General features: G+C 39.7%; 2 protein-coding genes across 4 annotated transcripts in view; one reads left to right on the top strand and one right to left on the bottom strand.

The window, feature by feature from the left end:
* Nucleotides 1-16,862: 16,862 nt before the first annotated feature.
* On the bottom strand, nucleotides 16,863-62,814 carry NET1 (neuroepithelial cell transforming 1). 2 transcript variants are annotated; one of them, XM_055296406.2, is made up of 12 exons: nucleotides 62,531-62,814; nucleotides 48,346-48,412; nucleotides 45,859-45,918; nucleotides 23,661-23,768; nucleotides 23,086-23,253; nucleotides 22,717-22,779; nucleotides 21,983-22,079; nucleotides 21,769-21,845; nucleotides 20,800-21,057; nucleotides 20,204-20,374; nucleotides 19,043-19,229; nucleotides 16,863-18,732 (listed from the first exon to the last, which is right to left on the bottom strand). In XM_055296406.2, the coding sequence occupies exons 1-12, from the start codon at nucleotides 62,656-62,658 to the stop codon at nucleotides 18,326-18,328; spliced, it is 1,791 nt and encodes a 596-aa protein (XP_055152381.1). In that variant the 5' UTR covers nucleotides 62,659-62,814; the 3' UTR covers nucleotides 16,863-18,325. The 2 variants fall into 2 exon arrangements, with proteins under 2 accessions (XP_055152381.1, XP_055152382.1); XM_055296407.2 differs by lacking the exons at nucleotides 45,859-45,918; nucleotides 48,346-48,412; nucleotides 62,531-62,814 and adding an exon at nucleotides 28,687-28,985.
* A 7,814-nt stretch (nucleotides 62,815-70,628) lies between these two features.
* Nucleotides 70,629-72,089, top strand: part of TUBAL3 (tubulin alpha like 3) — a 12,269-nt gene continuing 10,808 nt past the window's right edge. For both annotated transcript variants that reach the window (XM_055296181.2, XM_055296180.2), the window contains exon 1: nucleotides 70,629-70,667. In XM_055296181.2, coding sequence (XP_055152156.1) covers nucleotides 70,665-70,667 — 3 coding nt within the window. In that variant the 5' untranslated portion in view covers nucleotides 70,629-70,664. The remainder of the gene's footprint in view (nucleotides 70,668-72,089) is intronic.

The raw sequence follows: 72,089 nt of genomic DNA, 5'->3' as shown, positions 1-72,089 counted from the left end.
AAGGCCAGTCTGCTATAGGACTGTATAGAGGTGGGAAGGCTAAACCGAGAATTATGTCTGACAGAAGGGAAGAAATGACTGCGGTGGCCTTCTCAGACCCTGTAGGAAAGGCCTCTACCCAGCCAGTGAAAGTGTCTACCTAAACTAAGAGGTATTTTAGTTTTCTGACTTGGGGCATGTTGATTAAAGCTAATTTGCCAGTCCTGGGTGGGGGCAAATCCCCGAGCTTGGTGTGTAGGGAAGGGAGGGGGCCTGAAGAATCCCTGAGGAGTAGTAGAATAGCAGATGGAAGACGGAGAAGTTATTTCCTTGAGGATAGATTTCCACAATGGAAAGGAAATGAGAGGTTCTAAGAGGTGGGCTAGTGGCTTGTACTATAGCATAGCCTGTCTTTGCTGGTGTGTGGCCATTAGGCCTGGTGGAACTGCCATCAATAAACCAAGTGTGATCAGGGTGAGGAACAGGAAAGAAGGAAATATGGGGAAATGGGGTGAATGTCAGGTGGATCAGAGAGATACAGTCATAGGGGTCAGGTGTGGTATCAGGAATAATGTGAGAGGCCGGATTGAAGTCCGGGCCAGCAAAAATGGTAATTGTGGGAGACTTAACAAAGAGTGAGTACAGCTGAAGGAGCCGGGGAGCAGAAAGTATATGTGTCAGGTGTGAGGAAGAAAATAGATTTTGGAAGTTATGAGAAATGTAGAGAGTGAGTTGAGCATAGTTTGTGATCTTAATGGCCTCTAAAGTATTAGGGTGGCAGCAGCTGCTGCACGGAGACATGATGGCCAGCCTAAAACAGTAAGGTCAAGTTGTTTGGACAAAAAGGCTACAGGACACAATCCCGGTCCTTGTGTAAGAATTCCAACTGCACAGCCCTGCACTTCAGCTGTGTGTAATGAAAAGGGTTGGGATGAGTCAGGGAGAGCTAGGGTGGGGTCAGTCTCTAAAGCTGTCTTCAAGGAACAGAAAGAGGAGTGGGGAAAGGATTTAGGATCTATGGGGTCAGCTAGGTTTCCTTTTGTGAGTTTATATAATGGTTTTGTTAGGATGGCAAAACCAGGTATCTAAAGTCGAAAGTATCTAACCATGCCTAGGAAGGAAAGGAGTTGTTGTTTTGTAGAAGGTGTTGGGGTTTGAGAGATCAGCTGGACATGATTGGCAGGGAGAGCACATGTGTTTTTATGAGAATCGTGCCGAGATAGGTAACAGATGAGGAAGAAATTTGGGCTTGACTGAAGTAATGGGGGCTGTCTGTGAAGCTGCGGCAGTACAGCCCAGGTAATTGCTGAGCCTGATGGGTGTCAGGGTCAGTCCAAGTGAAAGCGAAGAGAGGCTGGGATGAAGGGTGCAAAAGAATAGTAAAGAAAGCATGTTTGAGATCTAGAACAGAATAACGGGTTGTGGAGGGAGGTATTGAGGATAGGAGAGTATATGGGTTTGGCACCACAGGGTGGATAGGCAAAACAATTTGGTTGATAAGGCGCAGATCTTGAACTAACCTGTAAGGCTTGTCTGGTTTTAGGACAGGTAAAATGGGGGAATGGTAAGGAGAGTTTATAGGCTTTAAAAGGCCATGCTGTAGCAGGCAAGTGATAACAGGCTTTAATCCTTTTAAAACATGCCGTGGGATGGGATATTGGCATTGAGCGGGGTAAGGGTGATTAGGTTTTAATGAGATGGTAAGGGGTGCATGACCAGTCACCAAGGAGGGAGTAGAGGTATCTTATACTTGTGGGTTAAGGTGGGGGGATACAAGAGGAGGACGCAAAGGAGGCTTTGGATTGGGAAGAAGGGTGGCAATGAGATGTGCTGTAGTCCAGGAATAGTCAGGGAAGCAGATAATTTAAAGTGTCTCAGCCTAATAAGGGAGCTGGGCAGGTGAGCATAACTAAAAAGGAGTGCTTAAGAGTATTGTCTAAGTTGGCATCAGAGTTGGGGAGTTTTAAGAAGTTTAGAAGCCTGGCCATCAATACCCACAACAGTTATGGAGGCAAGGGAAACAGGCCTTTGAAAAGAAGGTAATGTGGAGTGGGTAGCCTCCGTATTGACTAAGAAGGGGATGGACTTACCCTCCACTGTGAGAGTTACCTAGAGTGTCTGTGATGGTCCCGTAGGCTTCCAAGGTGATCAGGCAGTGTCAGTCTTTAGCTGCTAAGCCGAGAAGATCTGGGAAGAAGTCAGTCAGAGAGCCTTGGGCCAGAGTTCCAGGGGCTCTGGGAGTGGCTGCCAGGTGAGTTGAACAGTCCGATTTTCATTGAGGTCCTGCACAGATGGGACGAGGCTTAGGAGCAATCCTGGGCTGCGGGCATTCCTTGGCCTGGTGGCCAGATTTCTGGCACTTGTAGCAAGCTCCTGGGGGAGGCGGGCCTGGAGGAATGCCTGGCCACTGCAGTTTAGGCATTTGGAAGTTCTTGTGTGCTGGAGATGTGGCTGGGGTTTGTCTCACAGTGGAGGCAAGGAATTGCAACTCAGAAATATGTTGCTACTTGGCTGCCTCTACTCTATTATTGTACACCTTGAAGGCGAGGTTAATTAAGTCCTGTTGTGGGGTTTGAGGGCCGGAATTTAATTTTTGGAGCTTTATTTAATGTCGGGAGCATATTGGGTAATAAAATAAAATGTGCATTGAGAATAAGATGGCCTTTTGACCTTTTAGGGTCTAGGGCTATAAAGCATCTCAGGGGCCATGAACTGGGCTGGGTTTTTTATATTTGATGAAAAAGACCCTAAACACTAATTGATTTGGGACAGATCGGATAAAGAAAAAGGAGCATTAACCTTGACTATGCCTTTAGCTCCAGCCACCTTTTTAAGAGGAAATTGCTGGGCAGGTGGGGGAGGGCTAGTCGTGGAAAGAAACTGTAAGCTGGACCGGGTGTGAGCAGGGGAGGTGATAAAAGGATTATAAGGTGGAGGAGCGGAGGCTGAGGAAGAATTGGGACCTAGCTTGGCCTGGCTAGGAGGGGAGAGGTCAGGTGGGTCTGTAGAAAAGGAAGATTAGAAAGACTCAGCGACCCTTGGGGTTGGGACTGAAAGGACAGGCGGGAAGGAAAGAAGGAAGATTTGGGACGAGTTGCATTGGGTACAGAGACTAGCTAGGGACCAATGTGTAAAAGAATGCCTGGACGTCAGGCACCTCAGACCATTTGCCCATTTTACAACAAGAATTATTTAGATTTTGTAGGATGGAAAAAATGAAAGTGCCATTTTCTGGCTATTTAGAGCCATTGTCAAGTTTGTATTGGGGCTAAGTGGTGTTGCAGAAGAAAATAAGATGCTTAGATTTTAGGTCAGGTGAGAGTTGAAGAGGTTTTAAGTTCTTAAGAACACAGGCTAAGGGAGAAGAAGGAGGAATGGAGGGTAGAAGATTGCCTATAGTGAGGGAGGCAAGTTTAAAGAAAAGGGAGAGTAGAGACACAGAGGGAAGGGGTTCGGGGGTTCTTACCCTCTAGAAAAGCAGGAAAGGGGTTGGGGCATGGAAATAAGTGGTTGGGGCACAGAGATAAGAGGTTGGGGTGCAGAAATAAGGGGTTGGGGTGCAGAAATAAGGGGTTGGGGCACAGAAACAAGGGATCAGGGCTCAGAGATAAGAGGTCAGGGCACAGAAATAAGGGGTTGGGGGTTCTTGCCCCCTAGAAAAGCGGGACTTGCCGCTAAGCGTGAAGGAGAAGGGGTTGAGGGGTTCTTGCCCCTCCCCCAGAAAAGTGGAGAAGGGGTAGAGACACGGAGAGAAGGGGTTGGGGTTCTTTCCCCTCCCCCAGAAAAGCAGGACTTGCCGCTAAGGGCGAAGGACCAAGGTAGGCATCCCCATGTGGTCAGACACCTCTGAAATGTGGGTGAATTATCAGAGAGGTGTCCCTGCAATGATGAAACACCAAGGGAAGGCTGCCTTCCCAGTATGTGACCAGCGCTGGAGTTTGGGGTCCACGGATAAAACATGTCTCCTTTGTCTCTACCAGAAAATGAAAGGAATTGAAATTAAGAGAAGCAAGAGATTGAAGTGTGGTGCCAAGATTGAAAGGAGAAAGAGGTTGAGGGATAGTGAGGGAGGTTGGAGAAGAGAGTAAAAATAGGCTGCTTACTGGATTTGAAATTGGTGAGATGTTTCTTGGGCTGGTTGGTCTGAGGACCTGAGGTCATAGGTGGATCTGTCTCATGGATCAAAGAGCAGGACAACAGGGGATTGATCTCCCAAGGGAGGTCCCCTGATCCAAGTCATGGCACCAAATTTCATGCACGTCCGTGTGACGAGACCACCAAACAGGCTCTGTGTGAGCAACATGGCTGTTTATTTCACCTGGATGCAGGCGGGCTGAGTCCGAAAAGAGAGTCAGCAAAGGGAGATAGGGGTGGGGCCGTTTTACAGGATTTGGGTAGGTAAAGGAAAATTACAGTCAAAGGGGGGTTGTTCTCTGGCGGGCAGGAGTGGGTGTCACAAGGTGCTCAGTAGGGGAGCTTTTGAGCCAGGATGAGCCGGGAGAAGGAATTTCACAAGACAGTGTCATCAGTTAAGGCAGGAACAGGCCATTTTCACTTCTTTTGTGGTGGAATGTCATCAGTTAAGGCAGGAACCGGCCATCTGGATGTGTACATGCAGGTCACAGGGGATATGACGGTTTAGCTTAGGCTCAGAGGCCTGACAACTTATATTAATGAAAATAAAGTTAGCAAATGGAATCAATGCAGCATCATGGGGAATGCACGGAATTAAAACTGGGAAAAATGTGTGATGATCACAGGCTCCTTCCAGTCACCACGCTGCCAGCGTTTGCACCAGACACTCATGGGTCCTCCTGGCACAGGCTTGGTGGGACCCACTCACCATTGTCTACTAACATGTGCCCTGGCTCCCAGCTGCCTTAGGCACAGGCAGAGGAGGGTGTCCTGGCAGGCGGTGGCTGTCGTCGTGGACCCTGCAGATGGGGGTGCTAGTTTCCTGGACTGTCCCCTTGGGCTTTGTCACTGCAGCCACTGATGCAACTCTGGGCCTTCCAAGTAAGGCAGCACCAAGCAGGGCCCTAGAAGGGCCAGATATGCTGCTGCTCTCTCACCTCCAGGGAGCTTGCTTCTCCCTTCCAGAGCAAACACACGGCTAAACCACGGAGGAGTTTCTCCCTGGAGGCTGGTGATCTGGGACCTTGCAGATGAGCGGTGGGAGAGAGCCCAGGAGGGCCTCCATGAGGGGAACCCTGCCTGTGTGCCCACGGCACCGTGGCTGCCCACACGTGCTGAACTGGGATCTGAAGCAGAGTGGATTGGTAGCAGGATGGGCCAGGGGCGCTAGGCCGGGACGATCCCCCCGGTACCCTGGCTGCCTGCTTTCCCGGCTGAGAGCCCTGTCTCTGGTCACTCTGTCCTGATCCATCCTGGGACTTTAGGCTTGAGTGGCATGGTAGGGCCCAGCAGCGACTCCACCCTATGCCTCTTTCTTCTCCTCCTCTCCTCCCTCGTGGGCATGGGCCGGGCCACCTGTCCCATTCCACTGGCCTCAGTACCTGGAAGGCTCAGCATCCAGACTGCCTGTGGGACCAGGCGGAGCTGTGTGCCGCCTCTGGCTCTGCCACCCACCGGGCAACCTGGAGCACATCCCTGAAGCCTCAAACCTTCAATCATCATGAGGATTAAATAAAATAGTGGGTTGTGTTTAAAGTGCCCGGAAAAGTCCTCTCCTGAGACCTGGACGTTGGGCCTCTGCTCCTGGTGGCCCTCACTGTGAAGGCTGCAGGAGTCTCTCCAGCCCTCCCACATCCCCTGAGGCCAGGGCCTGCTGGGGCATGAGGTCATGCCAGCCAGAGCATCCACCCCACTTTTAGAATGTGTTTCTGGCGGGGGTTGAGGGGAGCTGGAATTCCCTTCCTGTGTTTGCTTCTGACTGTGGGACTAGCTGTGTGGGGTGTAGGGTACATGGGGTTGAGGGCAGGACAGAGCTGGGCTGGGAGGAAGGGACAGACTGTGGGCCGCTGGCCTCCGCTTACGGTTCTTTTCCTGCACCTTGCAGAGAGCAGGAGCAGGGCTGGGTGAGACAGTGGGTGTGCATCAGCGGTGGCTCTCACCGTGTTTCTATTGAACCATGATGCTCATGCATCTGACAAAGCCTACACTGTTGTTATGCATGGGGATTAGGATGATCAGAAGCATTCTGGTGTGAGAGAGATGAGGGGGAAGGAAGAAGAGACAGAGGAAGGAGGAGGGAGGGAGTGGAGGGAGAAAGGAGGAAAAGCGACTGACCCTCATACTGTTCATTGTGTGGCGGGGGTGGCAGTGTGACCAACACTGAGCTGGAGGGAGGAACTGTGCTTGTCCCCACGTCCGCAGCCACCCAGGAGCTGTTGCTAGAGACGCATTGATTCCCTCCCGGGTCTGTTTCCCCTGCCATGAAATGAAGCAAGGTTGAGTAAGACAGGGACATTCAAGGTCAGCTTATTTGCTGGTGTCCTCCGGGACACGGGATCCAGGGACAGAGGGCAGCTGGCCTCAGGCCTCAGACTGCAAGCAATGCCTGATGAGTGTTTATGTGGCCTGCTTGGGCTGCTCCTCTGTTTTGGGCCTCTGGGGATGAGGTCTTGGTGCCTCTTCTTGAGATTTGCTGCTGCTTTATTCTCTCTGGTTTGGGCCAAATCTGAGAGCTCTGATGAGCTCCTTCTGGCCTGGCTTTCCCAGTGGTGCACACCATAGTGACAACCCAGCCACCTTTCAGGACTTGGAGTCCTTACCCATTGCTGCACAACAGACTACATGAAAATCCAGGCTTCAAAGCACAATAAACAGGCATTTCCCCCCATTTCTCTGGGGGCTGCTCAGCCAGATGGCTGTCTCAGCATCTCCCATGAGGCTGCAGCCAGAGAGCAGCAGGTGGGGCTGCATCATTTGAAGGCTCGACCAGGGCTCCCTCCTGCAGCAGGCAGTGGGTGCTGGTTGTCTGCAGGAGGCCTCAGTGTCTCCTGTCTTGGACCTCTCTGCAGGGCAGTTCAAGTGTCCTTATGAATACTGGCTTCCTCCACAGCAGGAGGTCCTGGACAGGGTAAGCAGAGGCAGAAGTGTCTCTTATGGTGTAGCCTCCGAAGTCACATTCTATCACTTTTGTCTTACTCTGTTGGCCTTGCTTTAAGGTACTGGCCTTGACACCTTGTGGGAAGGGTGTGAATCCTGGGAGCTGAGGTCCTCTGAGGCCTCCTGGAAGGCTCCGGCTGAGAGGCTCTGAGTCCCTGAGCAGCTTGTTCACTGAGCCATGGACTCTGGCTCATGCAGAGCTGAAATCAGTCAGTCTTTACAGCTCACTCATCAAACAAGTTTGAACACATTCTGTGTCACACAAAGTGGTAGTTTAGGGGGACACACAGACCGACAGACTTGGAGACTTGTAGAGAGGGCAACAGCCAACCTGGGAAGTGTTCGATGTTGGGGGCAGGAACCTAAGACCAGAGCATGGGGTGGGGCCCAGCAAGTAAAGAATGGGCTTCCCCAGGGACTCAGGGAAGGCTGCCTGGGAAAGGGAAGGCTCAGCTGCATGTGGAGTGGTACAGGGGATCCCGGCAGAGGGCGCTGGGGAGGGGGAGGCACAGCCCTCCAGGCAGGGGGACCACAGTGAGCAAAGGCACAGCCGGCCTGGCTGGTCAGAAGACTCAAGGTGCTGGGCACTGCCGGAGTTCAGGTGTCATTTCTCCAGTATGCCCGGATTCCGGAACCTTCCAAGACAACAAAAAATTTCTCCTGCTTTGTAAAAATCCTGTTAAGTCAATGGTTAACTTGTTTGTTACTGCAACCAAGAAGCTCATTAGAAAGTTCTGGAGAGACTCAGCCCTGGAGGACCTGGGTGTAATGTTGGGCCAGCCAGAATGAAAGAAATAGTTTCCATCATGGAAAAGATTGTCTCATGCTCCTTTGCTGCAGGCGAACATAGCTTCGTGGTTTTCAGGCCCCCTCCCCACTTGCTCTCAGCTAGGGTGTCCATGCATGTGTATTTATAGGCCCATGTGTCATTTTCCTTTGTTTTGGAAGAGTGTACTACCCACAGGGATCAGCGGAGGCTGCAAAGAACCCGAGGGACTCACGGGCCTGCCGGGGCTGGAAAGTTTAAAGGCTGCTTTGAGCTTTCGGCTCCATCTGCCACCCCATAAAATGCACATCTATGCGCATTTGATGGATGGAAAATAACACGCAGTCTGTTCATTTGTACGCATGGTGTGTGAGCTGCCGAGGCCTCTCCCTGTGGTCTGTCTGTTTCAGAGCTGCCCGTCTTGGATTATATATTCCTAGTGGGCAGAGACATTCTGCTAATCCTACCCCTCCTGCCCGGTGCACAGAGAGGCACACATGAGGTTCTGCAATGTGATAGAAAACAGGAGAGGCCTGCAGGCTACGTCGGCCTCATTGATGTCTTGTTCCCCTTTATCAGAGTTGCCCTGGGAGGCCCTGGCCCTCCCGGCCTCCCCCTCCCCTCCTTGACAGTCCCTCCTGGCTTCTTTCCTTCCCTTCCCCCACCTTGGGTAGGGAGCAGAGGGCTGAGCTCACACCTGGAAATCGCCCAAGACAAAGAGAACCTGCCTAAGAGTCTGCCTAAGGGGTGGGGACAGCAAGGCCTGTGATCGTAGTTGGCAAAGGTAAATGATGTCAGACAGCAGACGTTCCTCCAGCCCTGCAGCAGTTTCCAGGCGTGGAGGGAGGCCTGGCGCCAACTTCTCAAGTCACGTTCAATGAACAGTTGTGGTTTGAACTGTGGAGAGTGGGGCTTGCAGGGGAGAGAGAAATGCACCAGCCGAAGGCTGCAGCCTGACCCTCCTGATCTCATCGCTCAGCCCTGCTGGGGAGGAGTCTGGGGCTGCAGCTCTGGGCGACTTCATAGTGGACGGAGAGAGGAGATGGCTGTGTTTCTGACTGCAGCAGGCGGCCTGCTTCCTCTCTGCCATGAGGCCGGCGAGAGGAGATACAAAGACAAGGGGAATCTGTCCCCAGGTTGGTTGACTCCAGGTTACCCGGAGCAGAGCCCAGGGACACCCACAGACTTGCCTGGGGGAGGATGGCGAGGCTGTAAGTTCCCTCATCGCCCAGATCAGGGTGCTGCTGCTGAAGGCTGTGATTTAGGAAGACACCAGTCCTTGCCTTTTACCTGGTTCTTTTGCAACCCCGCTTCCCGCCCACCCAGTGAAAGGTTCACCTGCACAGGCTAGGGCGGCCTGGGGTTGGGCCCTGAGGCTCCTGGGCCTCTGGATGTAGAATTTTCCTAAGTAGTTATTGTCTGAGAGTGAGAGGTTGCAGCCCAGACCTCCAGATGAAAACAGCCTGGGCCGCTTTGCTAAGCATTTAAATTCAGCATTTGTAGAATTTGTATGGTATCATTCCAGTTTTGATCTCCACAGACAGGACTTGAAGGAAGCGTACTAATGCCATCTATTTTTCTGGGTCTGGATATTTTTTATCGAATTTATGTTTTAAAGACGTTTTATGTTTGTAGTTAAATTGAGTGCTAAGTACAGAGTTCTCAAGCCTCCTCCGCCATCAACATCCCCACCAGATGGTGCGTTTGTTACAATCGGTGAACCTACATGGACACATCATTGTCACCCAGAGTCCACAGTTTACCTGAAGGCTCGTTCTTGGTGTTGTACATCGTGTGGGTTTGGACAAATGTATAACGACATAGATCCAACATGATAGCATCATACTGATCATACTGAATTGTTTCACTGCCCTAAAAACCCTCTGTGCTCTGCCTACTCATCCCTTTCTTCCCCCAACCCCTGGCGACCACTGATCTTTGCACTGTCTCCATAGTTTTGCCTTTATCAGAATGTCCCACAGTTGGAGTCTTATAGGAAGTAGGCTTTTCAGATGGGCTTCTTTTGCTTAGTCATGTGCATTCAGTGTTCTGTGTCTTTGCACAGCTTGATAGCCCATTTCTTTTCAGTGCTGAATCATATTCCATTGTCTGCATGTTCCACAGTTCATTCATCCATTCACTACTGTCTTAGTCTGTTCGTGCTGCTATAAAAAATATTGGAGACTGGGTTATTTATAAAGAAAAAAAAATTCATGTATCATAGTTCTGGAGGCAGGAAAGTCCAAAATGAAGTTGCTGGCAGATTTGGTGTCTGGGGAGGGCTGCTCTCTTGTTTTCCAAGATGGTGCCTTGTTGCTGCGTCCTCTGGGGGAGGTGGACACTTTGTCCTCACATGGCAGAAGAAATGGAAAGGAAAGAACCTTCTCACTTCTCTCCAGCCCTTTTATAAAGGGCTCTAATCCCACCTGTGAGGGCTCTGCCCTCATCACTTAACCACCTCCTAAAGGCCCCACTTCTTACTACTATCACATTGACCATTAAGTTTCAACATATAAATTTTCATGGACACATTCAGACCATACACAGCACCTGCTGAAGAACATCTTGGTTCCTTCCAAGTTTTGGCAATTATGAATAAAGCTGCTATAAACATCTGTGTGCAGGTTTCTGTGTGGATATAAGTTGTCAACTCATTTGGGCAAATACCAAGGAGCAAGATTGCTGGATTGTAGGGTAACAGCATGTTTAGTTTTTTAAAGAAGCTGCCAAACTGGCTTCCATTTTGCATTCCTACCAGCAGTGAATGAGTGTTCCTGTTGCTCCACATCGTTGCCAGCATTTGATGTTGTCAGTGTTTTGGAACTTGACATTCTGATTGGTGTGTAGTGCTATCTCATTGTCGTTTTAATTTGCAATTCCCTAATGACGTGATGTAGAACATCTTTTCATTTGCCTATTTGCCATCTGTGTATCTTCTTCTTCTTCTTCTTCTTTTTTTTTTTTTTGGTTTGTTTTGAGACAGAGTTTCACTTTGTCACTTAGGCTAGAGTGCAGTAGTGCAATCTCAGCTCACTGCAACCTGTGCCTCAGCCTTCCGAGTAGCTGGGATTAGAGGCCTGTGCCACCATGCCTGGCTAATTTTTGTATTTTTAGCAAAGAAGGGGTTTTACCCTGTTGGCCAGGCTGGTCTCAAACTCCTGGCCTCAAGTGATCCACCGCCTTGGCCTCCCAGAGTATTGGGATTACAGGTGTGAGCCACTGTGCCAAGCCTGTATATCTTCTTTAGTGAGATGTCTGTTCAGGTCTTTTGTTTGTTTTTGAATTGGGTCATTTTCTTATTGTTGAGTTTTAAGAGTTCTTGGCATATTGTGGATAACTGCCCTTCATCAGGTGTGTCTTTAGCAAATATTTTCTCATAATCCGTGGCTTGTGTTCTCATTCTCTTGAGGTAACTTCTTTTTTATACTTTCCTAATTTTCCATGATAAAAATGTATAATTTTAGCATCAGAAGAAATATGTTTAAAGCTCTAATATTTTACTAAATTGATATTTTATCATTATCTAATTTTTGCTTTAGAAAGATCATTTGGCTGCTATATGGAGGATGGATTGAAGGATGGTGAGAGTTTGGGGACCAGTTAAAGGCTAATGCTGTTCTTCAGGCCAGAGCTTTCTGCAGCTAATACTGTTCGGAACAATGAAGGCAGTGGGAAGTGGTAGAATTCCGAATGCATCACGGAGGTGACACAGCCTATGGATGGAGTGGTCAGGAAGCATGAGTAAAGTAGAGGAATCAAGAATGGGTGGAGAGTGGCGCCATTTACTAAGATGTGGAAGACTGGGGGTGGAGAGGATTCAGGATGGAAAAGCTAGAGTCCTCTCGGGTCCTGTTAAGCATGAAGCACATTAGACTTGCAAGAGGACATGTCAAGTAGGATCTGGGTAGCAAGTCAGGAGCTCAGAGGGGTGGTCAGAACTGGAGATGTAAATTTGGAAGTTGTCAGGTGTTGGTGATGTTAAAGCCATGGGATGGATCAAACTCCCCAGTAGATAAAACAAGATGTCTGGGAACTGAGCCATGGCTTTCCAACATTTAGAGGTCTGGAAGAACAGAGGTCCAAAGGGAGAAGAGGCGAGGGTGGTAGGAGATGAGGAAAGTGTGCTGGCGCCCGAGAGTGGAGGAGAAGGCGTTCCAGGTGCTGTGCTGCCGAGGTTGAATCTGATGAATTACCGCTGGAAGCTGCGGGCTGCTGGAGATGGGAGCTGGGGTTGAGGGTGGCTTAGAGGAAGGTGGGGGTGGGGGTAGCCTAGAGGAAGCTGGGGAGTCAGCATGCAAAGGGAGCAGGGACGTCTGGGCAGAAGTGCAGTCGTGTGAGCTGACGATGGAGGGGGAAGGGGGTGCAGGTTTAGGAGGCCGACCCTGGATAGTGGTACTTGGGGGAGAATCGGAGGTGGGGAGCATGCATGGTAAAGAGCTGCTTGTCCTTGGGAGGGGACCACTGAGCTGAGCATCTACAGCATGGCCTGGGAGTTTGGGTAGGGTAGAATGGGGCAGGGGGGCCACATCTCAGGCTGGAGGAAGGGCAGGCTGGATGGGAGAGGAAAAGCCGGTGCTTGGTGGGATGAGGTGAAGGAGGGAAGGAAGAACAAATACAGGGGCACTCAGATGCATTTAATCTCAGCTTTGCCACAAGCCAGCTGCCTGATCTTGGGCAATTCACTTGATGTTTGTAGATTTCAGGTTCCTCAGCTGGCAAAGGGGGTCAGACTATGTGATTCATGTGAGTTTCCAGGTCTAACTTGATAGATCTGTCCCTGCTTGTCCTGCCCAGTGAAATAGGAAAACAAAAGGCCATCCACCCGCCACCAGCAGCAGCTGTTGAGGAATCTCGATTCTATGGGAGATTATCAGATTCCTCTGAATCTAGCTAATTTTGCCTTACTTTCTGATCTACTCAACAGCAAACATTTCCAGGTATTGTAACACTCTCTCCTTTCTTAGAAGACAGTAATGCAGCTCTCGCGCTGGCCGTTCATGAAATTCTCAGGGCCAGGCTGGGTGGATTGCTTCCTGGGAGGCCGAGGAGCTTCCTGTGTCTTCTCATTGCTTCAGCTCACATGGAGTGTGGCAGCCACGTTTGTGTGGCAGAGAAAAAGGTGTTGGCAAAGGAAACAAATCATGGTAGAGAGATACAAGGAGGACAGGAGAGGGAGGAAAGGGGCTGTATTAATGAAGCCAGAATCCAAATTAGCCTAGTATGACTGCCAAGTTGTAATGGAGAGGACAGCAAGTGTGAAATTCAGGCAAAAGGTCTGAGTTTCTGTGAGATAGTAAAATGCAGTATTTTGAAAAGCAGAGGCTGAGGGTTTGGGGGGAGTTAAGAGGCTGAGGAGCTGGAAGCATTATAGATACCTGGAATTCCACAAGTTCTTTTCTTCCTTTTCATTTTTTAAAGCGGTGGTTTCTTCGCGTGTCACCCAAGCTTAGTGTAGTGCTAGTCACAGGCAGGGTCATGGCTCACTGCAGCCTCAAACTCCTGGGCTCAAGCGATCCTCCCGTCTCAAGTCTCCCGACTAGCTGGGGCTACAGGTGTGTGCCACTACACTTTCTTTTTAACTTCCGCTTTTTTAGTAAAGAATCTCCAATATACACACAAATGTGTGTAAAGAGTATGATGAATTCCCTGTGTGTCTGATCCAGCTTCAGTGATTCCCAACTTATGGCCAATCTTGTTCCATATTTGCCCCAACCATTCTCCTGCCTCGTAATTTCAAAGAAAATCCCAATTGTCATTCAGTTTTACCCATAAACATTTCAGTAAATGCCTCTATGACTCTAATCACAGTGCTATTGTTAAACACAAAAATCTAACAGTAACTACTTGACTTTAAATATACACTCAGTGCTGGATGTTTTCTTAAAGTTTGATTTAGCTCTAAATGAGGGCCATGCATTGCAATTGTCTCGTAAGTCATAGATTCCCCTCCATCTCTCCTTTTTCCAGTTTCTATTTCGTTGAAGAAATTCTACTTGTCTTAATTTCCTGGAGATCAGATTCACGTGTGACCTCGGCAGGACTTAGCTGGGATGCAGGTCCCTCGGGAGGTAGTGGCTTGTGTGTTCTGTGCCCTTGATGACCCTTCAATGCATCAGGGTTATGAGATGGCGATACTCCACCATTCCTTCATTTATTAGCCAGGCTACTGCTCCACAGAGAATCTCCCCTTTGTTAGCTCTTTGGCTTTTCTGATAGTCTGTAGATGAAATGGTAGGATAAATGCCTGACTTTTTCCCTTTATTTACAGTTTTCAAAGCCCTACATTGGTTCCCTGAGATACTCCAAAGGAAATCAAAGTTTTTATTTTGTAAAGAATCATTATGTAGCTATGGGCTTAAATGTGTCTGATGTTTCAATCTATGGTAGTTATTATCCTAATGAGCTCTAATTGTCTCAAGCACTTTTAAATTAATGCCCCACTCGTCATGAGACACCTGTGTGTCTCCATACAGGCCCATGTCATTCCAGGCTTAGGAAAGGCACCTGCTTTCACTCAAGTCTGCATTCATCTGTCTCATAAGCAGCCCATCTTCTAAGAAAACAGGCACATTTCTTGATTGAACAGGTCTTAGAAGAGAGAAGTATTCTGAAGCTAAGGCTATGTGGTATCAAATTGAAAGTACTTTAGAAAAGCATACTTGATACTTTCATGTTATCCCAAAGAAACATATTCAGCACGGTTGAATGTGTCACAAGTGTGATTTAGCAGACCAGCGAGAAGTGTGAAAGATTATATATATAATCTCCTTTATATAACAAATGTGATGTCAGTGCACGGAGAACCCACAAGAACAAAGTGAATCCGTGTTCCCCAGCAGGTTCCCTGGAGTCCTGTCAGGACAGACAAGAGGATCTCAACTTGGCATCCACAGGGTGGTCTGGGGAATATCCCTGAAGTTCCAAAGTCATGTGGATGTGGATATACATCCATTTTCCTGGGGAGAGGGTCCAGAGCTTTTATTAGAATCTCACATATGCATGCTGTTTAAGTGTTAAGTACCACCGGACTTGAATAACCGTCCATCCGGGAGAAGTCTTTGGTCTTGCAATTGGTCCTGGGGATTGCTGAGTGCAGAAAAATTTAAAACTTCTCTGGGTCTAGGGAGATTTATTTTTGAGGACACTCCTCCCACCAGAGTTAGATTCCATGGACAAAGGGGTATTACTCTTTCATCAGTGTTCTTTCATGCCAATTTAAAAAAGCCCATTTAGGCTGGGCACAATGGCTCATGCCTGTAATCTCAGCACTTTGGGAGGCAGAGGTGGACTTATCACCTAAGGTCAGGAGTTCAAGACCAGCCTGGCCAACATAGTGAAACCCTGTCTCTACTGAAAATACAAAATAACCCAGGCGTGGTGGCACGTGCCTGTAATTTCAGCTACTTGGGAGGCTGAGGCAGGAGCATCAGTTGAACCCAGGAGGCGGAGGTTGCAGTGAGCTGAGTTTGCGCCATTGCACGGCAGCCTGGGAAACAAAAGCAAAACTCAGTCTCAAAAAGAAAAAAGAAAAAGAAAAAAAAAAGCCCATTTGAAGGCTGAGATATCATCTACTTTGAACCCCCAGGACTCCTAAGTGTATACTTCTTAGCCAGTTTCGGCTCTAGGGACAGGCAGGAATTTCAAGTGAGGAATATGATGAAGACAAACTGTAACATTGTCACTTTAGGTCTTTCTGCCTCTGTCATCAACATTTACAGATGGGGGCCTTAACTAGGCATTTTCTGATGCTTGTAAAATTAATTACTGGCATAGCCATATATATTTGAAACAAATATCGTGCTGTCTGCATACTGAGAAAAGCATTAAATACAAAGTAGACCCAGCTACCACAAAAGTCGCTGAACACATCTGATGGGTCAGTTGTGTCCTGATAGATCCCAGGGTGATTTACCTGTGATCCACGGATGGCTAATAAGATGACCTGGTTTCCCTTACCACTGTGCGTACACACATCCTGAGACGGACCGTGAAGTTTAAGAAGATTTTCAGGGCAGAGACTATTCTTTGGCTGAAAATATGTAAGCACACAAACTGGAGAAAGGTAAAAAGGCAGGGAAATTAGACTCTCTTCAGCTCTGACTCAGAAGAGGTTAAGGCAAAAACTAGGAATATGGTGGATACATGTTGACTTACTATCTATCAGTTACCCAAAGGGGGCTGATATATAATAGATGAGTGAATTACTCAGTGCTGATCCAAGGAATTCACAGCACCGGAATTGCTAGGAGGGATGCTTGCAAACAGAAACAATCAGCCCTCTACCCTGACGTCCCACAATCTGGATTCAGTAACACGGTGTATATGGGGTTGCAGGGGGTATGTTAGGGGGTGAGGCCCAGTGACTTTTTTTTTAAAGCACCTCTGGTGATTGTGATACCCAAAGAGGTTTGAGAACTAATGTGCTAAATCACTGAATGCTCTCAATGACAGGTGCTATTTCTGAAGAACATTCATTTAATATGTTTACTTAGATTCTGGGTCTTATTTTTACCCTTGAGGGAACCAAAGGAAGATACAGTTTTAAATAAAACATCATTCCATTAACAACACTTGAACTACTACTTGCTTCTTAAACTTCAGAAGCTGATCAAGGTAACTCTGGAATAACTATTCTATACAACACCTCTGGAAATGATTAGAAATCTTGCTTTCTGGTGTTGCAGATCATAATCATTGGTATAATATACACTTTTGAATGTGAATTTCCAAAGACAAGAACCTGAGGTACTCACATTAAAATCTGAAATTAATCAGGATGCTTTGCCACTACCCTTACTATCCTATCCAGAAAGTAACAGGTGTTCACTTATTTTCAATACAATTGCTGTGTCTGATTACACCATGTTGTTAAAAGATTTCCTAACACGAGACTTATCTACCTTTCACTGATTCATCAATGAATTTCAAAGGTTGAACTACAATTTTTACTAACTTTTATGAGGCTCACCACTACCTCCTTTGCCACACCAGCATATTTTGCCAAATGCCCCCAATATAGCCACCAGGCAAGAAACCTTCAGGGTGATTATGTGTGTGCTTTTGTTTTTTAATAGTATCATTCATTTGTACAGAGAAATCACTTGGATGGATCTATTTACAGTCTTTTCTGATTATCATTTCCACTGGCCAAATATATTTCACAGAATAGTCAACACTGACTTGAATTGATCACCATTATAATCGGGCTTTTACTCCTCCTCCCCCCTTTCAAAGATGATGATCCCATTTTAACAGGAACATTTTGTAATAAAAGATTCACCAGTCTTTTTCCATCTTATGAATAAATCCACCAAAATTTATCTAACATGGTCAAATTTTTAACACATTTCATTGTTTCTTTTCAAACTCATTATTTGCAGGTATTGCAAACCAAGGCAAATAAGTCCACGTCCCCTCGAGCCTTCTACAACTTACTACACGCCCTCAAGTTGAGCTTCTCCTACCTCCTTTCACACTTGTGAAATGTCTGGCACAACCAGCCATTTTACTTGAAGACAAAACTACTCTCTTTTCCTCTCTTTTTCTTTTAGCTCACTACCAATCACCTTCCCTCTTGCATTTCAGACAACACTAAAACTTTCAACAAAATCTTTGAAGTGGCTTTCTTTCAGTAGTCTAGAATACATCCAGTCATCTCATGGGTCTTTACCCTGAAATGCTACACTTTAAAAATGGCAATTTTCTTAATTGGCTCAAAAACAGTATGGCTTGGTTTCACTTGGTAAAATTAATGTGATTAAAAAAATATATATATATATACACACACACACACACATACACACACATTTTTAATCAGGAAGAAAAATACTTTAAAGACATGCCAATTTGAAAAGGCATCAAAGTAAAAAATTAAAAGCAAATGCTAAAAACTACTTTACAATAAGAAAATTAAATAATCGGCAGGTTAAATGAATGTAAAATGAGGAATGTACAGTGAAAAACAAACTAATATAAAGCATTCCAGTTGATAAAAACCTCCTCAGGCTTATGGTTTGTTTTCCAAGGAAATTATGTTTCAATGTAAAGTTTGAAATACTCCAGACATACATTCCATGTAGGTTTTGGATGCCAATGTTAAAATTTCAAATTCTGCATGCAAGGCTTATCAAAGAAACACTGGCAGAATTCCAGTACTTGCAAAATTCTAAGTTTTGGTGAATATTGTAAATATTACAATTGGTATTAGAAAGCCATGATGAATCCAGAATTAAGAGAAAACCCATTTCATAAATATTTCGTTTGATTAAAAAATACCAGGCTTACCATGTTCTAAATAACTCAAGAAAATATCTTTGAAAAAAAGAGGACTGCAATTTAACAGTAATCTGTATATCTTTAGCTGCCATTAAAAAAAGAAAAAAGAACAACCAAAAACAATGAAAATGTTACAACTGGTATAAAGTAACTCTATGATGCTCCCCTTACGAGAAAACAAAACTGTACACATTTATAAACAGTCTCCCCACCAGTTAACATACAGAGCCTTCTCTACACCAAAGTCTCTTTCCGTTTGCCACCAGATCGGGCTTTGTCCCTCGCTCTCCGGATGCCGGGCTGTGTCTGGTGTGTCTTGAAGCTCTTGCTGTCCTCTGCCATCTGCATGCCAGAGCCACATTTGTAAGCGTTTTCATCCACTTCTACCTCAGTAACACTGGAAACTGTGGATGCCCTCCTCTGGGCTGTGAGTTTCCTCACAGAGGAGTGGTCCCCCTCACACTCTTCGTGCAGCTCTGGCAGGCCCTGCAGCTCAGGCGGACTGCCTGCTGACTGGAAGGGGGCAATGGCCGCCCGAATACAGTTGAACCACTGCTGCTTGTGGAACACGTCATTGGCTTGCAGAGTGTGAGACTGGCCTGGAGAGGGGTCATGGAAGCGAATTCTAAAGATATTTTTAGCTGAAAAAAAAAATTGGAAAAAAAAATCAGGCTAAAAAAAGGTTTATTCTAGACAAAGTGGTCATACAATCTTAACATGACTGTCAATTTATGGCAATTTATTTATGTCAATGTGAATACATTAAGCCTATGCATTATTTCTTAGATACACCTGCGGGTGTTCGAGCTGGGAAGGCCTGGACAACTCAATGGATGTAACAATTATAGGACAATGGAGCCATTTCATCTCTAGAATTCTTAAAGGCAAAACTAAATTCACTTCAGTTCTGAGCTTCTATTTCTTTAAATTATTTTAAGGCCTGCATTTTACCTTTCTCTGAGTTGCTGAAAGCTCCTCGAAAGGAGCCTCCCATTCTCACATCTCCGTCCTGCAGGTCTTCTAGGACCAGCTCCTGGACTGGGATTGGCTGCCGGTAAACCTGGTAAGAGTGCCGTTCGTTCCGTGTGACGGGCCGAGTCAGAACCAAGATGTCTTGAAACAGGAAAATGTAAAGTTTCTGGAGAAATGGGAAACAAACTCTTTCTAAATATGAAACTTGTGTTTTTAAGTGACTGAAATATATTGCTAAAATAACTTGACATTATTAGTTTCATCAGATTTATTTTTCGAAGATCTAAGTGACAAATCTAGTAATCCATAAAGATGGTGATTTCAAGGCTAAGCATGTTCTATTTGGAAAGTTTTTCCAATCTCAGAATAAATAAAATGTTTCTTATTGATATGTAATATCAGATTAAGCAGCAGCTAAGTGAATGCTCTGCATCACAAAGACCGATTAGTAGTAACATGACTTGAAACACTAGTGTTGTATACCACAGTTTTCTAACACGAACTAGGGATTAAAAATGCAAGCTGGTAAAATGTTAATGGTTCTATTTTGTCCCACACAAATTTATACCTTTATAAATTTTTCCCTCATGAGAGAAAAATCAGAGATGTCAGATTTCAAATTTTTTCAACAAAACTCCAACTTATAAATTGGGCTTTTGAAAATGCATGATGAAACAAAAATACCATTCCGTGACTGCACTTAGTTCTAGCAGGTACTTTTATAATTAGCATTTAAAAGATAAATTTGCATTCATTCAATCTGCTTCAGAAATATGTAGTGCAAAAAAGCATAAGATAAACTCTTAAAAGTTTTTTTTGAAGGATGCTTTTTTATTAAACATTATGGAACTAATACTGTATTTAGACAGGAACTCCTGGCCAAACAAGTTGATTTATGCTCCGAAACTAGAAAATAAAGTATTACTGATTCTCCACTGAGATATTTAAGGCATCTTCTTTATTCTGTAGTCACAGAAACCAAATGCTGGCTTTATCAAGCTGGAATTATACAATTAAAATTGGCAACCTTCTTTTACTATGTCATGACTTTACCTTTACAAGCCTGCTTCATAATAAATGTGTAAAAGTTAAAGAGGCAGGAGGGAAGGCTGCTCTGCCACAGCAGCAAAAGTCACCTACATGTCCACTCTTGCTCCGCAGCTCCCCATGGCACAGCAGCACTTTGCTCGCTTCGATTCTGGGGTCCCTCTGCTTTTCATCCAGGTACTCCAGCTTGTCGATGTAATACTGGCACTCGGATTCACCTTTCTTCAAGTTGATATCAGAGAGGACTCCCTGTATTATCAGTATCTGAAAATGATAAATAAAATTGACAGAGCAGCTTCAGTTTATTAACTCATTCTGCTTCCTGCAGAGCAAAAATGTCATATGGAATGGAAGAACTTTAAAGCTTGAAGGGACTCCAGAAATCAGTTAATTCTGCCAGTCTGTTCATTTTATAGATCAAGAAACAGTCCTAGCCAAATTGAGTGATTTGTTCAAAGGTGACAAGGTGAGATCGGATGAGAATCCTGTCCCTTAAGATACAAAATGTGCGAAGTCCAGCACACACATCTCCTTATTGCTTAGTGCACAGTGTACTAACGCACTGGGTACTTAAAACACCAAAACAATTCACTATGCTGATGTGAATCAGCATCTTCAGAAGATAATGTTCTAAAGCAGCTTAATGTATAAACCTAAAAAACAAAACAATCACTTAAGGGACTACTTACAGCATCCTCCAGAAGCTGAACATCAGGGTGCTCTTTTGGAGTGTGTTTAAGAATTTCTTTTAACAGTAAAGGGTATTTGACTAGGCGACTTCGAGGGATATCTAAGAAACTCCAAAGATCTAGTTTTCGACTGAAGGGAGACTCGAGACATCGCTGGAGGAAGTCTTGGACTCTTGGATCCTGTTTCTTTTGATCAAGAAGAGCTTTGGCTGCCAGCTGGTTACTACAGTAGCCTCTGTAGGCATTCAAGCGCGGTAACTGAAGGGTAATCAAAGAAAAGGTATAATGTGTTCCTGTTATAACTGAGTGCATTAACAAGCCTGCAAACATGAAACACAAAATGTACAGCTATTCTTGAGAGTTTTAACAAGCTGTGGACATTTTCTGGCAGATAATAATGGAAGCTGAATAGCATTTTAGCAATCATCAAAATGCTCTTCAAATTTTCATAATTTGGCTAAATCCGAGTGAAGACTCATGACTTCTACTACCCTCCAACCTCAGACACTGGCAGTCTGTGCTCCCAGGACACTTGAGTGTCCTCCATTTGCCACCAGCCCTGAGACTGTTTATGTGCTTGGCTATTCCTTCACTAGGCTATAAAGGCAGAGACTGCCTTTCATCACTGACTCCCAGCGACTCCTCCTCAAACAGTGCCCAGCATCTGGCACACACTTAAACATATGTGACAGAATGCAACGGATAATCACACATGATGTGGGAATTCTATCCAAGCGGGAACGTATTTGTAACACAAATGAACCTATAGCATTAATGAAGGTTTTTAATTTTTTTTTTATTTTTTAAACAGACTGTAACTTCTTACGTCTCTGTAAATTTGTTTAGTTTTAATGCCTTATGTGTTTGTAGAACAGAGTTATGGGATCAAATCAGTCTCATATTCATCAGAAACTGCAACATGGCACATCTGTAAGAAATTGTATCTGGGGTCAACAACTCACTACATACCCAGTTCACGAGAATGTGACCAATCTGCTCCACTGTTCCATCGGGCTTGGTTGCTTCTCCTATTCTTGTCAACAAATCTGAAGTGATAAAAAAGCATAAACACCATTAACAGGTTTATTTAAAAAATAGGTCAGCACTACATTAGAAGTTTAGACTGAAAATTACATGCACTGCTGCTCTTTAGATTTAATGACAATTAAGTGGCACATCTAACCTTCATGCAGAGGTATGTAAGAGTCCAGATCACCAAATATATGTGTGAGTTCCTCTTCTGACATGATGGACAACTTTAACATAGGGTCATGGTAGGCCTGTCAGAGGGGAGAAATGTGTCACAGAGAGATCATGTGAGGAAAACATGAGGGATCTATACTTGGAAACAAAGAGAATTAATTACATAAAAGCTAGTGTGGATTCTGTTTGCTACACATAAAATAAATTAGTATGTATTAATCCCCAAATAAACTCTCTTACTTTTTTTTTTTTTTGAGACGGAGTCTTGCTGTGTCACCCAGGCTGGAGTGCAGTGGCGCGATCTCGGCTCACTGCAAGCTCCGCCTCCCGGGTTCACGCCGTTCTCCTGTCTCAGCCTCCCGAGTAGCTGGGACTGCAGGCACCCGCCACCATGCTGGCTAATTTTTTTGTATTTTTAGTAGAGACGGGGTTTCACCGTGTTAGCCAGGATGGTCTCAATCTCCTGACCTCGTGATCCGCCCGCCTCGGCCTCCCAGAGTGCTGGGATTACAGGCTTGAGCCACCGCGCCCGGCCTAGACTCTCTTACTAATACTTGTATTTGAGGATGTGTCTAGACCTCATCTAACAAACATGTATTCACCAGTAGATATTTTCTATTCTGCTACTTCTAAAGGTTACGAAAACTATCCTTTAGATTTTGTGAAATGTAGTTTTTAAAAACTAGGGCATCTGATAAAAAGTTATTTACTGACCTTTCTTGCAAGTTTGAGATCCTCAATTAAATCCTGTTCCCCTCGGGACATTTCATATATTGCCTGAAAACATCCAGCAAACATCAGAGGTCATTCTTTCGAGAAAGGAAAATTATATACAACTGATAATTACATTATTTGATGTTTTGAATGGCATTTTAAAAAGTAACTCAGTCTGAAAATTGTAATTCAGAATGGAATCTCTAATAAAAGGTTGCCATATGTTTGGTAATTTTACCCTACTAGAGTTGTTTAATTTGACCACCATCCATCATTAGGTTTTGTTCACCATGTATTAGGAATTGTTGCTCAAACACAAAAATCCAAGTTGTTCTTCTGGGAAAACATGGATGCTGAGTGCCAGCATACCTCCTGCCGTCGGATCTCCCTGGTGGTGAGAGACTCCTTCATGGTGACGTCCAGCATTTCTGACCACAGTGCACTGCTCCTTCTCTTGGCGGGTGTCGGGACTGTTGACCTGCTAGAAAACTTCTGGGCAGAGGCTGGGGATCTGTGGTCACCACGAAGGGTAAATGACTTAAAAAAGAAAAGGTGAACAAAAGAGAAAACAAGATTTGGAAGAAACAGAATTATTCCCATTTTCTTTTTTTTTTAAAGTGAAGAAAGACAAAGTTCTGAGAATTTCTCAATGCAGAAAACAATAATTTATCCAAGTTTCCACCTACCAATCTTATTTATCAGCCAAAATTACATTTTTGGGAATAAAAACTAGCCAAGACTATGCATTGATGTAAGATGCAAATTAATATAATGAGGCTACCTACACATTGTTCTGGAACAGTATTCCTTACTAGCATATTACAAAAAGAAAACTATGTTTAAGTATAATAATGCAAACCTGTTTGTACAGCTCAAAAACAACTACAAATTCCAGGCTTCTATAAAGTCCCCTGACTGCATTACTCTTCCTCCTCTCTTTTTACCTGTATTGTTTGACCAAAACGTCTGACAGCTCCATTTCTTACAGGAGAGATTAAATTTGCCAAGGACGTCACACGAGCCAGAGGTCGAACTCTTTTATTGCTTGGCTCCTATAAAAACAAACCAGATGACACTAAATATATGTCTAGGTGCAATGATTTCATACAAACTTGGACAAAGTAAAGCCCTCTCACAAAACAATTTTTGTACATTATAAAATACAGAAACATGAAAATAAGAGTTGTTCTTCATTGTCAAAACAATAAGAACTCTATTGAGTAGCAGTAACTTTTCAAAAAATAAGTGTATAAGAAAAGCCAGTCAAATATTTCCATTACGGGAAAAAATTAAAATTCAAACAAGGAAATTACATCCTAAAATCCAATAGAACTTTTTAGTTTAAGGCAGGGAATAACTTCTTTTTTTTTAAAAAGCCTTATTGTTATGAAAATTTTCAAACATACATGAAAGTGGAGAATGGCATAATGGATCCCATGTGTCTACCAAGCGGCCTCCACAGTGTCTGGTATAACAATTTGTTTCATTTTTGTCCCTACTTAAATATTTTAAAGCAAATCTCAGACATTGTATCATTTCATTCTTAACTACTTCCGTTAGAAAATATGACCTTTCAATAAACATGTCTGACACTGGAATGGGCTGAAAAATATTGAAGCCAAGGCAGGGAGGAGTTAAAAGAGGACCCAGGCTCTGAAATCTGACTGGGCACAAATCCCGGCTCTACCACTTGATAGGGCACACCCTTGGCGTCAGTTTTCTCATCTATAAAATGGGGCTAAAAGTAGCACTTCTCTTATGAAGTTGTTGTGAAGATTAAATGAATAATAGGGCTTGAAACAGTGCCTGGCACATACTAAGTTTGAGCTATTACTAACAGATTTTAGGAATATTTCCATTTACTACATAAACACTGGGATTCATAAATAAGATCCTCTCTCAAACAGTAATTTATTAACTTAAAAGAAAGGTATACACAAATCAAGAAGAAATAGTTATGATTCTACATGTTATTGCTTTTAAATAATAATATAACAAACACATCACTTATTCAAGGATTTTGAAACTTTACAAAAATTGCATTATTCTAATTTTATCGCTAGAAAAATGGAGGCATACCAGTAGGTGACTCACACAGTAACTGAAATGAAGAATGCCAGATCATAAAAGTAGCGGGTCTATTCTTTATAATGTCTATGGAGCATAATTATTTGTATTTTGTGCTTCTGACAATTGTGGCATACTTGACAAAATAATTTTGATGAGAATCCAAGGAGGATATATAATTTAAAATTATATTAAAATATTACTGAAAAATAAGACATCATTTAAAAATAACAGAAGCAGCAACTTTTCCCAAAAATTCTTTGACATGACTAAAGTAATATAAAAAGGAAGGGGTGTAGAAAATGAGTAAAAATAATGCCTTTAAACAACTGAAGACTATGTTGACCATTTTTGGTTTGGGTAAAAAAAAAATTTTTTTTAATTATTTAAACTGACAGGAAAAGTTAACATTATTTGGAAAGAAATGTAAATAATTTGAATATCCAAAGAAACAATTAGACTTATTAAAGCTCCTAAATGTATACATATGTATCAGAAAGGAATGTGAACTATTAAGGAAACTTGGTAGATAATCAAAGAGAATTCAGAAATTTGAAGGCTTTAAGAGGCAGAGTTGTAGGTCAACCCCTCATACCAAATAATCAACTCCAAAGTAAAACTTTGAATATAAACGAACTGCAAAAGAAACCTTCGCGATATGTAATAAGATGGCACACGCTGTGCTTCTGAGGACATGTGTAGATGCCTCCCCCACGTACATCTGTGCTGACTGACTGACACACGCGTGTGCAGGGGCCAGCACAGGCATTCCTTTCCATTTAGTAAAGACAGCACAAAGAGTCTCCTGTTGGACTGAAGATAGAATTACCTCACAGTAAGAAATGCCGACATTTCACTGGAACAAAGCAGTTGTCAGTTCTGTTCTGCTTTTTGGGAACAGAGGTTAACTCCTTTTCCTTGTTTCATGCATAACAAATTTGACTTCCCAGAAAATATAATATTTAATTTCAACTTAAAAGGTCTTTGGAAAGGTGAATATGAAAGGAAAATTTAGTTAGCAGGAAATAAATTTTCGATATCTATTTTATCACATAAAATCAAATTAATGATAAAAACTTATTATCTTTATAGGACCAGTTACTGCACAACTACTAACTTCCTGGTAACTCAAAATTATGTGATATTTTAAAACTACAGAATTTAGATTTAGATAAGTGAATGTAAATATATCTAAAGCATACTTCTGAAACAAACACGGGTTTTGTTGAGGTGGTCTCTTTAGGGTGGCAGCATATTATGCCAGGTGGTATTTGGTGGTTAAATATGTTCCACAGTCCCTTAAAAACCCAACTCTAATCTCACTTCTCCACAAAGGAAATGCTGCTCTTCAGAGTTTCTCAAATCTAGGCTGTCTTGGGAAGTAAGATGCTTACTCAGGAAATACAGGTTGGGAGAGGGAGAGAAAGCAGGAGGGCACTTTGCACTTTTTCACATGCTTTTGGGGACTGAATGGTGGGTAACTTTCCTGCCTCACTCAAAGGACATACATGAAGAATGTTTGGCAAATACAAAACAAACTTTTAGTATATATATTTTAAAAGTATGAACAATTTTAATGACTAAAATAACCAAAAGTGTGATTATGAAATGTAAAGGTATAATGCTGCTACTAATTTCAGGATACATATACTATTTGAAAACAGACTCATACATGAAACTTCTGTGGAAAAGTGACATGCTTTAGGCATTCACAGGCCACCTAAAAGATTGGGACAAAAATTTGTGTCTTTCGGAATACAGGTTAGAAATTGGCCCACGTGAGCCGAAACCAAAAGTAGTTTTCTTTAGAGGTCCACATGAACTATCTTAATAATCTTGGTTTGACTATTAAGAACCTAAATATTTGCAGTCACAAAACAAATTCCTAACACAATATTTAGATAGGCCAGACAGCATTTGGAGGTGATGAAGGTGAGTGGAACAGGCGCTTTCTATCTCACCACCACCAAATGGAAGGCACCCATAGTTCCACTGCTAGGATTGTTTACTTTTACTTTGGAGTCCTGGAAACATGTTACGGCAAATTCAAGGAGCTTAAAGAACAGATATGAATACTGGAACCATACTCTCCTCAAAAAAAAAAAAAAAAAAAATCCAAAAATCCATGGGAATAAACAAAAAATGCCAACAAGCTTTACATGCTCAGTGAATTTTCTGCTGCAGGGAACCTTTCACCAGGGCTAAAGTTCACTTGGAGGGAAAAAAAGTCCAACACTCTCTAACATAAGTTTATGTTGTTAATTTAGGTTAATTTTTAATCAGACTAGGTTAGCTAGGCAGTCACATGCATTATTATAGGCAATCTGCCCACAGATCAGGGTATGTATTAATGTTAGTAATCCACTTGTAGTTAGATTTTATGCCTTAAAAATTTCTCGACATCTATAAACAGAAAATTGTTGAGAATAAGTTAAAGTATTTTTCAGGTTATGCCTTATACCTAACTGCAACAACATGGAAAAATCCTGTTGAGAAGTCAGCGTTTTGTAGAAAGGCTTTTTCTTCTAATGATGCCAGTTAGAGAACATATTTTAGGAGGGTCTCTTCTATAACCAATCGTATCAAGACACTGAATAAAAAAAACAGTATGCGCCTGGGTCTATTCCTTTGGGTTATAATAGTTAAATAATCTTCTCTCCTACTTAGCAAAAACTTTAAAATCAAAAGAAAATAAAAGTTATTTTTAAAAAGATAAAAATGAGTTATGATCACATGGGATGAATTCCTTTTCTAGAAATACTCAAATTATTTAGAGCTGTGTCACTAGATCTAAAACCCTGACAACATTCCTAGTGCTTGTAACTTAGAAATAAAGGTAAGGCAGAAACACAGCCCATGCCTGATACTAAACAAAGGCCAGTTTCTATGGGCCCAACAGATGATTCACACTAGTGACTGTGGATGACGGCTCTACTCAAAGGAAATGCTCATACATTTTGAGAAAACCGACACATAGGCAAAGACCAAAACCAAGAACAAAAACCAAAGCCAAACCACACCAAATAAAAGTGTACTTCCTGAAGACAGCAGCTATTTTAACTACCAAAAGGTGTGTGTATGTGTACACATGACAAGCAACTTTGCTGGGGTATTCAGTAAGCTTTACATATTTAAAATGCACAATTAGATAAGTTTTGACATGTGTACAGAGGTGGAAACCATTACCACAATCAAGAGATACACAGTTAACTGAATGCAGGCACACTATTCCTAGCATATAAGTGACAATGTAGTGTATATTAAAGTATACAGTATAAACAGAATATCACACAATATTAAATCAAGATTACATAAAATGGCATAATTTGATTTATATTGATAAATGTTCATAAAGACTAAAAAAAATGACTTCAGACAAAGCAAGGAGGGTAAAAAATAATAAGTCATTGGTTTAAATATTCTAACATGCCTCTTTCTTTCTGAAGAAAAAAGTGGCATACGATGAACTCATCAGATGGAAGAAAAATGCACACCAGGTCAGACTAAACTTGAGTTGCAATTTGTTCACTAGCATTGATCTACAACAACGGGATTCTTTTCCTCTTGCTCCATTAAGGTAGTTTCTAAGACTGGATGATATAAATTCAAGTTAAAAAAACAACAATTATATTAAGCATCAGAAACGTGACAAATGTAACCAGAGTAACATATACATTTAAAATCTTTTCCTTTTGTATAAAAGCTGTGTACACTCAAGCTATGCTATGTATAAACTATTTAAACTTAGACCACAGTCCCTAAACACATTTCAAGCTTGCACATAAATCAAGAACATACATTGTAAAAATAAGATCAAAAGTTTAAAATGCCTTGTTAAAAATCTTAAAACTCCGTGGAGTTAGAAAACATTCCTTTTGCCTAACGTTTCTCTTAAAGTCTTACCTCTTGTTCTCTGAAGGACTGGTTATTGACATCTAGGACTCGTATGGTCCTTTTAATAGGTAGGAGACCTCCAGTCTCATCATGTGCCACCATGCTTCCCAAGTACTCCCTCAAACCTTTCCAATCAATCCACACCGAGTCAGCGCTGTAGCGACGCTAGGCAGAGGCACACGGGCTTTTCTTCCCAGAGCTGGGCCACCCTCGGCAGCCACGTGCCCATGCCTCTCGCCGCGGTGGAGCAGACGCTTCTGAGAGCCGCAGGCAGCAAGCACCGACCCCAGAGCTCGGGGGCGGGGCCACAGCCAACCGGGCCCTGGGGGCGGGGTCCACCACCACGTGACTTCAGTTAACTGAGAGCTGGGCACACCTAGGCCTCTCAGCTTTCGCCCGGGAGGAAAGTGAAGCTGGGTTCAAGTAGGACAGAAACTTCTCTTCCTGATTTAAAATGCATTCCCGAAGGAAAACAAATTGTTACGTTATCTACTCTGGTGCTTAGTCACAGACAGGCAGACTTTTCCTATAAAACCCTATTGCCTGGGAATAAGTTTAGTATGGACAACTTAACAACTCAAATAAGGAAATAGAAATTCTTATTTAATAGGGCCGAATCAACGTATATAATGAAGAAAAGCCCAATTTTCCAGGAAACCTGCTTTTATTTTACAGAAGTGCAAGCATATTCACAATTATAAAATAGATTATCTAAGTCTTTAAATAGTTCCCACCACTTTTTCTTAAGACTAGCAGGGTAAATACAGCAGGTGCACTTCTGTTACCTCTCTTCCAGAAGAAAATCTCCCATGAGGTTACGGGTAAACTGGGCTACTTCAGATTTCAAAATTCAGTATTTCTTAGAGGTAGATATTTTTTCTGTATCTTTTTAAAAACTTGATTGTGTACTAGATATTTTATAACAAAGGTGATTTCTGTTCTCTATATTGTATACATAGTATATAATTGTGTATATATTATATATAAGTGTATAATATAACAGGGTCCTTCTCTAAACTGAATTAACTGATCTTGATATAGCTCAAACAGGGTCAAAAGACTGCTTAAAAAGTCTTGCATTTTACAGGTGAAGAAATGAGGCTCACAGAGGTGAAGTGACAATAATGACAGTGACCAGTGACAGTCTCCAAATTTCTAGCCTAAGTCTTTTCCTCTATGGAACAACACTACTTTTGTTGGCTTGGCAGGCCTGCTGTGAAGCAGATTTCCTTTTAAACACAAAATTCGTTATTCTATTTGGAATGGTAAAATTTTACACTATAAACTACTATAATATGATGGTATGTTGGAAAAATATTTCTATTCTGAGGATTTGTAGAATCAGAGAAATCTATTCTATAAAAGTCACTATTCTAGATACTTGCATAATAAAAAAAAATAGGCTTCATATCTGCTTGAGAGACCATTGTGTAAAGGTAGGCCACATGAAGAGATAACAGAAGATAGCTTTTGCAAATTCAAAACTAAGGTGTGTAGCTAGTAAGTGCTACAGGAGTTCTGGAAGAGAAACCACTTCAGGTAGTTTTCTAAGTTGAGACATGGCTGGGAACAATGCCAGGAAGAGGTTTAAGATGTTATGTCTGTGGGGCCTTGAATGTAATATTTTTCATAGATTTGAACAAGAGAAAATTTCGAGGATGAGGGAGTGAGTCCACACTGTGAGGTCATGGGCTGTGCGTAAAGATGGAACAGATGGATGTACTCAACAAGTGAGAGAGATAATGAGAGCTATGTTGTAATAAGATATATGTGACTGGTGTTTAAGACGGTTGAAAGATGACTGAAAACATAATGCAAAAATCACAATCGGGCAACAAGAACTTTGCCTAAAGTAGGACCAGTAGGGAAAAAGGAAAAGGATATAAGCAAGAAGTCACAGATGCCTAAAATTCTTTAAATAGGAGGGGTAACTGTTAGTGCAAATCAAGAAATAAGAAGGAACAAGCTTTGAAAGAAAATTCTAAGTTACATTTTAGATATACTGAGTGTGAGGCGGTGGAAGAACACGCAAATGAAAATATTCTGCTGGTAATTGGAAATGTTGGACAAAAACCTGAAAAAGAGGCTGAAGGCTAGATTTAGACTGGAGAGTCAGATACAGAGATAAAAATCGAAGCTATGGGAGTGAATGAGATGCCTGGGAGAGAAAATTTGGACAAAAAGAACATGGTCCAAGTATCTAACTTTGGAGGAAAGCCAAGGGAAGGAGAATTCTGCAAAAGGAATAGTTAGAAGGAAAGAAACAAAGCAAAAGCCAAGGGAAGAAAAAAATTTTAATTACAGCAAAGAGGTTAAGGAGGGTAAGAAAAAAGCCACGGATTTAGTGATTACAAGTTTAATGAGGATCTCAAGTGTGCTATTTCAGGGGAGTAAAGACAGAGGCAAATTACAGGGGTTGAAAAGTGAATACAGAAGAATAGTGGGTGCAGACTATTTATAAAGACAAATAATCTATAAAAAGTAATTGCCTAAGGTTTGCAGGAGAGTTGCTACTTCTTGCAGGAAGGACCACCACTGCCCTTCTGTAGCTATGTGTGTTTTATACACGAGATGTGGTAATAATTCATCTTTCTGCTTTGAGTTTATTTTTTAAAGTAATGGAGATTGGCTCTGTTTCATCATCTACTCTATTGTCCAGTCTGTCCTGGGCAGTATGTGTGATGTGGTTGGCCTTAAGAGTGGATGACTGTAGAAGATATTTCCATATAGCATGAAAGTAGAAGCACCTGAGCGATTGTGGACTCCTAATTTTACTCTTAATTTTAAGAACAGTGATCTGCCTACATTCTCAGAGCTAATATGAACAGCCTAGGCTAGACCCCAGCAGTCTGGTTCAGTTAGCTTCATCAGTTAAAATATGGCGTAAGTAAGGCCAATACTTTACGGCCACCTAGTTTCTAAGGGAATAAAGGATTACGTGCAGTGGGAGTTAGGAAAGAAGCAGCTGGGAGTTCTCCTGGGATTCTTACCCAATGTCTTTCTTGAAACCGTTTTTCCACTTAGTTCCAACAGAAATGAGCCAAGATAATGAGGAGAAGGGGTATCTTTCATTCTGTCCTTCAGCTGGGGACCCAAGAGGTAAAGGTAGAAGTCTTTATATGTAAAAACAGAAATAGAAAACAAATAGGGTATACTGATGACAGCCATGTTCACAAAAGCCCCAGCTCACCAACACTAAAATCTTAGTTTCATTTTGAATATGCAGGTTTGGGGTCTAAATGTAGACAGCATCTAAAAAAGGAATGATGAACATGTGGAAGTTCAACTAGACTCAAGAATCTTGAGCGTTGTCACAATGCTGCATAAAATCAGAGGACTAAACAGGCCCTCTGAGATCATTCACCCATCCTCTTCAGTTTTCTCATAAGGAAACTTAATGGGTGGTGGTGAAAAATAGAAGAAAAATGTAAGGTCTTACTTTGTGCTAGAGTTCCATACGTTTTCTTATTTAATCAACTCTATGAAGTACTTATTATCTCAATTACTTTGTGTTAGAGCTTTATACATGTTATCTTAATCAACTCTATGAAGTACTTATTATCTAGATTTTAGAGATGAAGGAAACTAGGACTGACCAAGTTTAAGAAACTTGTTCAAAGGTACCTTGTTAATCAGTGGCTTAACAGACCTGATGACTCTGGTCTGCGCAGCTGTTGTGGCACTGTCCGATTAAGATAAACCATGTAAAACCTTTAGCACGTGTTCTGAGACACACTAGGTGCTCAGTATATGTTAGCCGACCTAAGTTAACAGTAGACCTAAGTTTAAAACCAAAGTCTCCTGAGTCCCAGGCTAGTAGTGTTCACTAAATTGCCAATACTTTTATAGAGGAGGAAACCATAAGAACGGTTGAGAGATTAGCTGCCTTATAGCCTTTTTATAACAAGACATGGGGTAGGTAAAAAGATAATAAAATAGTTTCAGTTGTTTAAGTTTAGAAGAGTTTTTTTTTCTTTCTTTTTTTTTTTTTTAAGACAGGGTCTTGCTCTGTTGTCCAGGCTGGAGTGCCATGGCACAATCTCAGCTCACTGCAACCTCTGCCTCCTGGGTTCAAGTGATTCTCATGCCTCAGCCTCCGGAATGTGCCATCACCCCTGGCTAATTTTTGTAATGTTAGTAGGGACGGGGTTTCACCATGTTGGCCAGGCTGGTCTCGAATTCCTGGTTTCAAGTGATCCGCCTGCCTCAGCCTCCCAAAGTGCTGGAATTACAGCCATGAGCCACCCTGCCTGGCCAACAGCAACTATTCGAATAACTTTCTACAAACGGCATAACTGAGGCACAGATTGGTTAGCGTCCTTTCTTTGTGTAGAACATCTAGAATTTATACAGGTAACTGAGTTATGTAAAGGTAAAGAGAAAGATAATGTTTCTCTTATGTATAGAAAAGGAGTGTTAGGTTACTTGTTCTCCCCCTTTCAAGTGAAAAACTGCTTGGAATTTAGAAATAAATTAGAGCTTAGGAATAATCATTACTTTTTTTGGTCTAGGCATTATTATTTACTTTTACCTGGAACAATAACAAGCAATTGGAAATTAGACTAGGGAAGCCATACTACAGGCAAAGAGAAAACAAAATCTAAGCTCTCTGCTGCCCTCTACACGAGATATTGTGAAATGCAATTGTCAACCTGTTTTTCAACTTTGAAATTATATTTGTAAGGACATTACATAGATGACTACATAAACAATCTCTTAATTTTTGGAAAAATATGACCAGTAAAATCTGTATTTTCAGTCTTTGTACAGCCTTCATGTCTTATATTACTAAATTAAACATATATTTTAAAATGATACAAGTATATGAAAAAGATTCCACAATTCACAAGAAATATTTTAAGAACTTTTTCTAAATATAAGAAAACTACATTCCATTTTAAAACTCTAGAGTTCAAGATTACAAGCATATACTCTGTATCTCACTAAAAATAGGTTAGTTAAAAATAAAATTTAATCTTACTAAAAAGGAAGCATTAATTGAAAAGTGGAACTTTTGAAAAACCATAGTTCCAAAATATCTAGTAATAACTTAAAAACAAAAAGAGTTACATTTGAACTGGATAAGTATGAAAGAAATTAGTAATGAAGTTCTATGTGATTTGAGTCTCCAAGTTTAGTACTAAGAATTTGGTTTGGGGAAAAAACATCAGTTCAGACCAATTAAGTATTATTAGACACACTTTAAACAAAATAGTCTCCTAGGCTAATAAGTTTGGTATTGTCAAAACAATGGTTCTTTTGTGCGATGACAACACAAATAGCCAATCAAATGGGGTATCAGCACTGTTAGTGGTGACTTTTTATCTCAGGTAACGAATAACTTCCAGTATAACGTAAGACCACTTATTCTTCTGTAACAAGCTGTTGAATGGGATTCCTCCCATTTTTCCCTGAACTTTAGCTTAAGGACCCAAACTAAAGACAAAACGATATTGTGTCTTGTGCCCAGCCTCCTGTTTTCTCAGCCCAATTTGACACTGCCATAGCAACTGGCTCCCCACAGGAGTGACCCCACAGTCCCTTGCCTCAGCTGCACTGTGTATCTCTTGCCTTCCACCCTGGGCTTCTTGGATGCTGCTGTGTGGCACATGTGCACATGTAGCCACGAGTGTGTGGGATGGACACCCGAAAGGCCACTTGTTGACTAACAGAGCACAGGAGCTGCAGGATAAAAGCTCCCCTCTTCAGTCCCTTGAGAGGAGAAGTCTGTGGTGTGTTTTACACAGCTCTTCAGAGTTCCAGCAAGATCTACCCCACTGCCCACGGTAGTGACAGCTTAATTAGACACTGCATGGGCCTCCTCTCTTTCACTTCTCCAGCCTGTTCCCTGGGATCATACCTCAAGAAAGACATCTGTCAGTGAGTCCTCGTTTTAGGCTCTGATTCCTGGAGGGAGAACCTAGGCTAAAACATGGACACTAAGATTGGTCCTAGAGATCAGAAACACAGGATGGGACTCTGAAACAGACTCACTCACTAGTAAAATGATGACAAGGACTACAGGTATGAATAGGGATGAGACACAGAGTAGTGAGGCAATGCCTTACGTAGTAGTGGTGGCAAATGAACAAGAGAGGGGCAGTGGTAATTGTAATGATTGTAGTGTTGACTGGCTTTGGTTAATTGCTTTAAAAGATTTGAAAAAGCAGCTGACAGAACTTTCATAATGTTCTCAGCACCACGGTGGGAATAGCTAAGTGGGAGTCCCTGAAATTTCACCCCTTACACCTGGGCCAAGATGGTAAGTCAGAAGCAGTATTGCACACCAGGAGAAAATGCAGAGATCAGCCATCAAAGTTACAGACTGCACAAGTGATGGTCTCCACTAGATCCTCATTCTGTTTATCTGAGTGCCTCTTACAATAATGAGGTGGACTGTGGTAAATGACAGTGGACCACTGTAAACTTAAGTGGTAGTTCTAACCTCAACTGTTGTGCAAGATGTAGAGTCTACGGGAGCAGACCAACAAACCATCTAGCATTTGTTACATGGTTATGGTTATGGTTACTGATCTGGCCTATGTGTTCTTTTCAATCCCCATTAGTAAGAAGGGTCAAAAGTAGTTAGCTTTTAGGTGGGAAGGACAGCAGCCTGTGATTGCTCACGTCCTGAAGCTGTTCACTTTCTGTTTTCTGTCACAAAGTCAGCAAGGACCAGATATTCCACAGAACATCATACAGGCCCCCTATATTAATAACATTATACCAAAAAGACCTGGTGAATAGGAAGTGGAAAGTATTTTGGATATCCCAGTAAATCAAACACATGCCACAAAAATTCAGGGGTTGCCATGTTGGAAAAGTTTTAATAGATCCAATGACCTGAGGCTTTCTGGGATCTCCCCTCTACAGGAAAGGACAGGTGTTGCACCTTGCATCTCCTAGGCACGGTGCTAGCAGGACTCTTCATCTTTTGGAGGGAGTATCTGCTATATTTGGGAATGCTGCTGTGATAGTTTTGAGTAGGTCCCAGAGCAACAGAGGTCTCTGTAGCAGGTCCTCCAGGCTGTGGTGCAAACTGCCCTGCTGTTCAGGCCATATGACCTGGTATATCACATCAAGGTTGCGGTATTTATGGTAGACAAAGATGCTGTGTGATGCTCTGGCAAGACCAGGAAGAGAACTGCAATGCAGAGCCTTAGGGCTCCAGAGCAAAGCTCTGCTTTCCACGGCAGAAAATGACTCTGGTTTGAAAAGTAGCCCCAGCTGTGGGGCAGACCTAGTTAGAGTGAGGCCCTGGCTACGGGACATCATTTAACTGTGCTATCAGATGTGCCCAAAACAAACAGAGTCGCATCAACTGAGTCAGAAGGTTGGGAGGTACAGCAGCAATCTGTTATACAAAGGAAATGGTTCATTTGTGATTGGCTTAAGGAAGACCAAAGGGCATCAGTATATAACATGAACAGATGGCCCAGACTGCCATGTAACCTAGTACATTACACTGGTACTTTCAACTCTTCATTTAGGGGTGGAGTACGTCTCTAAAACCACTGAGAGAAAAATTTGGCCCTCATTCACACATGAATTAGCTTCATATGTTGGTATGAGCAGAAAATGGACCACTATTGCACTGCATCCCATTCAGGGGTAATCCTAAAGAGAGCGGCAAAGGAGAACACTCCAGTGTCAGTAGTGCACTTGGTTGTTCACTCTGTGTGAAGGGAGAAATGGCATGACATACAGATATACACAGGCTCCTGAGCAGTGGCAAATGGGTTGGCTGATTGGTCAGGAGCTTGGAAGGAACCAAGATTGAAAAGGTAGAAATAATTTTGGAGAAGAGGCATATGGATGGGCCTATGAGAATGGCCACATAGTGGAAGGATCCTTGTCTCTCATGTTAATGCTTACCGAAGACTCTAAGGTGCTAGTGATTTACGTTGTGGATTCCAGTGCTGGTGCAATAGACCCATGAGCACAGGAGCCATGACGGCAGGCATGAAGGTTCAGTGTACTCCAGCAGCAGGGGCGCTCTTTTACCAAGGCTGGTTTAGTCACTGCCACTGGCGAATGCCTAACCTGCCAGCAGCTGAGAAATGATGCTGGTCTATAGTTTTCTTTTCTTGTAGAGTTGGCTTTGGTTATCAGGATAATACTGATCTCTTAGAATGGCTTAGAAAGTATTCCATTTTCTTTGATTTTCTGAAAGAGTATGAGAAGGATTAATGTTAATTCTTTTCTAACTGTTTGGTAGAATTTACCAGTAAAGCCATCTCATTCAGAGATTTTCTTTGTTGAGAGGTTTTTGATTGCAGAGTCAATCTTTTTACTAGTTATAGGTTTAGTCAGATTTTCTCTCCATGATTCAGTCTTGGTAGATTGTGTGTTTCTAGGAATTTGTCCATTTCATCTAGATTATTCATTTTTTGGCATATAAGTATTCACAGTACTTTTATTAATATTATCCTTTTTATTTCCGTACAATAGGGTAGTAATAGCCCCACTTTCATTTCTCATTTTACTAATTTGAGTCTTCTCTCTTTTTTTCTTAGTCTACCTAAAGGTTTGTTAATTTTGTTAATCTTTCCAAAGAACCAAATTTTGGTTTTACTCTATTGTTTTTTGATTCTATATTTTATTTATCTCCACAGTTCTTAATGAATTTCCTTCCATCTGCCAGGAAGGATGGGTTAAGACTGCTTTTCTTTTTATTACCTCCTTAAGGAATAAAGTTAGGGTACTGATTCGAGATATTTCTTACTTTTTAATGTAAAGTGTTTACACCTGTAAGTTTCTCGCTCAGCAATGCTTTTGTTGCATTCCATAAGTTTTGGCATGTTGTGTTTTCATTTCTATTTGAAGGTATTTTCTAATTTCCTTTGTGATTTGTTTTGACTCATTCATTGTTTAATAATGTGTTGTTTAATTTCCACATACTTATAAATTTTTTAGATTTCCTTTTGTTACTGCTTTTTAGTTTCACTCTGTGTGTTAAAAAAAAATGGTCTGTATGATTTCAGTCTTTATAAATGTATTAAGACTTGTATTGCAGCCTGACATACGGTCTATCCTGGAATGTTCTACAGGCACTTGAGAAAAATGTATAATCTACTGGTTGTTGGGTGAAGGGCTCTGTATGTCTGTTAGGTCCATTTGGTCTGAGTGTTGTTTAAGTCTTCTACTTCCTTATTGATTTCCTGTCAGGTTATCTATCCCAATAGTTGGTTAAAAAAAAAATACTAGGGAAAATACAGAGTTGAAAAGGGTACTTGGGTATGAATATTATCATAAACCGATAGAAAAGTATCAATTTGTCAAACATTTTGGAAGGCAAATAGACAATATTAACAAAACTAAAACTTGCAACCCACTTCTAAACATCTATAATAGAGACACAAACATGGTCCCTCCTTGTGCACAAGAAGGTGAAGTACAGCACCGTTTTTAATATGAAAAAAATTAGAAATATACAAAAATATCCATTCTTAAAAGACTGGTTAAATAGATTATGGTACTTTAACACACTATGGAATACAATATAGCAACCAAGAAGAATTAGGGAGCCTGCTTTATATGTACCAATAAAACATAAATTAAAAAAAGCAAGCTATAGCATATATACAGGATAATCACATATCTGTAGTCATTACACATACTGTATGAAAATAGATAAATAAAAACAACCTAGACAAACATCAAATAATAACTGGATACTTCAGAGGCTGAAGGCAGTAAAAGAGGTCTTCAAAAAAACGGTTTCATTTTTTTGCCAGAACAATGTATTCATGTATTAAAAAGGAGACATAAGTATTTAAATACATTGCAGTCTAGGAATGATTAAGCTTAAAAATAAATAGCTCTGTATTGCTCAATGGCTTCTCAGAGCACTAATCAGCAATAATTGTTTTGTATTTAACTTTTATATTTTTGGCCAAGAACACCATTTTCTTATATCAACACCTGAACCAGCAGTTGGCTTTCTTTTTTGGACCTCTGCCACAGCAAAACAATGTTTTGTTATCTTATAAGGCAACCAGTAGAAATCGTAGCTAAATCAAAGTGCAGATGGAGGGCAACAGTAAGCTAGGTAAGTCACTAGGTTTCATATGCCAGCTAGCTTCACACTATTCAAATCTGTGCCTTGCAACATGATCAAATTACCTGTCATGGTTCTAAGAAGTTGTTTCTCAAAAGTGGTATTTGGAATGTTAAATCAGAAACTGACAAGACATTATTATAATTATAAACAATCACAATGCTTTTAAAATTATTTATCATTTATATGTTATTTATTAGGACTAAAACACTTATTATTATGTTTAATCTAAAAATGGCAGAGTATACCAATACTCAAAATATAACCCCCAGGCTCGGCGCGGTGGCTTACGCCTGTTATCTCAGCACTTTGGGAGGCCGAGGCGGGTGGATCACGTGAGGTCAGGAGTTCGATACCACTCTGACCACCAGTGTGAAACCCTGCCTACTAAAAACACAAAATTAGCCCGGCTACTTGGGAGGCTGAGGCAGGAAAATCACTTGAACCTGGGAGGCGGAGGCTGCAGTGAGCAGTGAGCCGAGATCGAGTCATTGCACTCCAGCCTGGGCAACAAGAGCAAAACTCCATGTAAAACACACACACACACACACACACACACACACACACACACACCTCCTTTTAACTTCTAGGAAAACAGAAAACTGAGATCCTAAATTAGAAGCTTCAGAAAAAGAACATACTTTAAAACATTTCTTTAGAAGTGTTCTGGTTTGTGTTATAATCATTATCAGAGTTAAAGAAATTAAGTCATAAAAATATGCTCAGTATACTCATGCCAGTGTTATTTCACATTAACAAAGTCAACAGTCACTTTTGACTCTTTCTATCAAAATAAAAAGGAAAGGTTGTAGTTGCTAACATACACAGCTGAGAAACACATTTGGAAAACTATGTTCTTTTAAAAATGAATAATTGTATACATAATACAGAAGCAAGTCAGCCTAGTAAGACAAGGCTGAAATTTTACCTAGAGAAAAATCTGATAAACAATCACAGCTTCAAGACAAAATAGCTAATGATCCATAACATGAAAATTCAATTGACATCAGAATTAAATTCTTCATATAAGATATCCAAAGTCCAAATACGTAATACAATGATCACGTTACATGCTTATGTAAGTCCAAGGTCTTATGTCATTCGACCTGTATTATTAATATTTCATTCATTCATTCATTCAATATTTACGGAGTATCTGTTTTATCTATCTATCTATCTATCTATCTATCTATCTATCTATCTATCTATCTATCTATTTCAGGCACGGAGGCAAATAAAGTAGAATGGCTCCTAGCAACAGGCATCAAATAATTGTACTAACACATTATGTTTAGCTTATTACATAAAAACTGTTGTATTTAGATGTAAGTCCAAGCAAAAATCAGGGGGAGGGAGGAATAACTTTAAGAATGTCACATTCTAGTTTTTAACTCTGGCTATACACGAGAATCACCTGGTATCTTTAAAAAATAAAAAGAAAAATCAAATGTTCCTAGGTCCCAATGTCACTTATCCTCATTTCCTCCCCTATTCCTCCATTCATATATGGAATTGGTCTGGAATAGGTCCTGTAGCACACTTCTCCTGCTACACAAGCCACCCTCAGGTGACTCTGATCTGCAGCCAGGGTTGAGTATCTCTCTTTTAGCCAATCATTATTTTCAAAGTATAAATACAGCTTGATGCTACTGGGATCATCAGAACTTCAAGCCTTTTGTTTGATTCACTATTTGTTACTGAGCAGGCTTTTCTATAGCTCTGAAAAAGTAAAAGTTAACTCTGTAGAAAACTCATGGCAATGCAAATAAATTTTGTAGGTAGAGATGCAGATGAGGATATTAATATTTTATATATAATTTGGTAATCTCAGTCCACCATTCTTTCCTTCAGTGATTAGTGTATGTCAGTGTTTCCTAGTCCTTTGATCAGCTTTTCTATAATGTTGGTTAACTCATTAATAAGTTAATTCTTTGACAGGTCTTTACTTTTAAAGAAAAAAAAAAAAAAACAGAGCAACTAGCATAACCAAAAAAAAAAAAAAGAAAACCCACAAATAAAATCCACAACAAAGAGAAAGATTCCCCTTAAACCTCAAAATATGAGCAGAGTGACAAACCAGATAGTTATGAGGCCCACAAAGTATCAGTATTTGTGCATGATGAGGCAGAGGGAAGGCATGGGGCTTTTCTGATGGCTCTGGGAACAGGAGAATCCCTTCATCTCCCCTGAAGCCTCAATGGCATACTAGTCTCAGAACAGCAGCCTCATCTGGGAAAGGCTCTGAAGGATCTTCTTCTCAGGCTGAGAGCAAGAACGATGCCATGCAAATAGGTGCTGGAGCAGTCTGGGCCATGTAAACTCTTGAAACTGATACTTCTTTTAGAAAAACTAGGAGTAGACTCCAGACTGAGAAGACCAGGGCAACAGAAGCAAAGACGAGAAAAGTTCCAGATAAAAGAGAAAGAGAGCAGAAAAGATCTCAGAAAGGATGAAACCATACTTTGAAAAATCACCTTGTGAACACAACACAAGAGGGAGCTCTAGAGTTATGAAGCTGAAAAGGCTATCCTGGCCTATTCCTCTCACCATACAGGAAACTTACTGCCCTGAAAAATGAGCGACAGAAGTATTAAGAATTCCACTTAAAACTATTATAAGGAAACAAAGACTGGAGTAGAATCATGTCTCTACAGCGTGAAGTAAATTAAGAAAATTACAGAAGCTCTGAAGAAACATAAGACTCAGAAATTAGGTGACTGGAGAAGGAATTGAAGTGAGAGGTGATAGAACTAAGAATTAAAAATAAAAAAAATTATTTCAGAATGAAAAGTACAATGCTTAATGCATTAGGGAAAAAAGGAGGATGGCTTTAAAAATAAAAAGATAAAAAGTTTTGAGAAAAAGTAATAAATAGAAAAGATTTTAAAAGATGAAGATCCAACATAATATAAAGGGTACAGACGGGAAACAAAATACAATAAATACCAAAAGGCATAATTCAAGAAAAAAAAAGTTCCTAAAAGATGACCTGAAACTACACATTTATTACGACTTTGAACAGACATAGTTTATGCCAGAACACAATGGAGTAAAATATTAAATATACTCAATGAAAGAAAAGGTGAGCCATGGGTTTCATATCCATCCAAATGAACCTTCAAGTATAAAGGTTGCAAACAAACTGAAAAGAACATGCAACATGCAAGTACTTGGGGAATACGATGAACGCTGCCTGAGAATCTACTCAGCTCCAGGGCAGGGGTCAGCAAACTTTTTCTGCGAAGGGCCAGAGAGTCAATACTCTTGGCTTTATAGGTCCTATGGTTCCTGTCACAACTGCTCAGCCCAGATACTGCAGTGTTTATGAAGGCAGCTATAAACAAAACAGAGAGAGATCAGTCACATATGGCTTGTGGGTCATGGTTGCTGACCCCTGTACTAGAGAATGAGCTTCAGAAACCAAAACAAACAAACAAAAAAACGAGAAAGGACTCAACATGAGGACTGGTGCTGAGAATTAAATATATATTTACCAGTAGAACTGAGACTACCTGATGGTTATCAGGGTCTACAGTATAGCTTGTAATGGCTAAAAGCTCTGACAAACTATTTTCAAAAATGAGAGGAAAGTGGTGAATGTACATGAAAAGTAAAATAAGCTCACTTACTGCCTTAAATGCATTAACTACAAGTCAAACAATAGTACTTCAAATCAGAAGAGAAAGAGGGTAGGGAGAAGTGCTAGTTAACTAAATGCTCATAGGAATTAACCCATTTATAGTAGCCCAAAAGGCATTACATGAGGTATCAGTATAAAGAACCATTAGAACAAAAACACAAACCTACCTAAATATCAAAAGATATACCAAAGCAAAGAGCAAACGTACAAACAAAACATTATGAAAGACAGTAGGCTACATACAGTTCATCCAAGAAAGTGGAATACTATATATATATATATATAGTTGCTTATATATTTTAAAAGTGGAAGGATAAACCATGAAATTAAAAAAAAAAGATTTCATCTGAAAGAGTGAGTAGGGTAGAAGAGTCAGGAATAGGAACAAGAATCCTCTGTCGAATGACTTCAAAATTCTACATAATTCTGTCACACAATTGTAAGATAAATTTAAAAAGCAGTCATTCTTAAACAATAAATTTTTTTTAAAAAACCAAATGAGCTGTTGGTGTAATTACACACAGAAGTGAGTGTAATAATTTAAAAACACAGTAATTTGACTGTACATCCCTACTGTTATAACCCATAGATTTAAAAAAAGCTGAAAAATGCAAGAAAACATAAAACGTTTTCAGAAATCATTAATAGTAATGCAAGCTGTTGTCTTTGAACTGTGGTATAAATCAAATGCGTAATTAAATCAGTGTCTCTGGACTTTTGGTGAAGCTGAAGGAACTCTACATAGTAGGACTGATAAGATTAAGTTAAATCCCTTTATCTTTGAATTTGAAATTTCAATATAAATTCATATATTTTTTTTAAATTATATTTATCTCCTAGCTCTATTCATTAAAAAGGCCTATTAACAATGACCAATCCAGTAGAAGGGAGTATTCCCAATGCCCAGATTTTAGCCTCTACCATTTCCCAAAGCAACCAGACTCCTTTTAGAAATGACTGATTCCAGGCATAGAGCAAAAAAATAGGACCTGCAATAATTTGTCATCCTAGAAGTTAAGGAGGCTATTAAGCCACTAGGTGTGAGATAAAAGTCATGTCGAAAGGACACAGGAACCACCCTGAAACAGCATCTAACAGCCAAAGACAGATATGTGAGGCATCAGTAAGAATAATTGAAATGAGGCCAGGCGCAGTGGCTCATGCCTGTAATCCCAGCACTTTGGGAGGCCGAGGTAGGAGCACTGCTTGAGACTAGGAATTTGAGGCCTTCCTGGCCAACATAGTGAGACCCTGTCTTTCCTACAAAACAAAATTAAAACAAACTGAATCCATGTAAAACAAGTATTTATATGCATGAGTTCATAAAACTAAGAGAAAAAAAAATCATTACTTACTTTCAGAGAATGCTAATGAATAGAACTCGTTATTGTTGAAAACTGACAAAGGAAAAGAATCAAGCACTTGTTCTGCTTTTATTATAAATCAGAACTTCAGAGTAATCAAATGGCTGACAAGGGGAATTTTCTCTTTACAGAAGTATTCCAGTTAATAAACAGAGGTCTGATAAAGACATGTCATCACTTTGCAACCACCAAGAAAAAAATGCATGTAGGCAATAAGCATCCATTCTGAGAGCATCACAGAAAGGCATTACATACTTTTTGAGGTAAGTACACGGTCCAAAAAAACCACACTGGATCAGCTCTCTAGATCTAATTACCAACTTATCAGAAATACAGGGAATAGAGGAACATAGTCAATGATACCATGGGATGCAATCATAAATATTCAGGCTATAAAAAGATCTATAGGAAAATCCTGCATGACATGTTTCTTCAACAACAAAAAGTTCCAAGAAAATAGTTAGAGGGGAAACGAATGAACTAAAAGAGACTTAAGAGATATAGTTAATCATAATGTATGTATCTTATTTAGACTACAAACAGACAAAATGAACCCAAAACCAAAAAAGACCTAAACAAAAAACCCCACAAAAACACACAAACAAGATCAAGAAAATGCATGAATTCTGAACTGAATCTGATATTAAGGAATTATTTGTACTGTTTTGTAGAAAGTGTATTTTATTATGTTTTTAAAAAGTTCTTATCTAAGGTCCGGCATGGTGACTCACACCTGTAATCCCAGCACTTTGGGGGGCCGAGACTGGAATTCAAGACCAGCCTGGACAACATGGCAAAACCCCATCTCTACTAAAAATACAAAAATTAGCCGGGCATGGTGGCACACACCTGTAGTCTCAGCTACTCAGGAGGCTGAGGCAAGAGAATCGCTTGAACCCAGGAGGTGGAGGTTGCAGGGGGCCGAGATTGCGCCACTGCACTCCAGCCTGGGAGACAGAGCGAGACTCCGTCTCAGAAAAAAAAAAAAAAGTTTTTATCTAAGACAATAAAGATAATAAATGGAATATTTACAGATGAAAGGACATGACATCTAGGATTTACTTCAAAATAATTCATATATTGATAATCGCTAAAGCTTAGTTGAAGACCACATATTTTACTGTGGCAAACTACAAATACTATTTCTGTATTTGATTTGATTTGAAACATACCTAAAAATAATCAAGATTGTCATTTCATACTTTTTTCTTTTTTTGAATACAAGATATTTTAAATGCAACTAAAACTGTTTTGCAAAATGCCTAAAACTTAAAACACATAATTCGTCTATGAAGACACTGTGTACTAAAAATAAGAAAAAAATTGACTTGCTGGATTTGTTAAAATGTTGATGAGCAGATTATAAAAATTTGATTTTTAGAAAATATCTTGTCTTTAAAAAGAAACAGCAGCTGCTGCTGTTAAACATAATATGAAACATTTTTAAAAATCGCATTTAAAAATGTACAACTCTTTTATAACCTTAAAAAAAGACTCTCCAAAACCAAGATGCTACAGTAAAATTTACTAACTGGCAAAAATGATGTTAGTAATTCCAAAGATACTAGGTTTTTGGACTTAAGTACAATTTCATATAAGAAAACTTCAAGTATTTTAAAGTGTGTGCTGAGTGTTAGTTTATTCTATGTCACATACTTGAAGCCTTGAAGCCCATGGGCCACATTTTGCTTGCATGTATTTTTTAAGAAAAAGTGACTCGACATTTAAAATTCAGGAGATTTCACATAAAAATCCAGGTTTTGACAGTCCTACATGTGACACTGGGCTAGAACCTGGGGCTCTCCTTTTCACCACTGGCCCTCTCTTACCTCGTTCCTTCGTACAGATTACAGCCTGTCTCCTTAGGGATTTGTGTTTGTGATCAGTAGTTATAGCCTAACATTTTGAGAGTGGTTTCTCCCTCATTCTTAACAAAGAAGTAGAATAGCGAAAAAGACGGTGTCTATGAGCTAATATTATTCACTTTTGCACTTACAAAATGCAAAAAACAAAAAAACAAAAAACCCAAACCAGCATTCGTTATTCTTGTAGCACGGAAATAGAATGCTATCTGCACATTTTTAAATGCTTTTCTTTAACAGGGCAGCAGGGCTTACCTTCAGATCAAGGCTGCTAAGGCTTACAACATCATCATCTTTCTCTCTGCGTTTTCTTTTCTAAAACAAAAATAGACATTTCATTCTCATATAAAAGGAATGCATATTACATCACAAAACAAAGACTCTATAAAACTAGAAAAATCAATTTAAAAAAGTTAAGCCTTTGGCTATAGTCACAAGAAAATTACTTTGAGGCCAGGTGCAGTGGCTCACGTCTGTAATTTCAGCACTTTAGGAGGCTGAGGCGGGCGGATCGTCTGAGGTCAGGAGTTCGAGATCAGCCTGGCCAATGTGGTGAAACCCTGTCTCTACTAAAAATACAAAAAAAAAAAAAAAAAAAAATTAGCTGCGCGTGGTGACACATGCCTGTAGTCCCAGGTACTCAAGAGGCTGAGGCAGGAGAATCATTTGAACCTGGGAGGCAGAGGCTGCAGTGAGCCGAGATTGCGCCACTGCACTCCAGCCTAGGTGACAGAGCAAGACTCCCTCTCATAAAAAAAAAAAGGAAAATTATTTTGAGGAGAGACGCTCAGGAATTGTCTTTGGAATAGACACTGTCTAAACAGTCTCCCCTGACTACGTCATCACTGCTGTGAAATGGCTACCCTATTAAAACACTACTTAAGTTTTTCAGAACAGAACTCTCAGCTAAATCAAGGGCTGTCTGTACTTGTTAGAGAAAAAGTAAAAATTTTTTAAATATAAAATCAGCTAGTTTTTTTTTTGAAAAGGAACACATTATTTATCTTGGGGGCAAGGTCTTCACTAGAAAAAAAAAATCCTTTTCTCATGGCCCAAAGTAATTAAGATTTGTTGCCTGAGGCTGGATTGATTAACTAGAAGGTGAACAGCCATGTCCCTGGAGTACTTTCCACTTACCATTTATCACTTTCAGCCCTTCTGGTGCCAGTAGTTGCAAAACTGTGTATATATCTACCATTTCTGGTACTTAATCAATAGTGAATAAGCACCCACGAGTAACACTTCATTCTCCCACATCTCAAAATAACTTTTCAGGTTACCTACACAGCTTAGTTCTTGGGAACTTTTAAAAAGTGACTAGTTAGGGTTCCCTTCAACTTGCTGGCCCCACAGTGAGGAGAAACTGCTGGGAATTGAATCAAAATTGAATAAGATAGGGCCAACAGAGAAGAAAAAAAAAAAAAAAAAGGAAAGGCAAAGTCCAGATAGAAGTGGAGAGAGTAACAGAGCCAGGCGGTCTCAGAAAGCAAGCTACCATAAAAACAACACAAAGGAGGGTTGTGAAGTCAGAAAAGCCATCTGAACCAAGATTTTGTGTACAGGTTGAAAACTAAATTCACACTAAAATGAACAGAAAATTCTCAAAGTCAAATTCTACACAATGTCATTCTATGAAAAAAGAAAACAAGGAACAGAATCTATCCCCTAGGAAATGACTGCACACCAGGAGGAAATGCTCAAACAAGCAGAGCAAAATTATAACACACTGTTTTGAATTGAGCTAAAAGACATTAGGAAAATGATCTAAGACATGAAAGAACAATATATATCAGAATGGAGGCGATGGAACTCAAGAAATATTTTACTGATCCCAAGGTCATACCCAGAAGATACAGAAAATTATGAATAATATGATCCCAGGTTTGAAAAGCCAACTAACCCAAAATCCTGCTTGTGTATTTATCTGTGAGCCTGTTTGTGTATATTAATGATATGAGCAAAATATAGAAGGATACATATGGTACTGTTGACATGATTAGAGCAGAGCCTGGGAATGGACTAACATGGAGAAGGAGAAGAAGGGGGGAGGAAACTGCCTAGCGAAATAAGACTGTACTAAGGGGAAAAAAGCACATATATGATCATACTTATGCATTTATATGAAATTGTATTTTGAATCACTTTTGCTATTTTTCCTAGATAAGCGTAAGAATTATGATCTATTTGTACATTATTTATATATGTATTATGAGCTAATAAGTTTTAAGTACAAAAAGAATCAATTTTCTGTTGTCACTTCACACAAAATTAAATGCCTCTGTAAAGTCCTGCTATAAAAATAATAGAGTCCCTCTATGCTGAGATGATTAATAGAAAATCATTCATTATATATATTAAATATATATACACAATGTGCAATCAAGCATTGTTATATTTTCAATCAAGAAAAAAAGGCAATAGAGGAGGTATACAAATAATTTCATGTTTTATAATATATTATCAGATTTAACATTGAAAGGAATAAGAGAAAGGATGGCATAGAGTTAAAGATTAATAGATGTGAGTACTTTGCAAAATATGTTTTATATTTACTTGAAACAAAAAGTTATTACAGCTTGTTAGTAGAAAAGGACTAAATTAGGCTGCCAAAGATGGTTACAGGAATTCTGTTCCTCAAGACACTCAGAAGTACAGACTACTGAGGTGTGTAACAGATTGAAAGACAACTGGGGAATTCATTCTATCTAATGTCTTGAAATAAAAACCCAGGTATCTACTCACCAAAGTGAAGTCCCAGTTGGGGCCAGGTGTTAAGAATGTGAAGGAGCTGCCTCTCCGAAGAGAACATCTATTAATGGAAAATTCAAACAATAAATAAAGAGATTGACTTTAGCATAATAGAGCATCAAACAGATAAAAAGCTATACTTTTCATACTTTCAACTGTTTAAAGTGGACTGATTTGTCATTCAATCTTAGTAATATGAGAGATGGTCTATATATATATATATATATATATATATATATATATATATAAAACAAACAAACAGGGTATAGGTTTTGGTCATTCTCAGCATCTTTACAGTGAAAAGGCCTATATAAAATTAGTGAACAGATTATTTTAAAAAATAATTCGCCAAACCAGAGTTTACCTTAGGAACATATAGTTCAAAAACATGAAATATATTAATAGGTTAAATAAAAAACAGCAAACAAACTTCCTAAGTGCAAAAAATTTAGCAACATATTCATGTATAGTATTTTAAAAAACAAAAATAAAAGGATACGCTTAACAAAACCTAAGTATAATGATCTGCATTTCACGTAAATACCTAATTTTTTAAAACTGCAATTTAACAAACAAAATACAAAGCTATGAATAACTACATTTGAGACAAAGATCTCAAGATTAAAATGTGATTAGAATTTTGTTCTTTACTATTAAGTGAAAGATTTTTCTGTGTTTTTTCCATTCATTGTAAACACATAAAGCAAGAAAGTCTTAGACAAAACCTGTCTTCACCTTTCTAAAATATAAGCCGCTATACGTTTATAAAGTATAAACCTGTGTTTATAAAATATGTAGAAATTACAAAAACATAGCTAGCACAAGAGATAAAGGCAGTTTATAAAGTATATTTATTATTAATCACTTCAGATGTAAACAAGTGTAGAATGAACACAGATTTTTTTTTCCTTGTGGAAATAAATGAAGATCAACCAAAAGAGAAAAGCAAAGGCTATTTATTCAGTGCCTGCTACAACAAAGGAGTCATCTATTGTCATTTGCATCTTGACAGAGACTAAAAGACAGGTAGACGAGTGTGAAGTTTCATAATGGAAAAAAAAGAAGGCTCAGGTATGGCCTGATGGAGGCTGTTGGCCTGGGGAGCTGTAGGCAGGCTAACTAGAAGTGGGGGCATCCTACTGTGATTGGTTAGGGGTATATCTGGCTTTCATAGGTTGGTTATGAATTGGAAGTGCGACAAAAATTAGGAAGCTGGCAGTTATTAATGAAGTCCTGGACACTTTAGGTCAATTGTTATGGTAGTTATTATTTGGCTTCTTGGATTGTCAAGTCATTGTCTGTTTATACAGGTGATCCTTAAGCTTCATAGTCTTTGTTCATCAAGTTAGAGAAACACCACTGATGAGTGTCTTTCCTGCAAAAATGTACAAGCTTAAATCAAATCAAGGGCTTCTGGAGTTTTCTAAGCTAAATATGAAGGAGAAATTTTTTTGTTGTTGTTTTTGTTTTTTTCCGACAAGGAACACAAAGGAAACTGGCTATAAGGTAAAAGAGGAGGTCTGGAAGGCTTCACAGATGAATTAATACTTAAGTAATACAAAGTATTACTGAATCTGAAAGAAAAATAGCAATTAACAAAGCATTAAGGTGGAGTGAAATGAGTTACATTCTGGAAACTGCAAGTAGTTCCTCACATTTGAGTAAAGAAATAAGGAAGGGCTAAAGCATGAAAGGCCTCACTTACTGCACTCAGAGAGAATGGACTTGATCTTGAGTATGTGTGGCAGCCATTGAATCTTAAGTAACATGAACAATGGATTGTAAGAAGGCAAGACTGCTCAGCTGGGAGGCAGCTCCAATATTGCTTACAAAAGATGACTGGGGCTCTGGCAGCAGTAACAAGATGAGAGAGGAGAAGCTGATTTGAGAGAGGGTTCGATGTCAAAATTGCCAGGAAAGACTTTCCCCTTTTCCTCCCTAAACCTGTTCAGTTATTACCAAGGTTCTTGACCTGGGGAAAATATGATGCCACTAACAGAAATTAGATGCAAAGATCTTAAGATATTTAAAACAAACATTTCCTAAATAATTATTTGGAGAAGATCAAAACACAGTAAGACTACTCATGGAGCTCAAACTATTTTTGGGGGCCTCTTTAGTGGGCAAAACAACCTAAGAAGCTGATTATTCCATCTTTTCTTGCTACTGCAGAAAAGTCAAGCAACAACAAAGAAAATGGTATTTTTTTCTTGAGAAAACCCTGGAACAAGGTATTTAAACAAAAAAAGTCATCTGAAATAAATTATAATTCGTATCAAGAAATACATAGGATGACTATCATAAACAAATGGTAAAAGATTATGGGAAAGACAGGACCTCTCTGTCATGAGTCCACAGATCACACTTAAAAATACTGCTCTAGGAATTAATACTCTTAGTGTATTAAGTGCTACTGTATGCTGCATGGTTAGCAGGAGACATCAGTGGGCACTGGCTTAAGAAAACGCAATTATGATTTCTCAGGTTATTTTAAATCTAATACAAATCTACATTACAAAGTGGCATTAACTGTGGCACTTAAAATATTCAGTAAATACTTCCTTTCAGGTATAAGTATTAGGGAGTATTAGAAAACCAAAGCTACTAATTTCTTTATTCCCTAGAAATGACCACACTAACCTCGGAATGCATTTGCCATCTAAAAGCTAGAAAGAAAAATGGTTCTTAAGAATTTTTAAAAGGTTAACTGGAAAAATATTTCCAATCATATGATAAAATTCTTTCCAGCAGTATCTGTAACCAGCTGTACAGTAATGCTATTTTTTCCCACTTCAATAACAAGCTTCTATTTATTTTGAATACCCATGGCAAAAAGGAACCCAAAAAACAAACTGTGCCCACAAAGTATGTGAGACAGTGCCAACTTTCACAAATCTTGGAAAGACATATACTCATTTTTCACAAGGGTCAGACTCAAAATGTAATAGCTATTTTAAATTCTTGTGGGGAAAAAAATGATTTCATAAAACATTAAGATTGCAAGTTGTTTTTCCAGAAGATACATAGAATAAACTCCTAAAAAGGAGGGCTTAAAGGATGAAATGTAGAGCAAAAAGTGGCAGTCCACCTTTCCAAGAATTTTTGTCCATATATCCAATGTATTTTTCCATATATCCAAATAATTATAACATTTAAGGAATAAAATAATACATTAAGGAATTAGCTTAGTGTATTAAATTAAGTTCCCGATTTGACTCCCTCCTGTAGATTTTCCTTGGCCTTTAATGTATTTCCTTTCATATCATTTGGTATGTTTTTGAACAATGTATTTACACTAAATTAGATTTAGTCTAAAGAAATCATAATTAAAATGATAGAGCCGCTGTTCAAAAGAAAAGCATCTTGTTAATTCATTTTAAGCCAAATTATGTTTTCAGAGATTCTGATTTGTGTCACCACCTCCTCCATCATGCCAGATAAGACCTGACCTGAAATTATAAATATTTTCAAAAAATGTATTGAAAATTACGATTACCAACAGGAAAAAAGCATTCTTAAAAGCATAATTTACCCTCAAGATGCATTCATCATAAAAAATGGATGTAGAATGAAAACGAGTTTCAGAAAAAGATTTTAAAAAGGACAATGTTATCATTTATTGGGTGCCTACTATGTGACAAGCACTGTACATATACTCTTATCCTAAAAATAACATTTTTTCCAATTAAATAAAAAATGTAATCTGTAAATGCCAAACATAAAAAGAATTATACCATACATGTAAAAAGAATGGTATAATTTATCCTCTGCAGTTAACATTTTTTACATTTGGGGTGTGCTAAGCAACTGAGGTTCTCAATTTCTTTGCAAATCAGGCAAAAACAAACTAAATTATTATAGAAACAATTCATTTATTTGGGTCAAATATCTGATGTAGTAGACATCCACTACTGTTTTGACTGTTCAGCATCTTTGCTATTAAGGAGTTGTCTCTTCTTCCACTTCTGACAATCATGTAGACTATGTCTCCTATCATACTAGGGTTTTCTCATCTGCATGAGAGTCTCAACTAATACATACATCTTGGAATATCTTGGCTAGAACACAGTTGAGCATCTAGAAACCAGCAAACACCACCCCCAAAGCACCCCAGACATCCTAATGTCCTGCATTAATTCTCAGGCCTTGCCCACAGCAGCAAATTCAGGGAAGAGGGAACAGGGGATAATGACACCAAACCAGCAAGTAACAGAAGGAAAGAGAAATTCTGAAGGCTTCCATCATTAAAAATCCAGTACTCTTTGGAAACAGTGTGGCAATTCCTTAAGATGTTAGTGGTAAGTTCACCACAGGACCTGATAATTCCACCCCCAAGAATTTACCCAAGAGGAGTGAAAACGTATGTCTACACAAAGACCTTTTTTTTTTTTTGAGATGGAGTTTTGCTCTGTCACCCAGGCTGGAGTGCAGTGGTACGATCTCGGCTCACTACAACCTCCACCTCCTGGGTTCAAGCGATTCTCCTGCCTCAATCTCCCGAGTAGCTAGGATTACAGGCACACGCCACCACGCCCAGCTAAATTTTATATTTTTAGTAGAGACAGGTTATGTTGACCAGGCTGGTCTCGAACTCCTGACCTCAGGTGATCCACCCACCTCGGCCTCCCAAAGTGCTGGGATTATAGGGGTGAGCCACCGCACCCAGCCTACACAAAGACTTACATGCAAATGTTCATAGCAGCATTATCCGTAAAAGCACCAAACTGGAAACAAATCAAATGTACAACAGCTGGTAAATGGAGTTGACAAAATGTAGTATATTCATATAATGGAATATGGTTTGGCAATAAAATGAAATACTGATGTGTGTGAAAGAAGGCAGATGCAGAAAGACTATGCATTGTATGATTCCACTTATATGTCCTGAAAATAGAAATTTATAGAGCTAGAAAGCAGATCAGTGGCTGCCTAGGGCTGGGGTGGGAGCAGGGATATTTGGGGTGATGAAATGTTCTAACAGTGGATTGTGGTAATGACTGCACAACTCTATAAATTTACCGATAATCACTGAATTGTTCACCTACAAAGGGTGAATGTTATGATATACAAATCATATCTCAATAAACTATTTAAAAACGTAGTCAACTTATTTGGGAGCACATGGCCTTACAAGCTTCTGTGAGCATGCTTTTCATTTTTGGCAACTACTACTGCTACTAATAAAGATCCTGGGTTGTCAAGAATTGGTTTAAGACTATACCTTTAACTCTGGATATCCACTGTACAAATCCATCAATTAATTTTACTGGAAAAACAAAATTCAAAGAGTTAGCCTTATCACTGTTGGTAGATCATAGGTCATACTATTATTTTTCTACCAATGGATAGCATTATTTCAAAACTGCAAAAAAGGAAAATATAAAATCCTTAAAAGGATCAGTATGTATTTATATTTCTGCCATATGGGTGATATGTAAAGTTCTATGGCTTTCCCTAAGGCCCTGAAAGACAGAAATAAAATTATTTAAACATTATTTGTGTCCAATTTTCGGGACCTTAGACATAGGTACTATGAAGTGAGATTTAGAGACTAAGTAACTTGCCCAAGGTCCTTAAGAGCCAGAATTTGAACCTAGGAAGTCTGACTGCTTTTAATGCCTAAACTCTTTAAACATTACTCTTTGTCTACGGGTTCTAGTCTAAAAGAATGTTAAAAGAATATACATTCTCAAAGGAGAAGACAGAAAATAATTAGGTAAATCAAAGCTGAGGCCAGAACAGACTTGGTATCAAAAAAAAAACTAGGCCAGAAAAACATGCCTCGTTCTGAGCTCTCAATCATGTAGTATAACCTAGAGTTCTTTAGAAAGACCCTTGCTGGCTGGGTGCAGTGACTCACACTTGTAATCCCAGCACTTTGGGAGGTCAAGGTGGGCGGATCATGAGGTCAGGAGATCAAAACTGTCCTGGCCAACATGGTGAAACCCAATCTCTACTAAAAATACAAAAATTATCTGGGTGTGGTGGCACATGCCTGTAATCCCAGTTACTCGGGAGGCTGAGAAAGGAGGATCACTTGAACCAGGGAGTTGGAGGCTGCAGTGAGCTGAGATCACGCCACTGCACTCCAGCCTGGCAACAGAGCAAGACTCCATCTCAAAAAAAAAAAAAAAAAATTAAATAAAATAGAAAGACCTTTGCCCACTACCCAGAACTGGGAGGTGAGGAGAAAGAAGTTAAGAGGCCTGTCATATCACAGGCAATATCTACATAGAAAACATAACTGCTGCCCCAGAGAAACTTGCATAGGTGTATGGAGGAGATGTACCAACAAACAACCTAAAATCCCAAATACATCTTATACAACATACCAAATAAATTCCACCTGAATTATAAAAATTTTATGTTATAGTATCTCACTGTACAGAATATCATAATGTATTTAGCTTCCTCCTCCTGTTTTTTCTAAACTTTCTACTACACAAATGTGCTAGGATATACTTTCTTGTACATACATCCCTGTATGCTTGCCCATTACTTTAAGATAAATTTCTGTGGGTAGAACTGCTTGGTTTAAAGATTTGCATTAAAATTTTGTTTTATTTGCTATATTTCCCTTCAAATACACATAATGGGAATACCAGAAAGAGAGGAAAAGAGAAAAGAGCAGAAAAAAAAAAACTTCAAAGAAACAATGGCTGAAGCTTCTCAAAATTTATTGAAAAACAACCACCTACACATTTGGAAAAAGCTCAATAAACTTCAAGTAAGATAAACACAAAGATATCCACAGACAGACACATCATAGTAAAAATGGTAAAAGTTAAAGATAAGAAAATCTTAAAAGCAGCAAGAGAAAAAAAGACTTATTTACAAGGAACCCCAAAAAGATTCTGACTTCTTAACAGAAACAATGGAAGACAAAAGCAGTGTGATAACATATTCAAAGTGCTCAAAGAAAAAGAAAATTTCAGAAAAGAATCCTATACTATCAAAATTATCTTTCAAGAATGAAGGCGAAACAAAGACATTCCCATAAAAACAACAACAACAACAACAACAAAACAAAGAAAAAAACAAAGAGAATTTGTTGCTAGCGGACTTGCCTTACAAGAAATACCATAAGAAGAATTTCAGGCTGAAAGCAAGTGATCCCAGACAGTAATCTGGGTTCACATACAAAACCCCAAAAAGCCTAGTAAAAGTAGTTTCAATGAAAAAAATCAGTAAAGAAATTCAAATGTTATAAATTAGAAAATTCTCACTTAATGCAAAAGAAAGCAATAAAAGAGGAATAGAGAAACAAAAGACATATATAACACAACAAAATGGCAGACATAAATCCAACTATATCAATAAATAACATTAAATGTGATTGGAGTAAACAACCCAATCAAAAGAAAGGGACAGTCAGACAAGATCAAAACCAACCAACCAACCAACCAGGATCCAACTATATGCTGTCCACAGAAGACACACTTTTGTTTCACAGATATAAACAGCTTGAAAATAAAGGGATAAACATGTATCATGCAAATAGCAAGCCACAAGAAAGCTAGAGTAGCTATATTAACATCAAACAAAACAGTCTTTCAAAGAAAAAAATGTTACCAAAGAGGGATATTTTATAATGATAAAAGGATTGATCCATCAGGACGATATAATTACAAACATGTGCATATAAAAACAGCACAATCTCAGTAAATGTAAAAGGATAGAAATAATACATAATACAAAGTGTATTCTCCAGCTACAATGTAATGAAATTAGTAAAAATTTGTGAAAGTCACAATTATGTGGAAATTAAACAATGCATTCCTAAATAATTAACGGCTCAAAGAAGTCAAAGAGAAATCAGAATTTGAGATTAATGATAGTGAAGACACAATATATCAAAATTTATGAGATGCAGCTAAAGCAATGCTCAGAGGGAAATTTATAGCTGTATCCCTATATTAAGAAAAAGATCTCAAATCAGTAACTTAATCTATAATCATGACACTGGAAACAAAAAGGGCCAACTAAACCTAAAGCAAGCAGACTAATCTGAGCAGATTACTCAGATTACTGAGCAGGAAGAAGGAAACAATAAGGATTAAAATGAAAACAAAATAAAGAATAGAAGAACAAAGAAAATTAATGAAGCCAAAATCACATTCTTTGGAAAGATCAAGATTGACAAGCCTTTAGCTAGATTGACCATTATAAAAAGAAAGAAGACACAAATTACAAGAATCAGAAATAAAAGAGGGGACATTACTATTGACATTACATGAAAAGGATTATAAAGAAATACTATGAACAAGAGTACACCAACAAATTAGATAACTTTGATGAAACAAATTCCTAAAGAGATACAACCTACTGAAACTGACTTAATAAGAAACAAACTATCAGAAGACACCTATAACAAGAGATGAGATTGAATTAATAATAATAATAAACTATCCACAGAGAAAAGTCTAGGCCTAGGTGGCTTTACACTGAATTCTACCAAACATTGAAAGAATACCAATTCTTCACAAACTCTTTCAAAAAAAACAAAACAGTAGGGAATACTTCTCAACTGATTTTATGAGGCCAGTATTATCCCAATACCATAACCAGACAAGCATAGTACAAGATAATAAAACTACAGATCAATATCTCATGAATATATATACACAAATATTCAACAAAATATTAACAAAATTGATCCAACAATATATAAAAAAAAGCTATACACAATGACCAAGCAGGACTTACACCAGGAAGGCAAAGTTGGTTTAACATCCCAAAAAATCAATTAATGTAACACATCAATAATAACAACAACCACATGATCATTTCAATAGACAAAAGAAAAAAAACCCTAAAACCTTTCATGATAAAAACCACTCAAAAACTAGAAATAGAATGGAACTTCCTCAACCTGATAAAGGACATCTACAAAGCTTACAACTAACATCATACTTAATGGTGAAAGATGGTATGCTTTCCCCTTAAGATCAGAAACAAGACAAGAATTTCCCGTCTCTCCACTTCTGTTCAGCGTTGTACAGGAGGCCCTACCCAGGGCAATTAGGAAAGAGAAAAAAGTAAAGGGCATCCAGAGATTGGGAAAAGAAGTAAAACTATTTTTATTTGCTGATGACATGACCCTGTACATAGTAAGTCCTAAAGAAACCATTAAAAAACTATTAGAACTAATGAGTTCAGCAAGGTAGCAGGATCCAAGATCAATATACAAAAATCAATTGTATGTGTTCCTATACAATTGAAATTATTAAACTGAAAATAAAGTGATACAAACCGGGGCAGGGAAGTGCTGGGTAGAGGAGAGCGTGGTCCCGCGCTAGGGCTCCATCCCCGGGCCTGGGCCCACAGACCTAAGTGAGGATAGGCATTTCTGTTTTCCTACCCAAATGTTGCATTTCCCAAGACCACCCTGGCCCACCACACCCCCATCCTGTGCCTATAAAAGCACGTCCCCATCCTGTGTCTATAAAAACCCCTGAGACCCTAGCAGGCAGACACACAGGTGGCTGGATGTCAAGAGCAACACCGACATGGGAGTACACCAGCACGCTGGCAGGCCATCGATTCGCAGAATGACACAGAGCTTGGCCAGGGAGGTTGGAGGAGAATTGGGCAACCTGACACCAGGGGAAAACCATTTCCCTTCTGGCTCCCCCATCTGCTGAGAGCTACTTCCACTCTATAAAACTTGTAATCATTATCTAAGCCAACGTGTCATCTGATTGTTCCAGTATATCAAGGCAAGAACCCTGGGATACAGAAAGCCCCCTGTCCTTACAATAAGGCAAGGGTCTAACTGAGCTGACGAATACAAGCCGCCTATGGATGGCTAAACTAAAAGAGTACCCTGTAACACACGCCCACTGAGGCTTCAGCTGTAAACATTCACCATAGACAAGGCCATGGGGTTGGAGCCCCACAGCCTGCCTATCTATATGTTCCCCTAGAGGTTTGAACAGCAGGGCACCGAAGAAGCGAGCACATCCCCAGTGCACGCCCTGCGAGGGGGAAAAGGGAACTTTTCCCATTTCAAAAGAAATGAATCCCATTTACAACTGCATCAAAAAGAACAAAATACTTGGGAATAAATTTAGCAAAACATGCAGAACTATACTCTGAAAACTACAAAACACTTGAAAATAATTAAAGATCTAAATAATTGGAAAAACATCCCTTGTCCATGGATCAGACTACTTAACTCTCTGTAGAGGGCAATACTCCTGAAAATGATCTACAAGATTTAATGCAATCTCTATCAGAATCCCTGTGGACTCCTTTGTAAAAATCGATATTCTGATTCTAAAATTCACATAGAATTGCAGGAGACCCAGGACAGCCACAACAATCTTGGGGAAAAAAGAACAAAGTAGGAGGACTCACACGTCCCAATTTCAAAACTTACTATACAAAGCAATGGTAATCAATACACCATGGTAATGGCATAGGGCTATTACATATAGATCAAGGGAATAAAAGTCAAAGTCTAAAAATAAACTCTCATGCTTATGGTCAACTGATTTTTGACAAGGGTGCTAAGACTACTCAGTGGGAGAAAGAACAGTCTTCAAAAAATGGTGCTGGGGTACCTGGATAGACACATGAAAAAGAATTAAGTTGGACCCTCATCTCACATTATATACAAAAACTAACTCAAAATGGATTAGAGACCTAAATGTAAAAGCTAAAATGATAAAATTCTCAGAAGCAAGCACTGGGGAAAGGATTCATAACAATGGATTTAGCAGTGATTTCTTGGATGTGACACCAAAACACAGGCAACAAAAGCAAAAATAGACAAGTAGGACTACAAACTAAAACATTTTTGTGCTTCGAAGAACATCATGAAAGTGAAAAGACAACCCACAGAATAAGAGAAAATATTTGCAAATAATCGATCTGATAAGGGACTTGTATCCAGAATAAAGAACTCTTAACAACTCAATAAAAAAGAAATTTAAAAATGAACAGGGCCAGGTGCGGTGGCTCACGCCTGTAATCCCAGCACTTTGGGAGGCCGAGGTGGGCAAATCACAAGGTCAGGAGTTCAAGACCAACCTGGCCAACATGGTGAAACTCTGTCTCTACTAAAAATACAAAAAATTAGCCACACGTGGTGACACATGCCTGTAGTCCCAGCTACTTGGTAGGCTGAGGCAGGAGAATCACTTGAACCCGGGAGGCGGAGGTTGCAGTGAGCCGAGATCACGCCACTGCACTCCAGCCCCGGTGACAGAGTGAGACTTGGTCTCAAAAAAAAAAAAAAAAAAAAAGAGCAAAGGATGGCCCACCAAAAATGGCCACACACGTTACATAAATCCATTCATATGCAATGTCCAGAACAGAGAAATTCTTACAGACCGAAGATTAGGTTTTAGGGCAGAAGGGGTAGGAGGGGAACAATAGCTAAAGGGTACAAATGCTCTTTTTGGGGTGATGAAAATGTTCTAAGCAGTACATTTAGATTTAAGTGGGTAATTGTGTACAGATAGATTTAAGTGAGTAAATTGTGCTGTACGTATTTGTCTTTCAAATTAGTTTATACTGAGTTTTGCCTGCAGAACGTTTTTCAATAGTCACATAATCATACACACAAATCTTTTTCCTTATGATTTCTGAATCTGATACAGTGCTTAGTTGCTTCTTGCCTCACAATTAATACTATCTTGTAATATTTTACATATTCTTGTAGATGATCTTACATCTTTTCTGGAAAGATGAAAAACTGTGTACAGATAGATTTAAGTGGGTAAATTGTGCTGTACGTATTTGTCTTTCAAATTAGTTTATACTGAGTTTTGCCTGCGGAACGTTTTTCAATAGTCACATAATCATACACACAAATCTTTTTCCTTATGATTTCTGAATCTGATACAGTACTTAGTTGCTTCTTGCCTCACAATTAATACTATCTTGTAATATTTTATGTATTCTTGTAGATGATCTTACATCTTTTCTGGAAAAGGAATATGTTATTTAATTCTCCATTTTCCCTCCATGGGTCTTCTGTGTCTCACTCTTCTCATGCTGCCTGTGTTACTACGCTTTTCTCACAATGTATCATTTCCTACCTCACACAAAAAATAGAGGTCTGGTGGGAAAGTCCTCAAATTCCTGCTCACAACACACCCCATTCTTCAAAACTATATACCATCCATAGCTTCTTGTTAGGCTAAATCCTCTATTTTTAATTTGGATTCTATCCTTTTCTGCCTTCTTGGATCCTTGTTCAACCATTTTTCTCCTCTACTGTCTGTTCAACCTCTCCCTCTATTTGTTAACTCAGCACAGCACATCAAGGGAATTTATTCTTTCTTAAGAGTCTATCCCACAAACTTGTGTTATTTCCCTCTATTCTTTCTTGTCTTCCTGTTGCAGTGAAACTTCTCTTCACCAATCCCACTGCCAGCTATCAGATTCGAACAATCATCATTTTTTCATTTAGACTACTGCAGACTGATTTCCTACCAATCCATCATCTAAACTTGGAAATTTTAATTTGGTATACACAGCTGGGTCCACAAATCTCCTGAAATGTTTATGTATATGTGCACATTTTTGGGGAATAGTTTTCATAAAATATGAAGAGTGAGATGACTCCAAAATGTTGCTTATTTTTCTCATGGAAGACAAACTGATCTTTTAAAATGCAAATATGTCATGCCATTGGCTCATTTAAAGTCTTTCAGTATTTCCCCATTACCGTGAAGATAAAACTCAAACTCTGTCAAGGCATACAAGGTCTCTTCATGATGTGGCTCTTACCTCTTTAGCATAATCTCTCATGACTACCTCCTCCTCCTCCCCACAATGGTCTCCTCTCCTCTATACAAATAGCACTGTTAATATAGTAATAAAATAGAATATATACCCAGAACTCATCAGACTCATTTGCTTCAGGGCCTTTCTACATGCTTCTCTGCCTGAAATCATCCATTTACATCTGCTCTCTAAACTGGTCCTTAAAGACTCAGGGATTACAACAGGAAACCATTTCCTATTCTCTCCAGTCAGTATTAAGTGTTCCTTTTAATCTACGGCATTCTGTGTATATCACTATAATAACTTTTATCACACATAATCATTACTAACCTACTTATCTTTCTTCCCCACTAGATTATAAATCTTAAACAGTAAGAACAGTATTTTTCCATTTCCATATTCCTAGTGTTGGCACTCACATTGTATTTTCTGAACAAATCGCATATTCCCTTCTCAACCTGTCGCAAAACACTCTAAGTTCGATATTGTAACGATTCTTGGAAACTACCTAAGATCAATACTCTCTTCTCATTACCAAATTTAATTTTCATTCCTCATCTAGCTTAATCCTCATCTTATTTTACTTAATCTCCATTTTATTTGACCTATCAATAACATCTGACATAGCTCGTCACGTCCTCTTTCTTGAAATTCTTTCTTCATTTGGCCTCCTGGATACTGTTCTCACTTGGTTCCCTTCCTCCTAATTCACCAGCTATCCCCTGAGCTTCGCTTTGTGAAATTTCACTGAGCCAAACACGAGTCATACACCCTCATTTCAATGTATACTTCCACAAAAAGTAAAAAGAACACGAAAATGGTTGTGATGAACTCTCTAATAGGCATCTCATAACATATCCCGGAGTCAACTTATCCCTTAGTCTTTTCTTTCTCAGGACATGGAAGCCCATTCTCGTGGTGCTCACCATGACAGTTTCGGTCTGAGCAAAGGCATTTGGGAACGCCAGCCTACAGCCAGTTGGGGGTGGAGAACAAAACCATTGTGGTTTTTCCTAAGTCTCCCCTGAGAAACAGTCAGGAGGCGAGGAGACTCAATAAACCCGCCCCTTTGCCACAGGCAGGGAAAATCGCAGTTTGGGGTCTCAGGACCGACCTCGGTCCAAGGCCAGGCACACTGTCACTCTAGCCTGTGCCACCCTCACTTCCAGCGGCCCCGGTACCCCCCCACCCCCCGCAGTCACCTCCTCCACCCCTCATTCACCTCCCAGCTGCCCTCGCCTCCCCCTAGCCCTCACCAACCCCCCAACCCCGCCGCCGCCCCCCACATCCAACTCCCGGCCAGCCCTCCCCTCCCCCTGGCCCTTACCTCTCCAACACTCACCTCCCGTTCGGCCCTCTGCTCCCCCATACTCACCTTCCGTTCGGCTCTCCCCTCCCCAACACTCACCTCCCGTTCGGCCCTCCCCTCCCCCACACTCACCTCCCGTTCAGCTCCGGCCCGGAGGTGTCGGCCGAAGGCCCCGTCGCTCCCTCCGTGCTGAGCCCAGAGGCCCGGCGGCTTCGCCTCCGCGGCCGAGGCTGCTTCTGAGCCGCCAGCTCGGGCTCCATGGCACGGAGGAGGGGGTGGGGCGGTGGCCGAGTGCCCGGGAGACCGGCAGGGACGGGCACGATGCCCGCCAGCCTCTGCCAGGCAGAAAGCGCCTGTCAGCGGAGGGCAGCCGCCACCGCCGTCATCCGGGGATTTGAAAATGGCGGCTGAGCAGCGATCAGCCAATCAGTGAGCGCGTAGCAGTTCCTAGGAGACGTGGAGTCCCGCCCCTCCGCCGTTCCCGAGATCTACTTGCCTAGGAAAGAGCCGAGGAAAATTTGCTCTTAACTCCTGAGCGCTTCCCTGAGTCCCCAAGGCCCGGTACCTCCTTCATTGTTCATTAGGACTCACTACAGGCCAAGGCAAATGGACTGGAAGCATTTTAATTCACCAGATCTTTCTTAGCATTTGGGGAGAAGAGGGGTCCAAACTAATGACCTGTAAACAAGGCTTGTTTATTGGCCATATACACACTAAATTATTGTGCACGTGGCCAATATGAGATATATTTCCCATTACCAAAGGTTATGCAAGTGTGTTCCCGGGACTGTCTCTAGGAAACCAGCAAAATCTAATTATGAGCCCTCATGTCTTCTAATAAGGATGACACAGTCTCTCCCTAGCAAAACAGAATGAAGTGACTTCATCCTTTGCTTGTAAAAGTCAGCAAAAGACACAATATAAAATAAAGGACCGCCTCAAGTAAAAAAAAAATTGTTAAATTACACGTTCTTTGATTTTAAATATTGCTTTATATGTGTCAAAGTCTTTAAAAATAGCTTTTCCTGACCGGGCGCGGTGGCTCACGCCTGTAATGCCAGCACTTTGGGGGGCTGAGGCAGGCCGATCACGAGATCAGGTGATCAAGACATCCTGGCCAACATGATGAAACCCCGTCGCTACTAAAATACAAAAATTAGCTGGGCATGGTGGCGCATGCCTGTAATCCCAGCTACTCAGGAGGCTGAGGCAGGAGAATTAGTTGGACCAGAGAGTCAGAGCTTGCATTGAGCCAAGATCGTGCCACTGCACTCCAGCCCAGTGACAGAGCCAGATTCCGTCTCAAATAAAAAAAAAAAAAACTTCTCCTTTGCCACTATATCTCCACTTCTGGAAATTTATCCTACAAAATAAAATTATATAAACATGAAGCTATTAATGACATTGTTTATAATAGAAACATTTAAGACAACCTAAATAAACAATGATTTACAGCTCATCCACTGAGAAGAATATTTTCAGCCAACAAAAATGAAGTGTGAAGGATGTAATAGTATACTGGTAATTTGAAATAAAAACATGAAGTATAGAGGTATATTCAGTATATTCAAAGTTATGAATTACAAGAGATTATACAAAGGAAAAAGATAATGTCAATGTATTAAAATGTATTAAATGTATTAAAAAGTCAATGTATTAAAATGTCTCTAGGTAGTTAGACTTTAGGTATTCAAAATTTTTATTTTTATTTTTTGCATTTAATTTTTTAAAAAATAAGAACACATTATAACATGAGGGAAAAATGTTTTAGTTTTAAAAAGAGTAAGAAATTAGGGAGTAAGATTGAGAGGTGAAGCCAGCTGGACTTCCTGGGTCGAGTGGGGACTTGGAAAACTTTTCTGTCTAGCAAGAGGATTGTAAAACACACCAATCAGTGCTCTGTAGCTAGCAAGGGGATTCTAAAATGCACCAATCAGCACTCTGTAAAAATGCACCAATCAGTGCTGTGTAGCTAGCAAGAGGATTGTAAAATGCACCAATCAGCACTCTGTAGCTAGCAAGAGGATTGCAAATTGCACCAATCAGTGCTCTGTAAAAAGCACCAATCAGCAGGACCCTAAAAGTAGCCAATAGCAGGGAGGATTGAAAAAAGGGCACTCTTGATAGGACAAAAATGGAACATGGGAGGGCACAAATAAGGGAATAAAACCTGGCCACCCCAGCCAGCAGGGCAACCCACTGGAGTCCCCTTCCACACTGCGGAAGCTTTGTTCTTTCGCTCTTTACAATAAATCTTGCTGCTGCTCACTCTTTGGGTCTGTGCCACCTTTAAGAGCTGTAACACTCACCATGAAGGTCCATGGCTTCATTCTTGAATTCAGCGAGACCATGAACCCACCGGAAGGAACCAGCTCTGAACACAAGTTGACCTTGGTCAAGAACCACTTCTGTTCTACCTTCCCCATCCCTACCCAAAAATTAAAGAAGAAAGTATTGCTTTGTAGCAGTTTGAGTGTAAGAATACAGAAATGTTCTAAATATTTGGAGAGTTGGTCTCCACCAAGACAGAGCTTCAGAGGATGCAGATGTTTAGATTATGAACAAAAATAAACCTGTAAGAGCAATTCTTCAAGTCAGATCCCAAGTGGCTAACTGGGTTCAAATTTTAAACAGAGCCAAGGGCTATCTGCTTGACTAGAGGTCACACCTACTCTGTGTCCAGAAAACTCACACCCCTTTCGGATTTTCACAATTTACCTGAATTGACCAACCAGGCCTCACCTGATGTAACCAATCAGAACTCATCTGCTTTATCCAATCAGGGTTCAGCTGTATTACCCAATCTGAACTGAGCAAGTCTGAATCTTTCATTTGCACAAACACATCTGATTGGAAACCTGGACAAGAAGTTTTTCTATAAAAGCCAAACCCTCCCCTTTATTCTCTGGAATCACCTTTCTTTTACTCCGAAGACTGTGTCTCCCTGGTTTGCAAAGTGTTCACTAGAATAAAGTCTCCTTTCTCCAAACTTCCTTTTCAGAGAACTTTTGTTCACAAGATAAGACCATGTGAATCACTGACATTTGGTCTTTTTACCCACAGAAACAGCCGTTTCATTTTAATAGTTTCAACATACTTCGGTGAGATCCTCAGAATTCAGGGTCTGTCCTCAGCTTTGCAGGTCCTGAAACTGGTTTTGATTGTGTCATCAGAGGTGGTCAGTCCTTTGGTAACTTGTAATAACTACTCACAAAGTGACAGATACTGCAGGATGTCAATGTGGGGATTCCAGTGGTGGGGGTGGGCACTTCTTTCCAGTGATCTGAATACTATTGTTTTATGCAGAGCAACTGTTTCCAATTTTCATTCGAGAACTTGATTTTGTTCAATTATTCACAAGAATTTATTAAATTCCTGCTATAATACGCCAGGATCTGTGCTAGACATTAGGGAAATAAGGAATAGAAGACAAATTTTGATCAGAAAATGGCTGGGTACCATAGAAGAAAGACAAAGAAAAGTGACTGCTCTGAGGGTTGGTCATTGAAGACCTGGGAAAGGCTGGTGACATCTCTTGATCTTACAAGAGATCAACTTTCTGGTGTCTGAATGCCATTGTCCCCATATTCTATGTCTTACACTGTATAGAACAGTCCCAAAACCATGACAAATGTTCTCTGAATCCTCTCTCTTTCAGTTTCCCACAAATCATCCTTCTCCCTTAAAATATCCACCGGGATAGGGTTTGAGGAAATTGTTTCGATTTCAGCTTTCATATATATAAAATCAGACTCTAGAACTCCCTATCTGAGAAGATATTCCTACTAACTTGACTGGAGCAAAGTGTAACCCAAACTTCTTCAACCACAGATTTGCAAAACAAATATTCTTTCGGGGAACTTCCTCAAAGATTATTTCCAAAACCTTCAGCCCTATGTGATGACACCAGTCATTTTGCAGGTTGATATTAAATATATTCAACAATCAATAAATGAATGTAAATTATTATGTAAATCAATAAGTTAAAAATCTATTTTCTTTCATTATCTAAGTAAATCAAACTATTTTTGCAAAACTGCTTACGAAGTTTTATATATATATATACATGTATATATTAGAATACAAAACACTCTATTAATTTCCAAATTATTTGATGATTTTGATGTGATATTTCGTTTGCCATTGCTATCACTAGCTAAGTGATTCCCCTTTGGTCTGTCGGCTCCCATAGAAAAATGTAGCAAATTTGCAAACAATGACCTACCATTAGAAAACTAGTAGTCTTAATAACGAGAGAATTGCTCTTTGAATCAACGTTTTCCTTTTTCATCTGAATCTTCTCATAGCTTCTCATGAACTAATGGCAATTACATTCAGGAGAATGAATGTATTTATGTGTGCATATACATATAATTTATATATAGAATGTTATAATAAAGTCTGAAATTTTAAAAAATATATATACTATATCTACTATTGATTAATTTATAAAACTGTTTATTAGACTGTAATTTTTAATTGGGTCAAACTTAATTGTTCCAGCCAAATGAAAGGGAGTGTAGTCCAGCAGCTAAGTATGTGGACTGCATTGTCATTCTGACAAGCAGAAGTGTACTTAGAGGCACAATAGGGCAGAATATTTGAAATCAGGTTTGTCATCCCTTAAAATCTATCACTGTGTGTGTATGTGTGATGTGGGGGGAGATTGTTTCATTTTTTGCCTCAATCAGTCAATCAATCAATCAATCATCTATGAATCATTTGTTTACCGTATTGGTTTACTCTTACGTATTCCAACGAGGAAAACGGAAAATTCCAAAATCTAGCTGTTGAGCTTAGAGAAAGAATAAAACTTGAGATGAAATACGTGTGGCCAGAGAAGGTGCCATTAATCCAAAGTGGTGTGTAATTCATTTTTCTTAACGCTTAGACTATCTTCCTAAAGACATTGCAGGTCTAAAAGACTGATTTATATTAGTAGTAGGAGAGGAGAACAGAGGAGGAAGGAGAAAGGGGTTTCAGTGCAATGGTAGGGGGCAGAGAGAATGGCAGAGGACAGTGATCTGTCTGTGGTCGTGAGGCTGCCAACAGAGAATTACCAAAGAGAACTTCAGAAAGGTCAGAATGTCAATTAGAATTATTGCTCAGAGTTGAATAATTTGTTTTTTTTTTTTAACAAATTTTCATGCTTAGAAGGTTTTGTTTGTCTCATTACTTGGCCAGTGAATTGACTGGCTCACAGTGAAAAATACTTAAGAAAGGAACTTTTTTTTTTTTGGATATGGAGTTTTGCTTTTGTCCAAGCTGGAGTGCAATGGCGTGACGTTGGTTCATTGCAACCTCCGCCTCCAGGGTTCAAGTGATTCTCCTGCTTCAGCCTCAAGAGTAGCTGGGATTACAGGTGCCCGCCACCACTCCTGGCTAATTTTTTGTATTTTTAGTAGAGATGGGGTTTCACCACATTGGCCAGGCTGGTCTTGAACTCCTGACCTCAGGTGATCTGCCCACCTTGGCCTCCCAAAGTGCTGGGATTACAGGCATGAGCCACTGTGCCTGGTCAAGAAAGGAACTTTGAACAAGGAAATTGTAACTATAAATACCACACTTTTATCACTCTGACATTTTCTCACTCTCAGAACCTAAGGGTGGCCACCAAGTATGTCAGAGTCAGTAGTCTGTGTCTGATTTATTTTAAGGAATAAGTTAGTGTGATTGTGGGGCTATAAAGTCTGGAATCAGTAGGGCAGGCTGGCAGACTGTCAGGCTAGAAACTCTTGAGTAACAGCTAAAGCTGAAACTAAAGGTGCCATCCTTAGGAGAAATTTCTTCCTCAGAGAAATCTCCATTTTGCTCTTATGGTCTTTCAACTGATTGGATGAGGCCCACTCACATTATTGAGGATGATGTCCTTTACTTAAAGTCAAAGTTTAGTGGAGATATTCACCACACCTCCACAATGCCTGCACAGCAATACCCAGACTAGTGTTAGACTGGATAACTGTGTGCCACAGCCTAGCCAAGTTGACACAAAAACTATCACCCCAGAAGGCCCCTTCAGACTTGAAATTCCAATTATTATCACTTGAGGAAACTTTTTTCTTTAAGACTTAGTCTTTCAAAGAAATAAGGAATTACTAAAAGATAAGATGCATTTCTTAAATTATACTACAAAAGAGATTTTTCTAGTTTCTTTCTAATTCCTACATAAATCTAAGTGAATCATAGCTCTACATCAGACTGACAATTTTTAAAAGTTAATGAAAGATACTGAGTACATCAGTGGACTAGAAATGAGATACTCACATTATCTGATTTTTCCCTCATCTTGTTTCAAACTGAAAATATCTGGGACCAGTGGGAGAAAATTTGATACAGCAACAAAATAAATATCATTCTGATTTTATAAAATGGAACTGGCTTATTTTTTCTTTTTATTATATGAAACTACCAGGATGCTAAACATTTGGGGAGTTATTGACAGAGACAGATAGGATTGACTTTATGAAGATCAAAATGAGAGAAAGTATAATTTATAAGAAGTTCAGGAGAAAACTGCCAAAGAACACTATGGTTTCTTCATTTTCTCAAAGTTGAAAGGAAGAATTGGTAGAAACCAAGATTCTTGAGTAACAGAAATTTTGTTTTGATTACTGAATAATAAAATTGTTACTATGCTAACAAAACATGTCATTAATTCAAAAGAAGATCAGGAAGAAAAGAGAACTTAGAAAATGGAGACAAACAAAAAGCACAAAATGAAATAGTACTCTATATCTAAACCCAACTATATTAGTTATTATATTAAATGTAATGAGCTGAATTCTCCAATTCAAATACAAAAATAGAAAAAAAATTCAGTTATATCATGCGTACAAAGAACACATCCAAAATATGAGAATATGGAAAGGTTTTAAGTTTCTAAGAATGTAAAAAGATGGGAAAATACCTCATTCAAATGTGAACCAAAAAACTGTATTAAAGTAGTAATATTAATATTTGATCATAAAAACTTTAAGGTAGGCCAAGGAGGGCACATCAGGAGGTCAGGAGTTCAAGACCAGCCTGGCCAACATGGTGAAACCCTGTCTCTACCAAAAATACAAAAAAATTAGCTGGGAATAGTGGCACACACCTGTAATCCCAGCTACTTGGGAGGCTGAGGCAGAAGAATCGCTCGAACCTGGGAGGTGGAGGTTGCAGTGAGCTGAGATGGCACCACTGCGCTCCAACCTGGATGACAGAGCAAGACTCCATCTCAAAAAAAAAAAAAAAAAAATACTGTAAGGTAAAAAATCATTAATGTATATAAGGAGGGTAATTTAAAAATAAAAAATTGTTAAAGTTTTTGAAAATATAATAATTTAAAATTTATATGCTCTTCATAACATAGCCTCAAAATATATAAAGCAAAAATTGACAGAAGAAATAATGGGTAAATTCACAATTATAATGAAAATTTTTAACACATCTTTTGAAATAATTGGTACGCAAAATTTGGACTACACAATAAATCCATTTGATTTAATAGATTGATTGATTGAATGATCGGTCTATCTAAAATATTGCATCCAACAAATGCAGAATGCACATTCTTTTCAACACTCACGGAATATTTTCAAAAATTGACCACATAGTAGAATATAAAGGAAGTTTTAGCAAATATATAAGGAGAGAAATCAGTTAAGATGTGTTATCTGATCTTAGTGCAATTAATAAAAAAACATAAGTATATATTATGTATAATAATATAAAAGTTCAAAAGACAATAATAATAAAAACAGAAAATTCCCATACGTTTGGATGTGGTAGTGGTTGAGAGGCATGCATAGGACACAGAAGTAAAAAGGACACTGTTTTGGTTTGCTCTATGTATTCAGGGATTGTTTAAATTTATTTAAGAAGATATTCATATGGTACTCATGCAATAGAAAAAGCTACTTTGCTGTGGCAGAAAACTTTGCTCATCCTCTTTCCTTTTCTCTGCCAATGCTAAATAAATTCTTAACCCAAAAGGGTGATTTTTAAAAGACACATGTTCTTTTCAACATAGGTATAAGTTGGACGCAGATTTGGATAAGCTCTCAGTAGTTCATCTGTACCTGTGTACAAACTTTATCCCAGGTTGTTCAGGCCCAACACAGCTACTCTGAGACCAGGTAACTAAAAAACTAAAAAGAAGCTGTACCACTTTAAGTGAAGAACGCTCCAGCCCTCAGGTGGAGTCATTTCCAGGCCCTGTGATAAAGCTCAGCTGGGAGGCTCCTCAATCATTACTACAGGGCAGAAGGGGCACGTTCTCATCAGCATGGTAAGTGACTACACGCCTATGCATTATTGTAGGAAATTTTACAAATCATATTTGGCCCTTTTCCCACAGCAAACAATTCTTAATAAAATTGTAATGCAAGAGAAGACATTTGTAAAGAAACATTTGTTTCTTTCAATGTCCATGTAGATGAGTTGGGAGCAGATGTGGACAGGCTGTAATCTATTCCTCTGTAATGTTGCTTCTTTCAAGGTAAAGCTCACTTGATTTGTAGTATCTCACTGCCATTAATTGAAGCACTGAAGCAAAAACCTTTCCTTCCTTTAGTTTTCACCTTTGTTTTAGGCCCAGAGTGCTGATTTTTCTGTAGATATTAATTGCTTCACTTTTCGTTAGGCTGCTAAGAGTTTCTGAGGACTTCAGACTTAGGTAACCACGGCTAACCTCATAAATGTCTGGCAGGGTAAAGTGCACAGACATCTTCTTTGCCCTCCCTTGAGTTTAGTTCTTTGGGCACCACAATGAATAAATAACTTACAATAATTCTGTTTTGGGATGACCTTTTCAGATCCATTTCCCCTTCATTTTCTTCTGTGCCAATTTTCAGTATCTTTGAATTTTGAATTCTTCAATGGAAGCAACATTTCGAACTGCTTCTTCATCTTTGATTTCTCACCCCATTGGTCTCTCTGTCCAACATTTAAAAAATTTTAAATTGTTTTGCTTTTAAAAATTATGCCTTTCAACATGAGAGAGACTTGTGATAATAGCATGTTCTGTATCTTATCACTGTCAACATTCTGGGTGTGATTTTGTATTATGGTCTGGCAAGATATTTCCACTGCGGGAAATGGGTAAGGGATACAAGGGATCTTCCTGTGTTATTTCTTACAACTGCATATCAATGTACAAAGACCTCAAAATTAAAAGTTTAATTGAGAGTTATGCTTTTCCAGTAATTCAAATAATCCTTATAGCAGCGTTTAATAATGTGCTATGACTTATCAGTGTTGACGTTCAGTGGGCATTTTATAGTCTTCTACTTTATAGTGTGACTAATATTTTCATAGAGAATTTGGAAAAAAAGGAGAGGCTAAGAGAAGAACAAGGCGAAGATAGTCTTCTATACCCTTGGACAGAGTTATGTTATAAGCTAAGCTCCTTCAAAGACCAAGGATGCTTGTTAGGCCAGGCTATTCATGCTGAGTTCAGAAAGAAGAGCATCACTCTGCTTTCTGAGTCACTTGAACAGACCACGTGAAGAGGAACAATCTTTTTTTTTTTTTTTAAATGTTAGTGATTATTTTTACTGTGACTATTATGAATAAATACCACATGTACACCTGAATTTTACTCGTCACTGTTAACACAGGACTGGGTGGTAGCCAGTGGAGAAGACAGAGAAATCTACATGTAAACTTTACAAAGTAAGAGGTTTTAATGATGTAGAAACAATGAACATTC

This window comes from Symphalangus syndactylus, chromosome 10 (assembly GCF_028878055.3).
Source record: "Symphalangus syndactylus isolate Jambi chromosome 10, NHGRI_mSymSyn1-v2.1_pri, whole genome shotgun sequence".
NCBI classification, from domain to species: Eukaryota; Metazoa; Chordata; class Mammalia; order Primates; family Hylobatidae; genus Symphalangus; species Symphalangus syndactylus.
This window is presented reverse-complemented; position numbering and strand designations above follow the sequence as displayed.

What these genes read in the sequence shown, in the direction of transcription:
- NET1 (XM_055296406.2), bottom strand. Translation starts at nt 62,658, where the DNA reads ATGGAGCCCGAGCTGGCGGCTCAGAAGCAGCCTCGGCCGCGGAGGCGA. An exon ending in GTTTTGGTCAAACAATACAG is followed by an intron (nt 23,254 to 23,660) that starts GTAAAAAGAGAG and finishes TTCTTTTTTAAG; the next exon opens with TCATTTACCCTTCGTGGTGA. An exon ending in GGGAGATCCGACGGCAGGAG is followed by an intron (nt 22,780 to 23,085) that starts GTATGCTGGCAC and finishes GGATGTTTTCAG; the next exon opens with GCAATATATGAAATGTCCCG.